At 40.1% G+C, this 60,948-nt stretch overlaps 1 protein-coding gene across 6 annotated transcripts; it reads right to left on the bottom strand.

Annotated features, from left to right (window-relative positions):
• Positions 1 to 27,073: 27,073 nt before the first annotated feature.
• Positions 27,074 to 60,730, bottom strand: LOC122575204 (protein lozenge-like). 6 transcript variants are annotated; one of them, XM_043743838.1, is made up of 7 exons: positions 60,318 to 60,730; positions 50,750 to 51,698; positions 49,515 to 49,745; positions 42,711 to 42,824; positions 37,168 to 37,347; positions 32,080 to 32,373; positions 27,074 to 29,686 (listed from the first exon to the last, which is right to left on the bottom strand). In XM_043743838.1, exons 2-7 carry the CDS (start codon positions 51,051 to 51,053, stop codon positions 29,343 to 29,345), a joined length of 1,467 nt encoding a protein of 488 aa, XP_043599773.1. In that variant the 5' UTR covers positions 51,054 to 51,698; positions 60,318 to 60,730; the 3' UTR covers positions 27,074 to 29,342. The 6 variants fall into 6 exon arrangements, with proteins under 6 accessions (XP_043599773.1, XP_043599771.1, XP_043599772.1 ...); XM_043743836.1 differs by having other exon boundaries at positions 37,168 to 37,362; XM_043743837.1 differs by having other exon boundaries at positions 42,699 to 42,824.
• Between the last annotated feature and the right edge of the window lie 218 nt (positions 60,731 to 60,948).

Raw genomic sequence — 60,948 nt, forward strand, 5'->3', positions numbered from 1 at the left:
AACTCATCGTATCCCACAAAAATCAATTAAAAATCCTACATATCCATATATGCTGATAATCCTGGCAAGAAACTTGCGAGGTCCAGAGACCCTAGAGTTGTTTTCTATCTCGATCGCGGGTTGCACACAAGGTGCAGGCAAGGGTGGTAGAAAGGTGGCTAGATAGCGAGGAGTCGGGTCGGGGGGAGGGTTGGAAGACAAGGAGAGAGAGGCGAAGAGGAAGCGAGTCGAGGGTGGCTGTACGTCGATAGAGCGGCGCGCCACGGAGGCCAAGATACGACACCGCCGCCACCGCCGGCAGACCCGTAAAGGGGCGGGGGTTTTCACCCTTCTCCGTCTCGCCGATAGAAAGCTTCTCTTTCCGTTTGGTCGCCGAGTGGCGAGGCTTTCCACGAGGGGGTGAGTGAAGGAACGTTCCCGGGGGGTGAGAAACTCGGTCCTCTTTCCTTTCGAGGAAGCGCATCAGAGAAAGACGCTTCGCTCTCCCTTTCTTCTTCTCTCGTTCAAAGGGTGGTTGCTTCTTCTATTTGTAACTCGGCAGATGTTACACACCGGCGGAAAAACGCGTTGCCTAGGGAGGGCAAACGGAATTTTTAATCGGTGTCTAGGCTCTCCATTTTTCTCCCTCGTTTCTCGTCCTCGTTCCTGCTTCGAGAAGGTGCAATTGGGACTTTGTGTTTGGACTTCGCCAGTGATTAGGGTGGATGAGGGTGAATAACGAGGATTAGGGCGGTTTTAAGATTAGCAATCGCAGATTGATTTGCGAGGGTAAAAGCAGGAGTATATTTGGCATTTTGAAGATTCGAGGTACTTTGACGCGTGTTTTATTGTAGTAACATTCTTGCAAATGTCATAGACAAAGAAAGAACTAAGATCGATACATTGAGTCGCCGTTATAATTCTCTATATAATTTTAAAATAAGTAGTACAGTGGCTACGAAACATATTGACTCGTCGTTGTACCTATTATATCATTTACGTACTAATTAATTAGCTCCAAGTATATTAATATATTATCACCTACCAGTACTTTCATATCGCCACAAAAATTTGATACGATGAAAATAAAATACGTAGAATGTAATAAAAGAAAAAAGAAAAAAAGACACTTTATTGGATACCGTTTATAGCCATCGTATATAATCCTAAACTATTATATAAATTATTTAAAGTGATCGAAATAATTCGATATAGGCACAGTAAGCTGTGGTAGCGATCGAGTGGCTATAGGCTCGGCACTTTTCCAGCGGTGGCGCGCGTTCAGGTGCATAGTTGGCGCGCGCGAACAGGTGCACGCAGAATTACGCGTCCGGCCGCATATGTATATAGATGCACGCACGAGTCTATATGTATATATAGGTGTGTGTATATATATATATATATAGGCGGCGTATGTCGCAGATGGAGTCGGGTAAGCTGGTGAGTATCGGTATTCGGTTAATTATGGTCCCCCATCGGAGCTGCATGAATTCTTGACGCGGGGGGTGTTGCAACACTCCGTGCCATGCGCGCCTGTCATATCGCCAGCAACATTGCTACCAACGTCACGCGTCCATAGGTACGACAGGATTGTATCGTAACACGATCAGCTTAATTTGCCCATCACACCTTCCGTTATGGAAAAACTCCCTTCCTATATCGGTATGTTACTGTTTGCCTCGTTGACTTGGTATAGGTTCCATTATAGGGTAGCTTCATCATGTCGGTGGTCGTGGAAAGCTACAGTCGCTGTTCATGTATTAAAATTTTCGAAAAATGTCACTTTGAAGTTACCTTTTGACGTCGTTTAAGAAACAGTCTACTTTCTTAATGACACATATATGTAACTGGCGGAGAGGTACATTCAGAGAAATATATTTTTAAGCAATGTCTTAATTCTTAAGCAATGTTTCAGATACATGTATGTATATCTTGAAATAGCACACATATTTCATGCAGTATTTTATGCAAAATTTTAAATAATTTATTTGGGATTAAAGGATTTATTTGTAACACTCCGTGGAATAAATTATTCGTTATTTTCAATGGAAATAAGAGATTTACCAATATGCAGTATGAAACGTTTTTCGCTAATACTATTACACAGCTACTACGATTATTATTGCTTCTCTTTCGAATAATGTTCAATAATAGTGCAAATAAAACAAAGTGCAAATAAATCGAGGATGTCATAGTTCATATGAGAGGGTGGGAATTATTATACACGATGGAAACACACGCAGAAGGACGAAAGTTCAATCATAAGTTTATCAGCAGTGCTTGGAATATTCAAAAAAACATTCTCCACAATCTGTCTTATTTTTTATGCGTTCTTCTTTACAATTTACATTTTTATCGACGCTACGAATCTTCGAATCTTTCGCAGAATAAAGCTTCCTTTTCACCAACGAATTTCAAAGTACACCAAGTAACTACGAAATGGAGGAATATCCGGACGAAAAGACTTAATAATTCGATCGAGTCTGGACGTCTGACTCGTGATATCCGAGGCTAGATACGAGATCGTTCGGCGAGGTGGTTTTCGTGAAAAATATCGCTCGTTTTACACGCGCTACACAGCGAGGCTACGTTAGAGTCGAGGGGGTGGGGGTTGTATTTAATTAAACCTCCAGGGGCTGAGCTGATCGAGCATCAATACCCAGTGGTTCTCTGACTTATTGAATCACCGGCGGATGTTGATTGTATAATCAGTTTGTTAAATTCTTCCCCTTCTGTTTACCCTTCCGATCCTTCATTTCGCGGCTTTTTCCTGCGAAAAATTTCTCATTCTCTTCTCCGATTGCAATTTCGAACTTCGCTTTCAATCCTTTATTTTTTAGGAAAATCAAGTATCGAATACTTTTGACATCTGGATTTTGCACAGAATTGTAGGAAACGTTTGATTTGTTTATATTAGGAAATCAGTCTGATGCAATTTTTATATTTCTCAAAGAATTTTGTTCAACTTCTGCACATTGTTTCGTATATGTTTAATATATTCTACGTGAAATTGAATAAATTCAACCGTAGTTTGCACGTGACACTATACTCCACGTATCTCGCTTTATGCTGTTTATTATATGATGTATTTAAACATGTATTTGGAATATTAGTAACTGAATGTTTCATTATAAAATATGTTCCATGTCGTAGTGTTCCATGAAAAGATCAGAAACCGCATCAGATGCGAAGATTACAGAGGAAGAACACAATAATTGATATTTTCTATATTTTAAAAATTATGTTACAATTCAACACGTTGCTAATCATCTCCCTGTTGCCAAAATTATCTTTATATGTGGTTATAGAGCTATGTGCGTTTTACTACTCTTCAAAATATTTAAAATATTACACGTGAAAATACAAAAATATCAAAGGTACTAAAACATAGTATGCTTATATTAATAAGTACATCTTTGACCTCCACGAAACTTCGTCGACTCATTAGCAATTTTTAACACCAAATTCTTAAACTTGACAGTTGTTTTGGTTTTTAATCGCGTTATGTTAATTATCCTACTGTTTAATCGTAAAACGACATTAATATCAACGAATGAATAAAAACGGACTCATCGTATTTTCACCTATGATCTTCATAGTTGTAACTCTATTCTCTGTGCTTAAAAAATTCGCAATTCGTGAAATATCGTCTATGCAGCTGCAGATGCTTTTGAACGGGATGAACAAATCTTGTTGCATCAACGTGTGCCGGAAACGGATACACATCGGTCGTAATTCGTGGCCGCACAAGTGCAGCGCAATTAATTTTCTCGCTGCAACTGCATCCGCAGTCTTTCCGCGTTTCGGTGGTTGCTCGGCGCAGGCCAACCTTTAATCTCAAAGCGTCGGTGCTACCTCGTAGAATGAAACGTTCCTTCTTCCTAGAAATATTCCGCGAAACCGCCGAAATCTCCACCTCGAAGCGGTCAGCCATTCTCCATCAGTGGAACGACCGAAGAATCACCTCGACGGCCGGAATAATTTCGTTTCCCCGTCGTGAAATATTTTTCCATTTTTGACATGAGATGCAGAAAAAATTGGAAGCGAACAGAATTTTCGATGCACGAAGGAACATTGTGATTTCTCTTAGATTTGTGAAGGATTTTTGAAAATTAAATTTTATAGATTATTACGAAGTTCAATAAGAGATATTGTAGGCTTTCAAATATACATAATAGAATGCATTAGAAAGAAATGTATAGTAGATGATCTTTTAGGATTTCCTTTATAATGCTCGGTATCGTAAATTCGAAATTCGATAAGGGATCTTTTAGAATTTTATTTTTCAAGATACAGACTAGCATGATGGAACGTTGAGCATAGTTACATGTATATTTATTATTGAGCATAATTGAGAGAGTTGAAAATTATTGCATAGCAGTTAAAAATTTGTTATCGCTTCCTCCATGGTACCTATGTCGAACATCTTATTAATTTTGTTATTATTGCAATTCGAAATTAATGTTAAAACTATATCAGTAGAAATGTCCTCTAATTCCATAAATATTCGATAAGCCTGGCAATCTTCTAAACCAGAAACTGGCATTCTTTTAAATTAATTTCTGTATTTCTAACATGGTATATTTAATTGAATACAACGAAGAATAGATCAAAGACTGAAACCGCATTTGCAGCAACAAAAATCCCGTCTTGCTCCTGGAGTAACGCTGAATAAGAAAAAAATCTGGAAAATCGGTTGGGGAGAATGTTGTTCACAGGGATTCCGATCAGACGAGAGGATTAGCATCGGGAATGAGAACCGAGAATCCCTGTCGGCGGGATGTACGGAGGTTTGCGAAGCCTTATTAGCGATTTAGGGTGATTCCAGCCCCTTGTAGTATCGGCTGCAGGAAGGCCAAGCCCCGCTACGCCACGCCGGCGGGAATTAAAAATCGCTAAATTCGGTTACGCAGCCTTCGCTCTGGCTGTTTCGTTTCATCTTCGGTAGCTCCCCTGTGTTTCGGCCCGATCGCTCGGTGAATTTGATCGAATTAAAAGTTACCACTGGAAGGAGAAAGTACGAACGCGACGCCTCCGCTGGAATTCGAGGCGTCGAGAACGAGGCGTTTAACGAGTTTCAGGTGTCTTTTGTTAAAGACGATTTGGATTATATTTAGCAGTTATTTAGGGCTAAAAATTTATTCTATTGAACGATTTACAGTTTGAAGCAATTTTTGTGTATTTTTTTTTTCAATAGGTCATTTTATTTGATTTTTATACGTTGATAGAAGGTGAAAACGAAAGAATTAACGATGAAAGAAAATTCTCCTGTATTTTTCATACGAAATGTCTGACTTTTAACGACTAATATTTTACCGATTCCTAAACACGTTATTACAAAGCTAAACATTGAAAGATATATTAGATATTATAAATATTATACGAGAGAGAAAATTCTCAGCTCTAAAATGATACTTCTACAATGATACACGTATAAAGATAAAAATAAAGATAGACTACAACGAAACTTTCTCACAGCCTTTTGTTGTTACTCAGTAATTTATAACGCCCAGTTCTTTTTAGTTCTATTTTCGGACGAATGCCTGACACATCATCGACTTGTACTACTACTTTTCGGGCAAAAATACTTCTTACTCAGTTTATCATAATCGTCATTTTACTTTAACGAAACCGATTCAATTTTGTCTGTTCTTGTTATTCAATAATTTCTAACGACAAGTCATGTCTGACATATCACTCACTTATACTACTAGCGATCGCTATAAATTATTTTTTACCAAGATCATGGCAATTCTCTAAAAAGAAAGGATACAAGGAAGGAAAGGAAACTAGTAGAATATTATAGAAGTAGCGAGGATTGCTTTAATAACTTCAACTCCTAATCAATCTTGCAATCGTCTCTCCTCTCCAAGATATCAAAAAGCAGTTCCAACCCTTGCTACGTGAATCAGCATATTCAAACAAATTAACATTTAAAAAATGAGAAATATCGAATAATTATTAACAAAAGTCACAGTAAAGAATCGAGTAGCTGTTCAATCAACTTCGCGACTCTCAATCCCCAAGTTATTAAAAAATAATTCCAATTCTCCCTAAAATAAACTCGTCCCGTTCTTTCGCCCGGAAAATTCTCTCGTAACAAACGTTCGCACATCGATGGTCGATCCAGGACCGGAAAAAATCCGTGTCGGCGTCGATTCGAGATTATTTTTTGTCGGTGAACCGTCGCGGTCGGTCGGCGGGGCAGGTTTCTAGTTAGTCGAATCGACGCGCGTCCCGTAGGGGATGAAACGATATTATTTGGCTGTCGCGTGACCGCCGCGGGCGCGCCTCCCGCTTCGGCCACGTTAATTCCATGCATTTAAATTGTCATTAGCCGGCTTGCAGCCCGGGACGATAGCGCTTATGCAACCGTGACGCCGCCCTGACCCTTCTTTCGAAATTCTTCAGGAACTTCAACCAAGATTCATCGGATAAGAGATGAACAATCGTTTGCAGTTTGATTACAAGACTTGCTGGTGATATTTTTTAAACTTTCGTGACGAATGCTTTGCATGCTTTGATACTATTTCTTACACTTACTATGGACGACAGTTTGAAGTTATTATAGGTGTGTTCTACAGAATACGATTTCGATTTCGAATTATATAATTGTGATAAAATAAAGTAGCAATTCTTCTTAATTTCCTACAGTGATGTAATTTATTTGGTAAATCATTTTTGGAAAGACTGTGTGACGAGAGAAATATAAAAGGCGAAAGGTTAGAAATTTTCGAAATTAGGAATCGCGAGCGTTTTTGGAAGCGATAGTGAATAAATTTTCAATTACCATTTTTCCTTTGTCCTATACTACGTGGAGGGACGTTAGCAGGTACTGGATTTATGAGATTTTTGCAAATATAGAATCATTTCCAAGTCTCTTCAATTTTTCTCTTTATTCTAAAATTATCATTAAACGAACCACGAGGTCAACAAATTTCCAAAAGCAAAGGGTACCTGAAAACATCCATATTTCCTTCAATCTTCTTTCCTATCATTCGTAATAATTCTCCAACTCATTCTTTCCCTATGAACCGTATTTTTTCTGATCGATCTTTCTCAACCAAATTTCTTTTCGACGTTCCCGACCTTCCACGACCAGAAAACTCGCAGGAATTGTCGCGAAGGCTCGTATAGAATCGCATGTAGTACCAAAACAGAGGAGACGCGGAGACACTGAACCACGGTCGCGTCACTGTAGCTGGAAATTTCGCGTGGCAGAATTATGGCCCTCCGAGGTGCCGCTCTCTAGAACCTGTCTCCACTCTCTCTCTCTCTTTCTCTTTCCCCGGTCCACCGTTCCATTACGACAACGAAACAAAAAGAAATGGACACTGGCGTACACACGCTAACAAAGGCGCCGTAGGAAGCTTCGGAAAAAAGAAAGAAAGAAAAGAGGGGGGAAAGGGAAAGAGAGGCAAAATGGGAGAGAAAGAAGGGGAAAGGAGAATCGGAGGATCGGTTTTAAAGAAGAGGAAGAGAGTCGAAGCTCGTAACTTCTTTTCCCAAGCTCGTTTAAAAGTGATAAATGCGCAGCTGGGAATATGACTGAGAAAAATAACACGGAGGAGTGCGTGCTGAAAACGCGGGGGCGGAAAGTGGGTGTGAGGAGGATCGGAGTCGTCGATTGGGGCTCGAGGAATCGAAAAACTAATATCCGCCCCCGGAGGCCGTTTGTTTCGTATTGTTTCGGACGCTCGCCTCCCAGGCGGTTGTCTTCCAGTCGTGATTGAGTGTCGCCATTCTTCATGGGTTTCGCGCCCGAGCTTTCTATTCCTTTTTCTCCGTCGCATCGCGTAACGATGAGACCAGGCAAGGGTAAACATCGGACAGGGCGCGAGAGGGCTCGGCAAAGGGTGTATCGACGATACGCTTGGTTTTCGTTCGTGAGATATAGGAGGTATAGGGATTGGTAAATGAGTAGAAGATGTACCTTAGATTCTGGAGTCTGCAGAGTAGTTCAAACAGATTGAAGTTTAAACGTCTTTTTAGTGATTAGATACGAGGAAGTATAGGAATCTGTGCTCTAGAATGCAGATAAAAGAGTATATATATGTATATATAGGAGATTTTATTTATTACAATTTTGCAATGTTTGTCTTTGTAATTCAGGATTCAAATATTATTGATGTCCGAGGAAATATATTGTACTATACTCTTATACTTTACATATATACGCCATATACTATACCTATAATAATTATACATAAATAAAACTTCCAAATAAGAAATGAACAGGATCGATACAATACTACGAACTAGCCAATCAGAATATCCAGAATATCTTGAATCACTATTAACCACTCTATCAAAAATTTGCAGACATCTATCTTGCTCGTGATTCAACAAATCTCCAAGTGGCGAAGTTGAGACGTATCCTGATACATGCATTCAGTGCAAACGTTAGATTCGGGGTCGCGTAATTCATTCCGCGGAGGGTAGTGATGAACGACGGTTGTGGGACAGCCGAGAGGACGAGGTTTATCGGTAGAGGGCGGTGGTGGCAAGGGTGAATCAGCCCTTAATAAGCCAAAGTGCACGCGAGTTGCGAGCAAAAGAGAAGCTTCTTCTCTCCTGCTTCTTGGTCATACATGGGGAGAAAGAAGATCGTATGGGAAGCTGCTCGCCTGACAGATTTATGATCGAGGCAGCTATTGTTTCAGAGTTTATCTTTTTGATACCCGAAGGAATTATGGGCCCTTTGGTGAGTTTGTCTTACGCGGGAGATTTTATTACGACGATTTATTAGATTAATACGATACACTTCGTAGTTAAAAATTATTCCCAAACCGTTCTATATCAAAACCACTAAAAAAAAAAAGCCATCACTAAACCATGTAACACATTCTATTTAACTTACCTAACTCTGGGCCTTTTTATTTTTCGCAGAAACAATTCATCGCTCAGTCAATCGACGAAATACTCCACCCTCGCAACAATTGTAAAGCTCCGCCAGAAACGATCGGGAAGACATTCGAGCGAAAGTGTAACTGATGAGCAAACGTTAGAATCATCGATAGACAGGTGTACACAGGCGATCTGACGAGAATCGAGATAGAAGGTGGCTATTTCTCTGATGAAGCGTTACGCTTAATCCGAGATTAAAAGCAGACCGTGATGCGCAGTAAAGTTTAATGCTAACGCCGGCCAGATCCTGGACTCTGGTAGTCTTGAAATCAAGGGATCAGCCTGTTTGTCGGGGACGGTCACTTATTAATGCGGGCGCAGGGCCAAAGTAATTCCCCGGCCAGGGGATAGCTTACCGAGGACTTAGCCAATATTTCAATCCTCTCGCTAATACCTATCACATACTAAGAAACCTGTCTGCTGAACCTGCAGGAAGACGCCGCGACCAAACTTTGCTCTCCAAACGGGATCCTTGGTTTTCCAACGTCTTTCGAATCGATCTGTTGGATTTGATATCGGTAAGCTTTATATCATAGCAATTGGAAGCATATATAAGCGTTTTAGGATCGCGATTAGTAGGATAGTTGCGCGAGTATTCATATGCACAGTTCGAAGATAAAAAAATACATAGAGTGCACGTAATATATGGAAAGACGTATAAGATACGCGAAGTAGAATATTGCAAATTTTATTTTTCGATTAATTATTCGATTGTAGACAAATCTGTATGTACCGAATTATATCGTTAACGTAAGTTTGGCAAAAACATTTTCTACCTAAATTCTGTTTTTTTATTTGTGCTCATAAAAATAAGAATTTGCATAAATATTCGCGGTGATTAGATTATGATAGAAAATACACAACCGCGAAATCCAAAATCATCCCTTTGATTACAATTATTATCTCTCAACGTGCTTAAGCATCGATTGACTTGTCACACCGTCACACCATTAAAGGTCTAATCTTCTCTACCTCCCCCACCTCCGCGCCCCTCCCTAAAAGAAAGAACAAGAAAAAGAAAGAAAGAAGGGAAAAGCAAGTTTACCATGAAGGCGATTCCTCGAAGATCTCCCTCGGCTAACATAATCGGCGATAATAGTCGGTCCGCTTCTAAAAACGGGAAAACTTTCCTACGCCATCATCCCCCGTCGGTTTCCAAGACGTCGGCCGGCTTCCCCCCGGGCGGAGAAGTTGGTTTACCACCCCCGGGGGTGGTTAGCGGGTCTAGTTAAGGGGCGTCTTAATTACCCACCGTAATGAACACCTTGTCGTAAAAACTTGCGCCGGTTTAATTATTTCAGAGCAGCCGCCTAGCTGGCTTGCCTTCCTGCCTGACTGCTTGCCCGATCTCCTTCCTCGTTTACCCTCGTTTTCGGTTAAACCCGCCCCCCATAACAGGCTAAACGGAACTGACAACGCCAGTCGAACGTTTCTTTCCCAATTACCAGGGGACGGCTTGCTACAGCCCCCTACTATTTTACTGATTTTTAGAAAGAGAGAAGTCTAGCGTGGAAATATTCGAATAGGGGGATTATTGTTGGACTGTTAATGTTCTGAGTTTGAATTATTAGTAAATCGAGAGTTAATACGAATAACGTGGGTGTAGTTACACTTCATTTTGCGGTTAGTATTTTTTTAGTGAAAAAAATATACCGAAGATAAATCGCTTTTTCTTATTGTTTGGATCATCTTTGAAAATGTTTGTAGAAAATATTTAGGAGATTGAATTGTTAGTGTCTTGAGCTTTAAGTATTAGTGATGTGGAAGTTAATTAGTGTTATCTTACTTTGGATTTATAAGTTACTTGAAGAAGTGATTACACTAAAAGTGTAATTTATGGCGCACGTTGTTTGGATAATCAATAAGATAAATAAATTTATATTCATATTAAATGAAAACCTAGAGTTTCTTAATAATAAAAGTTTCTTAACAATTTCCTTTAATTTCTGTTATTAATTCTCAATTTTTCTTATGCAAAGGTTCGTTTGCCAAATTTTCCACTAATCGGTATTTCGATAATGAATCGTTCTCGTAATCAATGTTCTGATAATTAAGATCCTACTGCGCCTAACCCTTAACCCATTGGCTGCCACGTAAATTTAGACCGTCTTGCTCTGGATACCAAGATTTTATTTTAAAGAAAGTTATATATTATAGTTATAAGTTATATTATAAAGGTTATATACCATTATATAAATATATATAATTACGAGATATCTCGTAGTTGGCAGTAAATGTGTTAACCATTCTGATCACATTTTCCACACGTTCCACTTTTCCCATTTCCAATTCTATGTACCTCATTCCTCCAACATAAAAGAGAAAAGGAAAGAAACTCGTAATACTTCCTCTAGAAATTTCCGTTATCCACAAGAAAAAGAACTATACGAGAAGAACAAGAAGAAAAAATCAGTGGAACCAACGGGAATCGAGCGGCAAGCTAACGTTTCGAATCTCCTGCACCTTGTTTCCTGCTTACGTAAAAGTCATCGAGCTCTGGTGCAGGCGAGGAGAACGCAATAAAGGCGCGTGCCCATCTACGACGCGGCGTCGAATCCAATTACACCCCCGCTGGATGGCAATACTTTTTAAGGGTGCGTCTGCAACGGGAGAACACGGAAAGGGCCCCGGGTACAGCCAGCTATTGCGGCGCACGGTTTGTCGTCTCTCGCTTCTATAAATTCGCGGGAATTAAACGAAAGAATGCGGTCTGCCTCGACGTACGAGCACACCCCCGTCCCACCGACGTTTAAACCCCCAACCCCTTAACCCTATCCTATCTTTCTCTATCTCGTTCACCGTTTCACGGTTACATTTTTCTCCCCCTTTCACCGCCCCTTTCCGCTTCGCGAAACCAAGCGGCTCATTTTTGGGGGCTCGTTGGATTTTTAATTAAGGCCGCGGCGGTGACTCCCACGCCAAGAATGCACGGTATCGTGCGAGGTATTTTGGCCGAAAAACCACCCCTCTTCCCTATACCTACCTCCCTTTTCTCTGGTACGTCCGTGTTCGTTGGTCGAGGAGGAGAAAAGCCGTTAGGCCAACGTTATTTAATAACCACCCGTTCGATCGTTTCCGTAAGAGTCTTCTTTGCTTTCTTTTAACTGTTACCGGGGGTGAATGATGGCTTCTGATGGTCAAATGGGGTGTCGAATGGTTTGGCAAATTATTTCGAGAGGTTTCGTAAGAGTGGTCGTAGAGATTGGGGAATATCAGAAATGTCGGGGGATGTGGTTGAGAATAAAACGTTGAGACGATGTTGACTGTCAGTGGTCGACAACGTGTATTTTTAAATGATTAAATTAACTTCAAGTTACTCACTAACAAATCTACATCGACATACTTCTACGAATTCTGACACAAATGAATATACATTACACGTTCTTCATCCTTCGAAGAATCAAACGAAATCGATTCATAGAACGCATTAATATTGCACAATTTGTAATTTATAATCGTGAATGTACAGTGGCTACGTTATTGTCTTTATCATGACATTTATTATACATATTAATTGATTAGATCCAAGCATATTTATTAAGTACTTCTAAATGATTATAAAAATTGGAATTACAAATTACAAATTACAATTACAAATACAAATTGGAATTGGTAATAAAACAACTTGAAATATAAAACCTGATAAAAAATGTTTCATTGGAAGATTAAGGTACGGGCAGATACTTTTCATATCCACTGCATAAACACCATCGTCGAAAGCAATCTAATCTATGCTCGAACAAAACGAATTTTCGAGAAGAAACATTTGAATTTGGATAAAACGAAGCCTGAGTAGGCCAGAGAAAAATGTATAGGAAAAATGACAGATTAAGTACAGATTAAGTATAGATAAAGAGAAATATGCATGGCATAAAAGATTCTCGTTGGTCGCGTTGACTCGTAGAAAGACACGTGATTCTTAGAGTTCCAAGAAGCCTCTTGCGCGACCCAACCCCGACGGGAAACGCGGCCAAGAAGAATGCAAATTTCGACGACGGTAAACCTCGCAGGTCAGGAAGTAACGCGACGAATAAATCATCCAGGACACTCTAGCGTCCCTAAGAGGAAACCAGGTCCTCCGACACCCCCGAGTTTATGTGCCAGAATCGACATATTTCAGATGCGACTTTAAATATTAAAGCGCAGGGGCCGCGAATATGCTTCTGCTCCTACTCTCCCGTCTTCTTCTTATATACGTTGGGATTCTTCTGGGGAAAGAGTCGCGCAATTTCTCCGAAATTATCCTTCGTGTTTCATCTACTTTCACGAGCCGCTGCTCTGTCAACTTCGTAAAATGTAAGGAAACATCCGAGTAATGGTTACTTTTCGAAATAAAGATTTTTAACATAATTCTTAGGGAAAATTTCTCTTTTAAATAGAGCGTGTGAAAGTCGTAGCAAAAGAAGGGAAAAAGTTGATAGAAAAATAGCTTGTGCAATGTATAAAACGGTAATCCTGATGATGCAGAAATAATTGCACAATTTGCAATAATTGCAGCGATACTAGGGAAAGACAATAACAAGGAAACAACGAAGCATGAAATACACATGGAAGACAGGAAATTAGAATACGCTAACCCTTTGGAATTTTACATTGAATGTCGACAAACGATACATGTAAGCCACTTTATTTGCGTCTGTCAATATCACCCTTCGCTGTTAACCTCTTGATAAGGTAAAAACCAAGAGATTTAAACATTCTCAAACTAATCAAATTCCCAAGCAAACATCAACCTGCCAATTTCGTTATTAACCCCTTAATAAAATAAAAGCCAAAAGTCTCTCTCATCTCCCTCCGGCCAATCAAATTCCCAAAGAAACATCAATCTAGTGATTCCAAGATTGTCCAAAATTCATCATGGAATCTATCAGAACCTCTTCTTCGGTTAATTAATCTCTGTTCTCGTCGCGTAACCTGGATCGATCCGGAAACGCAGCGAACGAAGCCGCCACTCTCTCGTTCTCTAATAAAGACAGAACAAGGAACTACCGAAACTTCTCCTCCGACGAATACACGCACGAATATACGCACGCACACGTTCAACGTTCTCTGTGTCTCTAATTAGAAAAGCTAGGGTTCGAGAGCAACGTCAAACAAAAGCTGGAAATTTCTCGGCACGAGAAAAAATAGAGAAGGAATATAGCTTCTTGGAGAATTAGGCTGTAAATCCACTCGGTAATGTACACACATGAGAGCGAGGGGTGGCTGAGAGCCACCCTCGCCGCGGCATCGACCCTCTTAAACGCGAATTTGATATTCGTAAATCTGCCGGCCGGTTTCCATAAATCAAAACCACCCTCCTCTCGCTGCGCGGCTATGGACTATGGATGAAAGCAAGGCCGTGAAACGGCGGAGAGAGGACGAACGAGGGAGTGCAGTCAACCCCCGGTCGAGCGGCAGACTCGAGAACATCCGGTCGACATCTTCTTTCTTAAAAATTGATTCCACGCTGCCGCTTTGATCCTCCTTGGGACACGCAGCCACTTCGTGCCGCGCACGAGTGTTTCTCACCCTCTGCTTGAGAGAATATAGTTGTCGTTGTTGCTGTTGTTTGCATGTCGATCAGTTTACCGTGGTTGGATTGCTTCGATTTAAAGAAGTGGCCAATTTGCAGGAGCTTGAACGTCGGTGGTGGAAATTATTTCATTCGGATATTTGAGATTGATTTCTGTGCAAAACATCTAGTTAGAAATCAATCCTTAAAGTTGCTCATGTATGGACGTCGATAAGTTTATTGTGGTTTGATTGCTTCGGTTTATAGAAATTGTAAGTTTGAAGGAATCTGGATGCCGATGGTAGAAGTTACTTAATTTATATCTATATTCGAGATCAACGTCCAAGTAAAAGATAAATGTAAACAGAATTGGCATTAGAGCGGTTGAATTATTAGCTGTATAAATTACACATCTAACGTATATTGAAACTAATGCAAGGATTTAGATGGATAAATTTATGAAGTATTATTTTATTTTTACTGCATATTTAAGATGAACTTGAGAGAAACATCAAGAAGAAGATATTTGAATATTTCTAGTATTGTCTTTTTATTTCAAATAAATCTTGATTTCTTGTTATTGTTGTACATTTAAAAAAATTATATAATCAGCATATGCTTGAAAGAAACTGCATGATTTTTTATATCAGCCAAATTTTTATCTCTCGATTTCATTTTATATCAAACAAATTTCGAAACTTCTCGTAGGAAAGTACAACGATTCTGTGAGAGTAATCGCACCCATAAGAGTAACAAATTCGCAGGAAACATAATCAACATACACACGTCCCGTCGCTTTGGAGGTGGAGATACCCGTATTTCTCCGGGCAGACCGTCCAAGATAATTTTCGCTCTCCTCAGATGTTCACTTCAATCTTTCGGCGAATATTTGAAGAGGCCAGATCAAAGCTTGTCTGGTCAATTTCATCAACATTTGAATACGACCTCTTTCCGCTTCCTCTTGCTTCCTCTTGCATTCGCGTTTCTTCCTTTCTATCTTTTGCTGCCTGGCAAGGGAGGCAACGAAACAAGCCCCAGCCCTTTGCGTCTCTTTGCACGGGCTGCGAAAAGAGCCGAGAAACGAGGAACGAGAGAAAACGAGCCCAGCCAAGGCCAACAGACAGGCGAAAGAAGAGAAACATATATATATTTCTCTATCTATCTATCTATATATATATATATACATATATATGTAGAAGAAGGATGAGAAGTTTTGAAAAGTGTTGAGTAAAATGAGAAGCGTTAGACGAACGCGCCCCGATAACGTGGAACTCGAACGTTCCCGAAAGACATCACCCGACTGATGCAATGCTCTTTTCGCCAGGCTTTCGCGGACTTTCAAACGGAGGATTCTCGTTGAACGAATTCTATTTTACGTATTGACGATCCTCTTCTCACCGATTTTATCAAGAGGAACGTCTTTCGTTTCGTTTCTTAGCCTTCTCCGATACGATTAGCGAATTGATTCGACACGATGGATTATTAACTTTTTATTGGTAAGCTGTTTTTCTTCTTTCTTTGGAAATTTATATGTTTCGGGTGTACGATTTATCGCATGAAGAATATAACGTTGATATAGAATTAGAATTTAGATTAATAGAATTAAAGAAGATACATGGAATTTTGTATATTCGTTTTACAATGTATACTTAAACCACACTTCCAATTCTTATAGAGGTAAGATTTTAGAAATAAGCAATTTTTGAAAACGTAAAAACGTGGAGTGTAAGCTTCGTTGATTAATGTAACGTTGGTACGATAAATCAGTAGAGCTGAGATGCATGCACTTTACATATTTCTTTTAAAATGGAACGAAGATTTTTTTATTATACCATTACCGAATATTTTATGATTTTTCTGCGTCTACCAAAAAATTAAAGAAAATACCCGAAATAGTGCAAACGCACGAAGATTAGGGTTACAGGATAGTCGTGGATGTAAATTACAACGCGTCTCGAAATACCTCCGAGATGAGCGGAAGAAAGAGGGTTAGCTAGGCGCGGCGCGATCAAAGCGTAATTTTAATTAGGCAGATTATACGGAAAGATAAAAATTATTAAAATTATTGCCTTAATGAAAGGGAACCTTCGGCTGGTTTACGGAGGGACGCGTAATTAAACGTCGGGGGTAGCTTCCCCCCTGGGCGAGGGTTGCTTTCGCTGCCAGCAGCACCACCAGCCGACTAATATAGCACGACCGCCGGTTAAAAAGCTTCGATATTTATGCGCGAGCTACTGTTTTGATTTCTCTATTCATTCGATTGATCTTTTTCCATGCTCATTTGTTCATACAAATAATGATTTCATTACGTGAGAATTATGTAAAGATGACTTCCCATACCGCGCTTTTACGATTAAAAATTCTAAATCATGAAAATATTGTTATATATTTGGAATTTATCAATACTAATTACGAGATCAAATACGAAAAGATATTCATATAACGTGTCAAATTATAATGTGAATTTATACGGTACGTAATACAAACAGTTATTCCTCGAATGTTACAGATGAATTTTGTGCATTGTACGTTGACTGATAAAGGTTCTAGACCGTGAATATAATCTTGCATCTTTGTAATTAATTTTTCCAATTGTTCTAATTAATTATGTACCGAGGCGACGGTAATTATTAAAGACGCAAAAGTTCGATTTTTCAAGTCAGCGTAAATGGAATGAATTCTAACATTAAAAAGAATAAAACACGCAAGACCATTTCCTATCCCATTCTGTATCTCGCAATTCCTCTAACATCCTCCGCAGATCCTCAACACTTATTCATGAAGGCTATTAATACGTTGGCTACGGTGGACATCAGTGACCCACATTTTACTAACCTTTTAGAATAATTAGAATGATACAAATTTCACGAACCAAACAACTTTCAACGATGTAAATAACCTACATAATTTTGTCAAAGAAAAATATATTTTTTGTAAAATTAACACTAACCATACCAGGCCCGGTCAGATGACCGGCTTCGAAATTTAATTCAAAATTGCCCATTCATCGTTATTTCTTTTCATCTAATTTTATATAAATTCTTACATTGTCCGATTAATTAATTTCTCAATTTTTGCTAATATAAAAATTTACATAAAGTTATATGTACAATTTTAAATAAAATTTTCAAACGGGCCATTTGTCCGGGTCTGGTAAACTTAGCGTTAAATATTTCGGTACAGCAAACTATATTTCAATCCATTACACAGGAAAACGTATAAAATTCGCGCCTGCTAACCACCATACCAACAAACAACATCCTGTCCCGTTTAAGTAACACCCTGATCAAAGTTGTACAGGGATACGAATCAACGTGAAGCGAATTGACATCTTCGTCGACTTCTTGGTCTCGGATACCGCGGTCGAGGGGAGCCAATGGAAGGTCGATAAGAGAGCCGCCCTCTGCTGATGGCAGATCAGCCCTCAAACCGCAAGGTGCCACCACACCCCCAAAAACCAGCCCCGGCACCCCCGCGGCCAATGATCGGGCCTAGCCACCCCCAGGACCACAAACCAACCGCAAGACGATGCGCAGAACCGCCTCGTTCACGCACGTACCGCGCATTCCAACCGCAAAACAAAATGGTGCCTCGAAGGGTGTTAAGATTTTCCAGACGCGACCAACCTCGGCGAACCGAGATCCCATCCTTGGTTCTCCTTTGGGGGTGAGAGTTTCACCTGGGAATGTCGTGAAACCGTGCGAGTAGTTCCAGGAATTCTCCTCCAGGAATAGGGTGTTGAGAGTCTCGGATGAAGGGGTTGCATCGTGCTGCGAGAGAGCAAAGAAAAAGAAAGCTTGCTCGCTCGATAGAAGCGTAGAAGTTTGGAAAGTTACTGGATGATGATCGAGGATCGTCGATGTTAAGGACGAAGTCTGGAGAAGGTCGTTGATATTGCGCGTGTGAAGGGATTAAGCAGATTTTGGGGGGGGGGATAATGCAAATGGCATTTTTAAAAAAATGTCGCTCGAGGTTCGAGGTATGTAAGAGGTAAAAGTAGGGATTAGGGGTGGTTTTGTAAAAATGAAAGTTTGGCGAAGGTAGATATTTGACGATAGATTATCTGCAGAACAAATTTGCTTTAGCAAGGTTCTTACGCTGATTAAAAATGTATTAGCGGACGTGTGATATCTACACGCGAGAGGTAAGTAGAAAAGGTAAATAAGTAGTCGGGCAAAGAGGTTGCTTAAAGGGTTCTGTTAACTCTTCTGTATCTTGAATTTTCTAAACTTTGCAATATTCACGATAATTCACTTTAAGCTGATAAAATTTATAGTGTTTACTTTCGTTTGACAGAGCTCGTTCGTAAAATTAAAAGCTCCAAAATTAGGCGACTTAAACTCGCCTACAAAACGAAATTAAAACCCAAACTTCCTCTAATAATATAAAATGCAACCAAAAATCGCCCGAAGAATCGATTCGTTTCAATCCAATGATATCGATACAACTAATCAAGAAAATTAAGAACAAGCAACCGAAAAATATCCTCTAACCCAAAACGACCCCGAAGCCATCCGTCCACACCTGCAACCTAAAATCCCACCTTTATCACCCAGCAGACTATAAAATTCCCGGTTACATACAACAGTAGTACCGGTGAGACACGTCGAAAGTGGTACGGAAGGGATAGAAAGAGGAAACGAGGAGAGCGAGGAGGCGTCGTCGGTTCTCGGATCGACTAGAATTTTTCTGGGTGAGTTCTCATGAGTCTTGGCACCTCGAAGAGGTGGGCGAACAAGAGAGAGAGAGAGAGTGAGAGTGAGAGAGAGAGAGAGAGAGAGGTGGTGGGTAGCAAGGCTGGGGTTCTGAGGTACCCCAGCGTGGCCGTTGCGGCAGCGGCTGGGGGATCCCGCGCACCCGCGGTGAGAGAACAGCCGAAAGGGGTGGCGGATGGGCTGGATGGCGAACCATGGGGGATGAGGGCCTCCAAGGAACCAGTGGGAGGGGGGATTTTGAAAGAGGGTCGCTGTGCTCTCGTCGACGGCTCCGAGAGAGCGAGCTGGAGACGACGAAGCCTCGCACGGCGGAGAAGAGCGGAGAGAGCATCGTGGAGGAGCTAGGGGCGCTAGGGGTGAACGGGGGTGGGTGAAAGTGAGGAGAAACCAGGCGGCGGATCAAGCAGCGGGGTGGGTTGCCTAGCTACCGGCGAGACCCGGCCAAGATACTCGCCGAGATCTCTCTCTGTACTGTTTTAGGTCCGTTCCGCCGCGTATTCCGTCCGTTGTCGTCTCTCTCTCCCTTTCTCTCTCCCTTTCTCTGTCTCTCCCTGACCCGTGTTCTTCGTCAACTTTCACTCGGCCACGATGGCGGAACCGACCGAATATTCGATATCTATTCTGTTTCTTTTATTTTATTTGGCTTCGATGTCGTTCTTTTTTCTTTAGAACGAAGGAGGGGATGTTTGTGACTGGTGGAGACTGCACGGTGGCGATGGAGGAATTAATAGGATTTGTAAGGGTTAATGCATGGGAAGAGTAAAGAGGTGACTGAACATTGGATGACGTTTAAGGGGAAATATCGCGTCTATCGTTCGTTATTACGTACAGAGAATTTCGAAGTATATTTGTGCGATTTAAGATAACGAGTCCTTACATATTTCTATCGTCTTTCCAAAACAATTAATGAACTTCGTAAAGCTTAATGGATGGAAAGAGTACAGAGCTGATTGAACATTGTGGATGTCGTTTAAGAGGAAATGTAGCGTCCATCGTTTGTTATTAAGGAAATAAGAGATTTTGGAGCCGTTTGTGACACGAAGAATTTCAAAGTTTATTCGCGGGATTTAAAATGACAAATTTTTTGTTAGATATATCTGTAACCCCTCCAAAAGAATTAAATTACAGGCTTCCGTAGAAAATTTTTAGGATATTTCGACCCTTAGAACTTCGTTTATTTGACCTGATAAGTCCCGGATATGTCTACAACACTTACGAAAAAAGTAATGCGATTTGTAAGGGTTAATACATGAGTTAACGACATGTCGAAGCTGACGAGGGAAATTAATTTCTTTGCAGAGGAAGCAGGAAGTCTTTATACGGGCAAGGAGTCGTCGGTGTATTTGCATAGGCAATGGGAGATAAAAAATTGAACATCAATTCGAGAAGAGGGCGAAGAAATCACGACGGATGGGAGGAAAATAATTGGGAGCACTTTTGAAGCCGGTCAGGAGGGGAGCTCTTGAGTGTCTGGCCCTTCGCGAGATCTCGGGTACTTTACCTGCTCGTTTCGAATGCAAATTTCACAGGAAAATGCTGCTCTTATATTTCTTAACAACGGATCTTTCTTCCCTCGCACAATACTCCGATATCGATACATCCTAGATTATAATTAGAATTATAGAAATAACTCAGAATTTATCTTCAACTTCATCAAAACTAAATATTGTAACCAGTCAATTATTTTCAGAGAGAAAGCTAATAAATATTGAAAATTTATGCTACACATTTAAGAAGCTGGATCGTATAAGATGAAGCCCTTCGATCACGTCATTATTTTTATCGTTTTTTTCAATTTTTTTTATAAAGATCTATCACTGAAAAAAATAAAAGAGTTCAATTAGGAGAAATACTTTCTTGGTTCTTTTTCAAAACGCGATACCAGTGTCGCCCTCAAGCGAGTAAGATGGCAAAGACATTTAAGAAGACTCACCCTCTTTCTTCTTGCCACCCTTAAGAAAGTAGTCTCCACCCTCGTGGTAAGGCAGCTCGCGAAGGAGTCGGTAAAGAACAGCTTCGAACGACGCATGAAGCACCTGAAAACGAATTTCTTTCGTCAGTAAAAACGTCTTTACACTTTCGTTTCAATTTTTCTACTAACACTGCAAAAACTCTTTATTCGGTTTTAAGAAATACGAAACGGAACAACAAACGTCCTAAAAGTGCGTTTTATCCATCACGGTATTAATTAAAAAATGGTCAATGGAAAACAGAAGCAAGGATAACTAGAAATTCTCGGAACAATATCCAAAGGAAGATACAAAAATTCTACATCTCAAATGGATTAAGACGAACCAAAGAAACTCGAAAGAATTGAAGAGCGCGAGTCGGTAAGAAAGGAAAAGAATAAGGCGCCTTTCTTAAAGAAGTGGCGCCTCCTTTTAAGAAACCTGTAGTACCCTGCCGCACCACTAAGAAGGATGGCGCGCTGTCCGAAGAAAACCCTTTTTTCTTGCTCACTAACCACCTTTTAACTCGCAAAAAATTTCTATCAAAAAAAAAAAAAAAAAAAAAAATAAAATAAAAGAACACCAGCTCAAAAAAGAAGAAATAATATTGAACCAACATACTATAGCATATAACGCTACGATAATCCAATTCGTATCTATTCTGAAAATAAAATTACAGCGATTTAAAATACAACGTGGAGGCAAGCATTCGCAAGCATTTTCCCTCAGGAGCAGCTCCCATTTTTTTTCTCTCGGTTCACCCTCTTTCACAGGCAACTGGCAGGGGATGGAGGGGGTGGGCCGACAGTACGAAGAACAAAAGATGAGTTCACGGTCGGTTAATTTAATCTAAGCAAACATCATATAGATGGTACGTGAATGTGTTTCGCAGGCAGCGAGCGAAGGAGGGTGAAACTCGCCGGAGGAAGACAGAGGGTGAACAGGGGGCGGACGAAGCCAGACTCTCTGAATCTAGATACATACGTAAGTACAAGAGTATTCAAGACGGCGCTGAGGAACGATGTTTAGCATGTAGATGAAGATCTCGGTAATCAAGGGTTGCAGCCCCGCGGGCGCACTTCGTCAAGTCTTACTTATTTCTGGCCGATCCGCGATCCGTCAGCTCGTTCCACCCCCTTCTGCCAACTCTTTGAGATATGTACGCGTTCGTGAGATTCAGTTTTGGAGCCACGTTCTACTAAAATTGATTACGTATAGTGACGAGTGCACAATTTGGGGGATGTTTAACATTCGATCTACGAAACCAGTCAAAATGACTGGTCTCAGGTTTTTTATTTTTGCAGTTATCGCAAACGTACAGATGATTTTTACGATGATATCATGGTGCTTACTTCCATTGTGACGGAAATATCATTACATATATTCAGAAACATTCATCGTATTGCTTTGCTTCCAATGATATGTATATAGGTTGTATACTAAAAAAGATCGCTGCTCTTGTGCCTCTACCAACCCTTTGAGATAGATACGTGTTCGCGAAGAATATTTTTAGGGGACTGTTTCGATAAAATTGAAAATGTTTAGTCGTTAATTTAAACGACTGTGTTATAAGGAAAGCTTTGAAGTTTGAATTCAATGATTTTATCGAGGCAATTAATAAAAAGAAATTTTCCAACAAAATTTCTGATTATTTTTATTCTCTATTTGTTAAAATAAGAAGCATGTTAGAAATTTAATATTAGATAAATAACTATTTCCACGTTTTATACTTTTAAAACGTTATTCATTTCGGGCGACTTACTTTTCATCGAAAAAAATGCATCATCCTCCTCTGTGTGTAAATGTTAATTTAAAAAAACTTACGTTCGTGGTATCATCGTTTTGCTATATTCCTCGATCTACGAAATCAATCCATTGCTTCTGAGCTGTTCGTTTGTCTAATACAAAAGCTATAGAATAAAATTCTCACCGGACGCACAAAACTAGAAATAATAAAAACAAAAGGAAATGTAGTAAAAGGGGCTGGTAGAAAATTCAAAGCGGTCCATTATCGAGTTACCGTTACTTGACCTCGCGATTTATCCAACGAGAAATAGAAGCAGAAAGAGGGAACGAGCGGTGGTGGTAACGAAGCCGGGACACCCCTTCTCGCGAATATCTCGGACCAAAGCCGTATCTCGTTCGAAATGATCGGGTCTCGTTGTCCGAAAATTCACCCCGTAATCGACGGACAAAAAGTAATTTCCCATCGAGACCGGGACAAAGGGTGATTTTGCATGGGGGTTTCGGCTGGCGATAGCCACGGGGGTGGCAGTGACCGGTGCGTGTAACGACCACCCCCTTCCTCTGCAACCACCCCCAACCCCTTCGTTTCCCGCTTGCCAAGCCGAACGAACGCTTACGGTGAACGCCACGTGCACTCTATGCGTAGGAAAGGTGAGACAGAGAGGAATATGGACGAAAGGAGGATAAGAGTAATGCTTGCACTATGTACGAGTACACTGCGTTCGATCCACATTGTATGTGGGGCTCTGGGGCATTTTTCGTTCGTGTTTTTTCCCCTCCTGCGGTGGAGATTATAGATGGTTGTTGATTGGAAGCTGTTTCGTGATGTGATGGAAAAATTTTGAGGAGGAGATTGTAATTTCTGAACAACTTTTCACATTATCATATATGATCCATGATATTGACCCCACGAGCGAGAGGTTAATTAAATGGTTTTAGCGGAGGGGAAGGTTTGTTAGAATCTGTTGGTTTTTAGAAAAGTGATATGGAATTCTGTGGAGAAAATTATAATTTCCGAACAAGTATTTCCTTATTATACACGATTCATACAGGGCGCTGTTAACGAATTTTGGCGGGGAGAGATGAAGGTTTACCAAAAGTTGCATTTTATGAAGTTGGATAAAGATATTCTTATAAATCTTTAGAAATTCATATATACGTAGAACTTCGGGGAGATAGTACTTCTAAATAACGTAAAGAGCCTTCATGGATATTTATCTTGCGACACTTTAACGAACGAAAAGCGAATTAAACGAGCGCTTCATATTATCACGCACGATCCATACAAGATACTGATCCCAACGTCAAGGTATTAATAAACGATCGACAGCACAAAGGAAATCCTCCAGTCGAGGATTTACAGTCTCCTTCCTCGACAAGAAAACAAAATCTCACATCCCAATATCGAGAACAGGAAGCAACCCTTCTCCAACCCCCTTTCGAAACAATAACACCATCCAAAGATATACGTTGCTGCGATCGAACGTTTCTTTGTTTCATATATCGATTTACGACACCACGCGCGTTCTCCAAGAAGACAGAGAGGTTCCAAGAAAAATCACGGGTCACGGTGCGATGACACGCGTGAATTTACCGGGAATTGGTAATGCGGCTCGGCTGCAGCGCGATAAATCGGCATGGCCAACTGGTCGAGCCAACGAGCCGTGTCACTCGCGCGACCAATCCTCTCCCTCTCTGTTTCTCTTTTTGCAAATGAAAGAGAGAGATAGGAGGATAGTGTAGAGTACAGAACAGTGGTTCTTAACACGTTGACTGCCACGCGAATTTTCCACATTTTTTGTCGTGGGAGCCGCAATAAATTGAAATACGCTACGCCAGAACATTGAATTTTTGCAAAATATTATATTGTATATGCGCACCTTTTCCTGACAATGTTATCTATATCATTCAGATTGCCGAAAATTTGTTAAAATTTGTTAACAAATTGAAAATTTGTCAATTAACGTAAAATCTATCCTATATCGATCAATCTAAAAAATTTAGTAACGTGTGTCATCGATAGCTGCGGTGGCGGTCAATGCGTTAATTTTTTCGTAGTCGCGGAATAGTTTAGAAGTTATAAGGAAAATTTTAACTGCGCCAAAATCGTTCAAGTCGTAAATAGACTGTAGATGTCCATGCAATTTTGTATTTTTATGAACGAGACTAAAGAGATAGAACTTCGACAGAAATTTCTTTCATCCGCTAAATATCATAATAAATACTCCGCGCTGGATATTTTACGCATTTTTATTATATACTACGTACATTTAGATCTTTGCAAAACGTATAGATTATAAGTAAAACTATTTGTAAAACGTATAGATTATAAATTACGTAAGAGCAAAAAAGGGAAGTAAAAAAGGATATTATATTCGTAAAGACTGTAAACTAGAACGATTCTTTTAGAGGAATACATCGTTTCGCGGTACACTTGTAACAAGTTTCTATGGGGCGCTATGTATTCTATGCAACACCGGTTAAGAACCACTGCAGCACTGGTATAGCAAGAAGAATGGATAGCGAGAGGGAAAAAGAGAGAAGAGAAGGATGAAAAACGAGAGGATGAAGAGGGCTGTTGTAGACTATCCTCGACGTTCACCACACGCTATTCTTCATACTCCATTATCCGTGGTCCGCTCTACGCTGCTCCATTATGCCGGCACCGCGTATAAACGACGAGTTGTGCGACGACCAGCCACCCTACTGTCTGTCCAGGGGTTACCTTCGCGAAACACCGATAAACACCGCTCTTCTGTGGCTGGTTTGCGCGCGACACGCGGCAAAATCGCGCTCTTTTTAGCGGAATAAATTAGAGAGCGTTTCATGGGGCGACTAGGAGATGGGAAGATGACGGTAGAGGCGCGAAAGGTACTTTACTTGCTACTAATCTTTCGTATACTACTTTCAAAGTCTCCATTGGTTAATTTTCGGTGGTATACTTTCTCATAGTGTAATAGTATCGTATAATGAGTTACTAGGTTTAATAACAATGGATTATTAGGTTAATTATTATCAATACTGTGAAGGATGTATTACAGTGTGAAGATGAGAAGATAAAACGCATCAGTTTTATTATTCATACATCATTTCATATTTACAATTTAATTAGATTTTTATTTGAATCGTTAGTACTTTAGAAATTGTACTATAAGACCATCGAAGTAGTCGATTTATTGCATTTTCACGGTAATTAGTTTGCCATTCTTTTATATATTCTACACATAGAGGAATTTCATAATACCTTCCGACATAAAACGTACAAATAAAAATATGCCGAGCAATGAGACAGATCTGAGCAAATTTCAAAGGGTTAAAGAGAGGAGAAACTTTTTAAATGTTAAGACTGTGAAAAATAGTGAAAGGTAGGATACGATTAATTAAATAAAATCCCCTGTTCCAAATTTTCTCTGAAAAATCAGTCAGCTGAGAGAGATGGTTTATAATCCGCGAACGAGTTAATTACAGGGATCGTTGATGCGAGGCAACCGAACCTCTGAAATACTAAATTCAAAACGCGTGTTCGTTAGCAGAGAGCCGCTCGGAGGCAGAAGGCAAAACCAACGGAGAATCATCCTCCCGGGGACTACGTTTAATTAAATCTTTTGCCAATTTACATACACGCACAGCATCGTCCTGGCGGAGGATCCTTTGGAACTGTCGGCTTTAGGGAAGCTTTGTAGAGATTCGTATCGTTACCTGCGCCACCCTTTACCTGACAGAACCACCGTTACGAGCACCGATCTTATGTACTTTTTACCATACCAACATCGTTGACCCTTGTTGCTCTGGCCACCACGGATCCCAGTTAAGCTTGTTTCATAATAATGGACAACAAAATTGGAAAGAGAAGGAAACTTCCTGATGCGATCCTTTAATAGACGATTTTTCTAATTAGTTCTTCTCTCTGTCATTGATATTGTTGATTTATGTTAATAATAAAAGAAGATTGGGAATTGAAGAGAATATATTAAACGTAGAAAGTAATTCGATGATACTTCTACATAAGTTTATCATTTATTTAACAGATTTTCCTTTGAAACAATCTTAGCCATCTTAATCTTTTACTTTTAATTGGAAAGCTAAGAGACGTTTATGATGTATTTTAGAAATGGTAAAACTGATACTCTGAGATTCCAAGCTAGTAAGAAAATGTTTAAATCTAGAATGGAACCTAATTAATTTTTATGCCAGTAAAAGAAGTTCTACGTTTATAACTAAAATATTGCTGTGGAAAAGTTCGTGAAATAAAAAGTTTTTCTCACTGGAACATTCATACCACTGATCCGAAAGACTCGAAATAATGATACAGATCGTGTATTAGAAAATGTATAACATTGATGCAAGAAATATTAATAAAAGACACAAGCAAAATTATTACCTTAATTCTTATTGGAACACTTTATTAATAATTCTAGGCTTCTGAATTCGTCGTTTGAATTTGTTGCAATAGTTAACAGGAGAATATTATTGGGTATTAGTAGACAATCCAAGTAAAATTACTGCACTAATTGCTATTGGTAAGCTGGTATTTTTATTTCGACAAACTCCAAACGATTGCTTTAAAATTTAAACACAGAAACATGTCAAGAATGCTAGAGAAAAATCTAAAAAAAGATTAACGTTAAGTCTAAAGAAACCTCCAAACAAAAAACTACTATTAAAAGTTATGTTTAATATTTTCAGATCTAAATCTAAAACTTGTGTAAAGAAAATTTGAAAATTTTTTTTAAAGTATCAAAATAAAGCAAAGAACCATCCAGAAAATATCTTCAAAAGAACGAACAAAAAATTTTGGAAGAGAACCAATATAAGTGGACCGGAAAAAACATCCACGTGGTCTATCGTATTTTGAAATACACTTTTATTTCGACTCGGTCAAAAACTACGATAACAATAGGTCAGTAGATATGTATATCTGAAATCATCGTTTTTTTTTCTTTTTCTTTCTTTTTTTTTTTGAGGGGGTGGGGCAGAATGTAGACGTCGTCGGTTTTCAGAGAAAAAAAAACGAATAAATCGTTACCGACGTTTAATCGATTAATCGCGTCATAACATTTATCCAAACATTATAACGCGAGCTTTCGTTTACCTTTTCTTTTGCGTTCCATTTCATGGAGGGGAATTTCGATGTGAAAGCGAGGAGCTTCTTTCTCTTTCGTTGAATCGCGAGATTTTTCTCCTTCGTTCGCGTGATACGAATCGATATATTCTTATCCTCTTGACTCTCCGTCGATACTCGATTCTCGTTCGACATATCGCAATGAAATTTCTGCGAGAATCGCGAATCGACGATATTGCACACGAGCCCGCAGTCAAATCGATCAAATCGTGTTATACTATGAGAACATAATCGAAAGGAATAAAAGTTACACTGGGTGTATTTGATAACTGGTCGAGTTATAGAAAATCTGCTTATCTTGAAGATGAAAGAAGACTTTAATCTTTGCAATGAGAACTTTATCTACGGTCAAACATCGACTTTAATCCGCTTGGTGTAAAAATTTTCACTTTAGAGATCGACAATGATATGTGTATATTAAAGAATTTAAGGAAAATTAAAAAATTATTTTTGCCTTTGAAATACTGTCGAATTCATAGATAACACTTTTTGCATTAATTATACTATTAGCCTAAAAATATTTCAAAATCCGTGTCCTAATATTGAAACAAAAAAAAAAAAAAATGAAAAGAGGAGACAAAATATCTACTGTCACAGAAAAATGTTCGAACTGTAAAAGAACCAAAGTAAACAATTTTAAAACTACGAAAACTCAAAAATTATTCGATTCGAAATTCGTAGACGCTACATTGCATATACTATTAATTGAAAATTCGTATCCCAATATCACTGGAAAAAAGATGAAAAACAATATGAACACTCTTACACAAAAATCGCATAACCTAAGATGGACCTAATCAAGCTAAAAAATTTGAAAAGTCATAGACGAAATATCCAATTTCTCATCTGCGAGACAAGCAGAGTGCAGGATAATCCGGAGCTCGACCAAGCATCCGGCAGACACCCGGTACAAGTCGTCATACGTCGCGCAGTCCGTCGACAGTGATGAATGACTCGATGAAACGACAATGCTCTATCTATGTACAATGTTTCTATATACATCATCATCATCGTCACCATCACCGTGGGCCAGCAGTAGCACGTTCACTCATCACACACTCGGTAAATTACAAATCAGCCCCTCTCTACAGATTTTCAATTCGTCGAGACATAATTAGCCAAACGAAAAAAAGATAGAAAAACAGAAACAATCGAAAAATCAAAGAAGAAAAACCAAATTTCCTGACAATCGCTGCCAGGCAAATTTCTTCGTCATCCTCGAACATGCACCAGATTGTTCTCTCTTGTTTGATTTCCTTTTTTTTTTTTTTTAATGCCCACTAATAGCTAGTTTCGTTCGCTTGTTCGAGACCAACACCTCGTCCATCTTCACCGATCACAGTTTGCTCATCTCAACGTTATCGTCCACGACAGTCGACGAGAGAAAAGTTCTAAAATCAGAATTATCACGGGAACGATTCGTCTGGCTCTCAGTAAGGCCTCCAAACGTTGTTGTCCGGTCTGACTTCTTCCTGTCTGACGCTGCAACTGTCCGCCACTGCTCTCTGCTCGGGGCTCTCCGAATTCTGAAACTGATTCCCGTATAATTGGGAATAGAGGATGCTGGGCAGGACGCCGGGCGTTGGGAAGTAGTTGCCGTAATTTTGACCGAAGCCTTGCTCCTCGTGCACAGGACTCTCCGTGGTACTCGAGTCCGTCGATAAGGACCTGGGAGACACGTAGTCCTGGTACCTCTGACTCGGTGTCCCCGACATTAGGCTGCTCAGAGGGTCCAAGGGATCCGATTGACCCGTCGTCGTCGAGTCTGGCACCACTGTTTTCGGGGGAAAAGAGAAATTCGCTTTTGCGGTTTAATTTTTAACGAGAGTGATGGTGAGAATAGAGAATCACAATGGGAATTTTCGAAGCAAACAGTTTAAAATAATTGGTGGATTTATTATTGATGAAAGACTACGACGGTGATAATGAATTATTCATTATGTATGAAATTTTAAAGCTTGGAACTGTTATCTTTGCAGGGAAAGAGAGATTGTCCTGTGTAGTTTAATTTTTTAGTTTGATGAGGATGATGGTGAGAACAGATGTAATCATTCATAAATAGAAAACACATAAATATATTATTGACACGAGATATTACCCCAAACTAACTTATACTAACTCCCATAAGCCCTCAAACATCTCAATAATCTGTATTGCAATTACTAAAAATTAAATCAATCGTTATAACGAAATTAATAAAAATCTCTTAACAAAACCAACGTGATGAAACGCTTGTGACGTTTTTCTTTAACTAAAAGACGTAAAACATAACTAATATTGCTCCAAAGTATCCCCTATATATCATAATAAACCCTAAAGAATCTCGAAAGAACCTACTGAAATTACCAGAAATTCAATCAATTATCGGAACAGAAATAATAAAAATTTCTTAACAAATTCAACACGATGATGTACTTGGGACGTTCCCCTGTAGATGCATTTTTGTTTCACGCCGATCGGACGTTCGGTTTCCGAGATATTGTTGTTGGAAGCGCAAGATAATTTTTAATATCTCGCTACGTCTGTCCTTGTCGTACGCTCGGACCTCTCGCTCGCACCTCGTCACTGACCTATCACAAGCTCGCGTCACGTGCGCTGGTCAGTGCAGACATCGAGTCAGCGGCTTTTTTACTATTTACTATCGCGCGTACGCATTTCCAGGAAAAAATGTAGGTCATGGCAATGACTGGCCCATTCATCTTCCCCGCGTGTAGTAGCTAAGCGGCTTTCGGGCCCTGTATCTCGGCAACCGATCGAAATATCGACTCGAAACAAAGTGCGTTTTATAGAGCATGGTTTTCACTGTCTCGGGGATGATAGTAGGTTTGATTTTTTTTTGATACAATTAGGCATATTAATCTTTATTTTGGGCTTATGGGTTGGAATCTACCACCTAATCCTTTTTCCATTTTCTTGCGACGAATGAATGTACGAAGGTAAATCATTTGTTTCTTAAGAATTGAACGTCAATCATGTGTACTAGTGTAATTAAGTTAACGAATTAATAAAAAGACGAGTAGATCAGTTTTGTTCCCGACTGTCTGAATAATAGTGATGACGTAATTCGACTATTTAAACCGATGGTCCATCTCTTTCTGATTTATCCTATAGGTATTTTCTTTTTTCATCCTATGGGTATTTTGATTTTCAAATTGCGGAGACGCGCGTTTGAGCTTTTTCAGACTGAGTTTCGTCTATTCTGTTTGCAATTGTTGGAAACGTTGATGACGTTATGGTGAAACTAATTCCATTGATTGTCGCTGATTGCATAACGCTACAATATCGATTACAAATGCACTGTAGTGCGTACTGTAAACATCGGACGATCAACTATTAATACGATAGTTTGACAGGAAGTAAGCGTGCGTTTGGTTCACGTACGTTTGGACAACTATCCGTTGTAAATGAAATAAACCTATCAAATGCACAGTATAACATATAACTAAAACGAGCTGTGAAGATTTTCTCATTAACTTGTTGCAAAATATCCTTTGAAAAATACCTGCTAGAATTCTTATTTTATACCTTGAATTACTAACTTCAATAGGAAGTCTTAATCAATCAGTTTAATTAGTACAGAATAACTCATCGAATAAATAATAGTTCGGTCAGTATATCGTGCTATTGCTTCTAAAGAATCTTTAGCTGCAAGGCAAATTGTATTGGCAGCTAGTCTCTTAGCTTCTTTCTATTCTTCAAGATCAAAAATCATTTGAAAGGTTTCATCATACAATTAAAAAGATTCGAAAAATCACGATCGGTCAAATGAAATTACTTCGGAATGAAGACCTCTGGCAATGACTCGAGAAATGGGACAAAAATTAAGAATATCATTTGTCCAGAGAATCTACTTTAAAAACACTGACTGTGATTCGTAAAAATTTAATCGAAAAATTACATTTATAAATAGAACCTCGTTTCTTCTGAAACGAACCGCCATGCTAATGCCTCTTAAACCCCATAAAATCAAATTAAAAAATTGGTTTAACACGACGTTCCACGTTTCCCAAAGAAGCACGCTATACTACGGTAATATCAATGAATTGAAAGGAATTCCCGTGCTGATAAAACGACGCATCAATGATGAATCAATTACGCGAGAGGAGGACGTAAAACGTCTTCTGATGAGAGGGAGAGAGGGAGAGAAAGAGAGAACTGAAGACTTACGGGATGATACCGCTGAGAACGCATCCTGCTGTGCCGTGGATCCTGCACCGGTACCGGAAGTAACAGTGGATCCCGCTGTCGAATCGGGCGCCGTTGGCGTGTTCATAGACGCAGCGCCCGCGAAAGACGCCAACGACGAGGACGACGGGGGTGGTGGTGGAGGTGGCGGTGGCGGGGGTGGGAACGACGCTTGTGCCGCGCACGACGACAAAGGGCCGGGAAGATAACCAGCGTAGCCAGCCGTGCTTCCGTATCCCCATGAATTGCTTGCAGTCAGACCGAACTGGGACATGTCTAAGGAGATCATGCTCGTTCGTGTATCACAATTGCGATTTTTGATCCTTTTCGGCCATCTCGACGCTAACGCGTCCTTCGTTTATGATCGAGGCAAATCAAATGATTAGTTAATCCTTTCAACGCTACGAAACCATCTAGGGCGACGAATATGTAAATAGGGACAAGTTCTTCTGACAATTTAATTCGAGCTATATCTCTATTTAAATTTGTGTACGTTTTTGAATGTTCAACTCGAATGAAAAAAGGAAAACACCACGTATTTCTTGAATTTTGTATTTCTTGAGTGTCTATTACAGGTTTGTGAACGAATCGATAGTGTAATAATATTTATCTACAGAGAATATGTGTTTCACAGGAGAGATGCTGATAAAATGTTTGTGTTTATTGTGATTTAATATTTTGTGTGTATATATAAAGAATATAATCTATTATTTATAACGTATGTGATTAACGATCGATCTACGAACGATATATAATAAATAACTTTAAGGACTTTGCATTTTTGTTTTTGTGTAATTTCAGCATTGATGTAAGCAATATTCATGAACGACGTCGGACATCTGAGCACTGAAAGGATTAACAATTATACTTTATGAAACATGTTCCTTTTTACCAGAAATGAAATCGAGAGATAAAGTGAGAATAATTTTTCTTATGAGCATATTGAATTTTATTATCATGACGATATTATGATAATATGATTTTACGAAGAAGTCGACGAGTTTTATGTTAAAACACTCATTCTTATTGAATGTTTGTTGTTCAAAGTTTGAAGTTCTCAAAGGTCCAAGTTAAATGATCAAGAAACAAGCCGTAGTACTTTATACTAACACAAGTAGAACTTGAATTGAAAAGGGGAGTACTTAGCACAGCAGGAAAACACATTGAAAGCAGCCAGCAAACGAGGTGCGCAAGCCAACAGAGGAGCATTTACGAACTTGTAAGAAGCGGTGCCATAATATAGTATACTTTCTCCAACTAGTCGTCCAAGCTCCGTTTCGATCGAAAACATAACGCAAAGCTGATAAAAGAGCGAAGCACAAAGGCGAGCGAGGCCAAACTTAAATATCTTCCAAGCAAATCCATTTGCAGCGAACGAGGCAACAGGAAGCCAAAAAGTCGCATCGATATAACGACGAAGACAAATATAAATCGGACGATTCCGCGAGCTATTATTTTTGAAAAAAATTCATTTCGAACATCTTAAGTTTGAAAATTTATTTTGGATATCTAAGCGTGCACATAATTATACCTGGACTTAATTAACTTCGCTGTAAATTAATATCTGTACTTACGTATACGTATTGGATGTTAGAGGACACAAAGAAACAGGGAATTTCATAAAGATAAATATTATTACTTCAGAAATTGTGGAAAATATTTTACATTCTATTGAATACACGATTCTGTTCTTTGTAATAAATTTCCATGAAATTAAATTCCTTTTATTACAAAGCAATGAAAGTTACCGTGTGTGAATATTCTGTTTTATTGTATGTTCTCAATTACACGGTAAAATAAGCATAACAAGTAGTAAATAGAGATATTAATTTGTTCAGTTCCGATATAGCAGTTAAGTGCAGGTACACCAAGCAAATATTTACAGTGAACAAGTTTAATGGTTTTATTTTATTTACTGGAACTTTATGGAAGAGGTTTAACCAAGGAATTATCTATCAGAATTAGCACAATTACTAAGAATCATAGGCTTCATGTATAACGGGAAAGCATTATAAAATCACTGGTATTGATGATGCACGAAAACCAAACTTATTTTTTAAACGTCTTAAAATATACACGTTTCAAATTAAAAAATTCTTGAAAATACTTCACATTTTATCAAATACAAACTCCTATTCTCTACATTAAATCTCTCAATTAAGAAACTAAATTTCCATTATTAGAAATGAATTTTCGACTTACTTTTTCCTTCCGTTAGAAATCAATCTTCCACTCACTTTTTTCTTCTATCAGAAATAAATCCTCGACGTTAATTTTTACGCAACCATATCGGTGACGCGGTATCATACTCTTCCCAGTTGTACCCCATTTACAAGACACCTTGTATAGGTAAATATCATAGTCTGAAAATTGACAAAGGCCGTGTAGCAAAGGTAAAAAATATAGAGGAAACGAAAGAGTGAAAACGCTCGAACGAGAGAAGATTATTCGTCGATCCGAATTAGTTTGCCGGGGAATATACACGGGGGATCGAAGCTTCTTTTGCGCCCCCTCGGGGTTGGATTTATTTTTGCGGCATATAGGCAGCATACCCGATAGATTTTCCAATGAGTTACGGGGTTGAAGGCGGAAAGCTCTGGAAGCGCGAGGGGTGCAGCCGGACAGAAAACGGTGGGATGGAGGGCGCGTTCGAGATCAAAGGGTTGGTCATCCCCCGCGCGTACCTCCGGCCAACTCAAATAACCGAGAGCTCGACCAGCGCCACTGGGCCGTCGTTGACGAGAGGCTAACCCTAAATAGCGCGAGCCAGCATGCTTTCACATCGTTCGTTCAATTTTCACCGGGCCAGGGGAGAAAGGAAGCTTCCTTTGGGGCTGATATCGCGACGTAAGGAGAAACCTTTGATTAACGCGACGCTAATTTCACAGTTTCGATTTAGCGGCAATTCTATCTCCTATCTTCATTTTCTTCGATTAGATCGAGATATTTAGGGATGGTGTCTTACTGTAATATTAGATTGATCAGAAAGTTGTTCATATATTTTGGAAGGAAAAGATCAATTATAGTTTCGACCGATATTTTTATTAATTAATCTTTCACATCAATTTATAAGTCTTAAATGTACGAGCAAAATTTGTCGGCGGAATGATCAACCTACTTTACAATATACCTAATAAATACAAATTAACATTTCCTCTTAGAACAATGTTTTTTGAGCGATGATTATTGTCCTAACGTGTATTATAAAATGTTAGTGCACGATTGAGAAACATCAAAATCTTATTTCAACACCCTAAGATTGTGAATATTCTAAACGTGTACGGTAAATAATCGAAGAGCTCATAACAAAAACAGCAGTTATCAACTTCAAAGGTATGACTTACAACATCGTCAAATCAATAATATGAGAAATGTACCATATCCTTCATTTATTGTTGAATGAAAATTTAGGTTCCATGTAACTTCGTGATTTAATTAAACACAACCCTTGAAGCAATTTTGCAATATGAATTGTCTAAAAAAAGACACTGAGATGTGGTGTACTGAAGTTAATAACACTGGCATATCCATGCTCTTTCTTGGACAAAGACAGACATAGATAAGAGTAGTCTTTACAATTGACATAATGAAACATCAAGTTATATAGAAGATCTACTATGAGCTAGCAAAAAGTCTACGGAGCACTGGATGGCGTTAATCGACGAAAGTTAGCAACCAGCGGATGTCACAAAATTCGCGGCAAAGATGGAGGAGCAACGGGTGGATCGAGAAACGCCGACGCGAATTATCGATGTCCGATGTGGGGAAAAAAGTTAATAAAGGAAATACCCGGCATGCTTGATACTTTATCGAGGAATTTTGCCGCGTTATCGCTTTTGGATCCGAAGGCGACTCATTAAATCGACTCTCTATCTCTATCTTCGCCGAATATTTTCCACACGGGTTTCTTCCCGCGAGAAGATAATAAATTGCGCGGATAAATCCGCGAGCATATGAAAATCTCTCGAACTTTGGTTGAAAAATTTCGCTTTATTTCCGCGAGGCCATACCTGGTGGAATGTGAGATTTTCCGAGAGAAAAGGAGGCTGGGGCGGGAAGGGGATGAAACTGTAAGCGCGATGTTTCACATAGAAATTCGCGAATCCGGTTGCAAACGTAGAGAGAACGCGGGGGTTACCAGGCCAAAACGACGAACCATCCTCGACGAGGCAGCCGCCGCTCCCGTGGCAACCCCTTTAATATAATATTTAATCTAGCTTTGAACAGGCTTGTGGTTTCCGCCTCTAGAGTCGAGAAGCTAGTTCTCGCAAGCCTAAACCTCTCTCTCTCTCTCTCTCTCTCTCTCTCTTTCTCCCTTCCTGTATTCGAGACCAGGAGGGCAGCGTCTGCTTGGAAATATTCCCAGCTTCCAGACAGTCGCTTCTTACGATATTGTCGATGAAATTTCATTTTTTCGATCAAATTTGTGTTATGGAGGATCGAGAGAAGGCTTTTGTATTTTCTTAGAGATCTTTCAATTATTCTTAGAACGATTCAATTATTCTCACGATGACCATCGAATTACAACTATGCATTCTTTAGTGAAGGATATTAATTAATCGAAGTTATTAATACGTAAATGCTCGTGTATATGACAATTACTTTATTATCATACACTATCGTAGGGTTAAATCCATCACAGAGTTTCCTTCATCGGAAAAACATCCTCGTATCCCTATGGCCATTCGTTCGATTTGATTACTTTTAAAAATATTTAGAGCCTGGTCAAACCACGTGTCTAATCATCTTAGCAAGAGAAATTTTAACGAAAATCTGAGAAACGGCGAAGGGTTACATTTACATAATAGCTATTATGGAAAGCGATTTGCGAAATAGAAATACTGAAACGCGATGAAAGCTTCATATCGCAAGCATCCTTCTATCAATCAAGTCTGCTCAATATCTAAATGAAAATACGCCTAGCGAAGCGATAATTAATACTACAAATATCATGAGCATTAAATTCAAAGAAAATAGAACTGGAAGGTTAAGATCAAAGTTAGAATTAGATGACGCGACAGAGACGGAGGAGCAACATTCATCATGCAGATAAGCGGATCGAATACTTACTTTGACAGTTGGCTGGCATCGCGTGCCTGAAGGAGGACAACGGATCTCGTGGCTGCAATGGATTCGGCAACGGCTGCAGGGGATTCGGCAAGGGTTGCAGAGGATCCACCAGTGGCGAGGCGAAAAACGGGCCACCTCTTTGCGAGGCGAACGCGAACGCGTGGAACTGCTGCTGCTGCCCTAAAAGAGACAACACTGCGATCAACCGTGCGCCTGTCCACTGGACTTCCGGTCCTTCTTCTTTTCGATGTTTTTTATTTAAAAGATATGGATCCTTCGTTAAAAACTGAGCAAAATACCATTGAAACATTTCTGAACCTTAACGAATCCTCATCCTAACTAACTTTGACGAGGAACTAAAATTTCTGTTTCAATTACAATCATTATTATATCGCTTCTGTATTATTTACTCTTCACTACAGTTACTTATGAAACTCTATGTGTTAGCGATAGTGAACTAGAATTTATTTAATATTCAGACTCGGAATTTTATAAAAGGATCGAATAAGGAATATTTTATTTATTTGATTTAAGGAATATTATTCATCATTGTTCAGATATGAAACTATTGTACGTTTCTTCGTCGTTATGCGTATGTAAAAGATACGCAAGACAGTTAAAATAGAATAAAGCCTACGTTTCATAAATTCGTCGCCAAAGAACGCTTCACCTATCCTACACACTCTTCAGGGGAAAGAAACCTTCTACCTCCATTCTTAACTAAATTCATCAAATTTCACCGAACAGAACTGCGCCTCAGCTCGGAAGTTTCTTCAGATCGCGCTTCAAAATTCTACCTTCGATCTGACTACCCCAAAATTCTCCCTCTCTCTCTCTCTCTCTCTCTCTCTCTCTGGGGAAACAGAGAGAACAGCTCTTCACTAATGCGTGCCCACTGTCCATACTCTCAAAAGTCCCTCAATTCTCATTTATCGGCTTTTATTTCCCTAGGCAACCGGTGTTCTCTCTCCGATCATCTTGCACGAGCTAGGTACACGAGCTCACAGTTTCGAACGAGTAAAACCGAATACAGGGAAGAGGTGAACAGGTCGAGGAGACAGGTCGAGGCAGCGATTCATTTTATTTCCCGGGGACGGTGTCGCCAACCCAATTAAAGACGTCCCAACAGGCGAGAGAGTGTGCTATCTGACGAGGCTGCTGCTACTATGGTCAGGTTAGGTTAGGCCAGTCTGGCACCACACGTGGACCTGGCTTTCCTACGTGAACCGTCGAAATCTACGAACCAACACCGGCGCCACGGGAGAAGGCACCGGAGACCAAAGCCAGGAGGGAGCACAGAGTGAGAGAGAGGGAGAGAGATGGAACGAGGGACAGAGATCCCCACGTCGTCCTGATAATCCAATCGAAGCCCTAATTCTAACTCGGCAACCCGAAATTCCCGCCGGTTTGCTGAATAGGGTACGCTGCACGATCTCGGGGACACAATGGGGGCGCGACGGTGGAACAGGGGCCAGGGCTAACGAGATCTATCGTTAAACGACCGACACCATCCTTCGTACGCATTGAAACTTCCAACACGAAGAAATTTGCCGACGACTTCCTTACGTCAAACGTTGGACAGGATTGCAAGGATTTCGTAAATTGCAGAAGGTTCCAAGAATTTGTAGGAATCGGATATTCGAGAATTTTCATACATTTGTGGGAAATTTGAAGATGTAATGGTGCATAGAAAGCACAAAAACATAGTACAATGCTATAGAAACGGTCTTTTTAAATATTGTCATAGTATGACATTCTACTAAATAACATTCTTGTCTATCTACTTCCATGGACCTTGTCAAACCGGACCAAATTTTCTCGTACCTTCTCGCATCATCTCCAAAGTGTATCATAGAAACAGAGAACTACAACCTCCAAGAAGCTCGACAAACCTCCCTTCATCATGCAACATCGAGCAGACCCGATCCAAACACCCATTTCGAAGCGATTAATGTTCGCAACAGATCTCTCCACGAGGAGATCTCGTAAGCGAATCTTGCCAATTTACTTTTACAGACCTTGCCAAATCGGACTAAATTTTCTTACACCGTCTCCAAGAAATCAATATCGATTTAACCAGAAACAAAAGACCTCGACCTCCGTGAAAATCAACAAAGCTCGCTTCATCGGAGAATCAAGCAGACCTGATCCAAAGAGCCACTTCAAAGCGTTCAGCGGCCGCAACAGATTTTTCCACGAGGATTTCGCAAGTGACTCGGACCTTCTCCAGACTCGTTACTATCGATTTCATCGGACACCCCTTTACGCGTTGCGACCGGCGACTGCCAGGGAATTTCTCGAGAGTTAGCAGCTGGCTGCGACAGCTTCTCATTTCGTTCCGTCGCCCCCGATCGACCCTCTCGACACGTCGGAGACGACACGGGGGCCGGCCATTTCGTGCTATTTTCTAACAAAAGCGGATCGCTCCGATGAAAGGTGTGTGCGCAACTCGGGATTTCGGGTTTCCAACTTCCGCCAGAGGCGACCTTCGCGCCACTGACAGACTCTATCTCTCTCGTTCTCGTACTCTCGATCAATTTCCTTGGCCCTGCATCCTCTTTCTGTGGCGGCCACCTTTGGCTATGGGACGAGGGTAGAATGTGTAATGAATTGCTTGTTTAATTAATTACGACCCTCGAGCGGCACCCGCCTCGAGTTCGAACGAGCCGCCGCGTTCGTTCCGCCATCGGATCTGCCTCTTCCTTCTAGGACCCCGGATAGAATTCATAGGGCTGATATATTGCTGGTCGAGCGAAAGAAGGGTTCAATGATTCACGGCGAGGATACGAAATTTGTTTATAGCCCTTTCGAGAAGGGGGATGGAGAGTGAATCTTGCGTGGATATCGTGCGAGTTTATCAGAAGACCGATTAACTTCAATTTTTATCGATTACTTGATTTCGTTATACAGATAGCTATTTAATATTCAATTTTGAAGAAAGAAATGACTTACTTTCATCGGTTCATCGATAGTAAGAGGATGATACAAACAGTGACAAATTCTAAGCGAGATAAATTGTGATTTTTGCATTTGCTTTTCTTGTCAAAAACCTCAATTTAATGTCGGGAACTGTTCATTGTAACATTCATTCGTTGTACGAATAGAATATCTCACCATTACGAGTCGATTAAGTTAAATATTCTAAACTTTACAGCTTCTTGGAAAAATCGTTATCGAGGTTGGTACTATATATATATTTCCGGTATAGTAATGGTAATACTTCGGCTTTCAAAATCCGTTCATAATTCCTATGAATTTTTACATTTTCATAACGAATAACATATCTACGGTGAAATATTTCTTCTCCATTCGTTTACAACACAAAAGTTTGAATTTATTAGGACTGAGAAGAATCGAATGGGATGAAACGTCGAGTCTGATTCTCCATGGAACTACAAAGAACTAATAATTCTTAATTTAGGGAACGAAACCAAAAAGAGTTAATACTCGTGTCTCTGAATTCGTTTCGCCGGTGTCGGAGGATGTAGACGCAATAAAATTAGGGAGCATGTCAAAGACGAGGAAGCGGTCGGTTTAAAGAAACGCCGATCGACCACCCACAACACGTAACCCTTTTATCTCGAGCCGCGTCCCTTCGACTAGATCCCTTTATTTCGGGGAAAACATTTTGTTTCTAGCAGATGCAACGCGCCGCTCATTTTATAGTATTCTCTATTACGGCCATCTACATTGCCATAAAGCTTCTAATAATCCAAATAAAATTTATGTATTTAAGTCGATGAACTACGAACCTTTGATAACCTTCGCGTACACTTTGCGATACACGAATTTAAGGTATTTTATGACGATTTCGTGGGTGGTCCGAACAGGCGAACGGATGCGCATGATAAATATAAAACAATGTTACATTAACTATTTTCGACGTGTAAAGAGTGCAAATGCTTGCAAGAATTAGCTTAGAGTATGATCTCTGAATTCGCTTTGTAGATACAAGAGAAATCTAGCACTTAATAGCGCTACGAATCCTCTATACCCTATACACCGTCCATATTCTGTAGGAATGCTTCATTAGAAATGTTATTGTAAAATAGTTTCCACATAAAAGGAAAAGTACATGCGGATACATTGAAATAATTCTAACTATTGTTGTAATTGTAGCTAATAGAATTCCAAGGTTTTCCATAATATTCTTTTCATCAGGTACCGTGTTTCTTCCATCTAAAATCTGCAATTTGATGAAATTTAAAGAAATTGAAGTATTTACGACATTTCCATAAGCTGTTGTTTGGCTCTTGGTGGATTAAAGTAAAGACACGTTTTACAAGAGGGAAACGGGCAAAATAGTCTTATATTCTCCAACGAATGCGATGTACAATCGTACGGAACTAACGTGCCACTAAAAATCCTAAAAGAAAACAGAAAAGGAAACTAGAAGGAAAAGAGCAAAAAAAGAAAAAATGCGAACACACAGGAAGAAGTTCCAAAAGCTCGTAAATCCTAATGAAACATCCATCGATAACCGACGATCCCCTCTCCTTTCACATCCCTTGCAACTTCGATAGCTCAATCTCGGTGGCTTGCGTCTGAGCGTAGATTTACAAACAGCGAAGGGGTCGGTAAATTTCGATTCTCTGACATAATACCGGTTCCATTCGGCGTGTAAGGTTGGGCAAACGTTCCGAAGGAACGAGGAAGCTGACACACGTCGCCACGAAATAACCGACGGCTAGGGGTGGTAATTGTGCGTCTGGAAGGCAGCGAGCGCGTTACATTCGAAGGAGGAGGCGGCTGGTCGGCAGTTCCTCTTTCAACGAGACGGCAAACTTCGCAGGCGACGCACAATATCTCCGCGGCTAAACGCCGCAGCCCTTTATCAATGTTATGGCGGCCGGCCGCGGTTATAAATAATGGCAATTGCGCGAAACTTAGCCCGACGAGCGAACCGCACCGCCGCCTCCGGGCCATTTCCAACTTGCGGCTTTCGACGCCTCCCGTCGGAGCGAGTTACGCGACCTGCACCAAGTCGCAAATTTTTTTTCACGAACTATGGAAATGGCGTGTCGCAACATTGCGAAACGTTGAAAAAATTGTGCAATGTTTCGAGATAGCTGATGGTAATAGGTTGAAAGTTTACGAGATCAGGAGAAATTTAGATTTGCACGAGACTGTGGATTTTGAGGTCTACACGCTTTTCACAAGCTTAAATCTTCCCTTAAATCGTGAATCAATCGTAGCACATAAACGTTAACACTGAAATTAAGAAAAATTTAGATGTTAATGAAGCTGACACCCGTAAATGGTTAAACTTTGAAGAATCAGGTGAAGAGGTTATTAAATCGTTGACTGATAGGTTTGAAAATGGCTGAATAAATTGCGAGTAGCGAAAAGTACGATTTGCTCTTGAATTAAAAATTATTTTAAGGATCGCGGATAGCTCCAAGTATCGAGAAATAATTTCCAATAAACCGATACAACTATTTCTCGTAAAAAAATCGATAGAACACCTTATTGCCCGATGTTAGCACTAGTGGAGTATAATTTAAATAATAAATAAGAACAGCAATGCTTACAGTGATACTCACTGGTCTTGGATCGCGGTTCTCGCGGCCCATCCACAGTTACTTTAATGGCCTTCGTGTACGTGGCAACTTGCGGTGGCGTCGTGGACACGGTGATGGTCAACGTGAAGCTCTTCCCTGAAATCACGAGATACAAAAATGTTAGTTTTCGTCGCGTCATATTTCGTCGTCTTTTTTTTTTTTATCATTATAGATTGAAACAAAAGTTCGCAAACGTGGCTGGCCGACCGAAACTCTGGTAGTAACCAAATTAACCGTCGGTAATGTATCGAGGGCGTCGTCGACAGTGATGGTGACCAGCCAATACGATCGTCCTACGGGGGTGGTTGAGTCCAGTTATGTTAAAAAGCCTATTAGGGACCTAACGACGAAAAACAACCCTCTTTACTCCGTATAACTCGTGAAAGTTTAAGGGCAGCTGATGAATTTTTGCTCTGTATCTCTTTCACTTTCTCTTTGATTCAATACATCGTTATCGTCAGATATGCACAAATTATTTTGTCGTATTTTACAAAGTAATGTCATTTAACATCCATAATAACATTTATAATGATCTAACCTCTTCCGAATCTCTCATAATCCACCACAACACAATTTTCAAAAAGCTACAAACGTTCCAAACAATTCGATATTGAAGTTCTTTACTAAAAAACAAAAAACAAAAAAAAAACAAATAGTATACAGATTTGTTTTCTAATTCCTAAACAGAAACGTGATAATTTTTCCCTGTTACAAATAACTTGTTCTCTAAATTACAACGAGAGAATGGTAAATGAACCGGTTTGAAAATCGAACTTGTGTGGCGGGGAATTGCTCATCGAGAATCGTAGGACGTGGAAAGAAAGAAGGGGCGAAGTTATTGGGGGTGACCTTTAATGGTTCCACGGCGACTGGCACCAAGGGTGATACCTACGTGTGCAGGGTTGCCCGTGGAACCACTAAGTTCAGTTGGGTGAAAAGGTTTGCCAGGGCTCGGCCATGGAGGATGCCGTGACTTGCAACAAACTGACGGGATTCCCCGCTCGAAAACGAGAAGCTCGCGTGGTGAACCACCGTGTGGCCACGCTCGACACTCGCCATTATTCCCCCGATACTTTCTCCCTTTCTTTCCTCCTTTCACCAGGAGTAATAATCTTACAGTCGTCTAAAGAAGGAAGTTTCAACTAGTTGCAAAGCGTTTCCTCGAATTCGCGGAACGAAAATTTTATGACTCAGAGTACGTAGCAGTCTGTTTGAAAAATAATAGGTCTGTATCTTTGCAAGTTGTTACGTGCGTTCTATCTACTGTATCTATTCTATCTAATTGTTTTGAAGTTATGACTTCGAATTAATATTATCGGTGAAATTTTACAAGTCACGAATCTGTCTTCATAAGTTACGAGTCAGAGTTTCTAAAGTTTTATTCTTTTCTAGTTTAATTCTACGAGTTTCGAATCAGGTGATTGTCCAGTCTGTCGTAAAATCGTAAATTCATAGGAAAGAACTATGTAATCTCTAATCTCTAATCTAATCTCTAATTTGTAACTTGCCAAAATTCGATAATACTGTTAATAATCAATGAAATCATTGGTGACTATTGTAAAATCCATTCATAGAAACTCCACCATTTTTCCAGACAGACACTGTACGTAAGTTTCTTATCCCATCTGTTTTATTGAAAACTTAAGACATTATCCTAACTCCTCTGTGAATGCTTTGCAATCTTACCTAAAACCGCAGTTGTATAAAACAATAGTGAAGCAATTGCAGAACAATATAAAATCGAATTATTTCGTATAAAAATTTAATTTAATAGAAACACATGTAACAAGGAGGTAATCACGTTATTGATTGCAAAAATCTACAATACTATGACTAAATTATGGATATCCTTTGGAAGTAACTTATTAACGATAAGTATGAAATAATCACGACGAGACATTGAATGTAATTCGAACCATAATTCTTCTCTATTTCTTTATCGTCTCTCGCTTCTCTTTGGAGGAATGTTTGCCATTTATAAAGGAATTAGATGCGATAGCGTGATAGGAGTTGTGTGAACTCGTATGGCGGATAACAGTGATTCACTTTTAGAATCGTGTAGAAGCGTCAGGAAGGGTGGGATAGAAAAAGCCACGCGATCAGCGATCCACTCGGGGTGAGAAACGATGAGGGCGAGAGAAAGAGTGAAAGAGGGTGCACGTGGAATTGCGGTGAACCTCTGCGTGTGCAACCACCGTGTTCTGCGTGGCACCACTTTTTTTTAACGCAACATTGTCCCCTCTTTAACGAGCGTTTTATCGAAACATCCCTTGCCTGATTCCAAAGATATCCCCTGTCATTTGCGATCTCATGTTCGATCAACGAATATCCCTTTCGAGCTCAATCTCTACATTGTAAAAGAAATTCTAATTTTCCGGAGACTTCGTCTTTGGTTTCGGTAATGTATAATCCAATTAATGACCTAACGCACAGAGGTAGGTGAAACAGAGTTTATAAAATAAAAAGCATAGAAAGACATGGTTTTACAAAATGAGTTTATATTTAATAAGCGCAACGAGAAAATATAATATATACTTCAGAATAAAAGATTGTAATGTATGATAGAAGTTTGTAGTACGATAAAAAATGTTTAATACAAATATTACTGTTATTAGTATATATTCGTAGTATATCTGTAGAGAAAGGGATGAGGTATACATGACATTTAATCACCAATATGTTGAACAGTTTACTTAATTGTTCTGTAATTCCGTTAAACGTGATGACATCTGTAAGGTAACACCTGCCTAGGTTAGCCAATGAAACCTCACTGGCGGGACAGAGGCAGTAATTAAAGGATAAATGTAGTGACCGGACTTTACAAACGAGACGATCGTCCTTCAAAACAATTTCTCGACCGATCCCTTCGACAGCGCAAACGATTCTAATCGCCATCATGCCAATCGTTGGCCGAACAGCGTCGTCCTTATCAGAAATCAAATCGCAACAGTGTTCGCGGTTTCTTCGCGATTCCTAAACAGTCTCAATTTTGAACTTTCTTTTATTCGCTACTATATATATTGGTAGATACTCGTTTCTAGGCATCTGGCTAACTGCAATAGAGAAATTGTCTTGCTGGACTTAAAGTACACGATACTTTCTCAATCTCTCGTTGTTATATCAGGAGCTCAGGGTGTCTCATAATATACAACAATTTTAATCATTCTGTGCAAGCTTCAAGATTGAATTTTTAAATATTGAAACTTGGATCACTCAAATAATTCTACCTTCTACTGTATGCTCAAATTATACATAGAAACTGGAATTTTTCTGAAATTTACGTATCAATTGCTAGTGCGATAGAATGGAAGAAACCGCTCTAAACAAGTAAAGGATTGAATGTGATAAACATTAAAGAGTTAAACTGAACTGGTGCCGAGTGTGGATGAATGTAAGTGAAAAAAAAGGAAGATAGGCAGAAGTGCGTGGAGATCGATTTCCTGATAATGCTCGTTAACATACGATTCTCAGGGAAAATGTGAACCGTACGTGTACACGGTTAGCAGAACGGTGTAGATTGTTGCGGGACCGTTGTCGAGCTAACTAATTAATTTCAATTTTCCCAAACGAATCGCAAATGTGCTATTGTACGCTGATAACGAATTGATTATGGTCAGGATGAACTGCCGTCAGCGAAAACCGGTCCACCTTTCCTTCAAAATCACCGTTTTGCTTCAAATACGACGAAATTACGAAATATATAAATATGCGAACATTGTGTGCAAACTTTTGTGCAATATTGTGTAATTGCATATAATTATTGGAGTTGTGTCATTTAAAACTTTTAATACATGCTATTCTTTTAGTGAAACTGAGACACGTGAACGAGCACGAACAGCGAAGTTTATCGAGTATCAAGCGTTCGTTACACGTAATGATTCATGCGTACTAGAATTCCTGATAGTCTCACGTAAATGGAATAATTAATGCAGATTATTAAGAAAATTATTAGCAATCAGAATTCTCTATTCGTATAAGATAATGATTAAAAGCGTACCAAAAAGTTACGTTAATAAAACTGTTTGTAATACGAGCTCAATTTCATACGTATGACAGTTCTACCATCCTCTTCCAAATTTTCCATTTTCTTAAAATAGTCTAGATTCGAAGAAACCAGAACACGTCGCGCCAGAATCTTGTAATATCGATGATAAGCTATAGCCCTGTTCCCGCACGTTCGTCTGCAATGCCAGCTCTATCGCGGCAAGGTCTGGATCGTTTCCACCCCCTTCAACCCTAAGCTCTGTAACGAGATAGATCATTTGGGCGCTTATAGTTTCAGCCCTACGAGCAGACGGATACCCTTCAACTTTCCACTCGCGAATAAACCCATGTATCGTGTCTAGCGACGGGATCTCGTCAGATCTCGTACAAATTTACTTAATTTTAAACACTATAGAATACGTGTCGTAATTTTTTGGACGATTTCTTCCAAGAAATTTATCTTCGGCGTTTCCGCTCCATAATAATTTCCAATTCTTCTAGAAAGAGAACGAAACCTAAAATTTCTATCACACGGGCATACAAAGGAATATTCATGATTGTTAGAGGAAAGAATTCTGTTGACGTTTCCATTGCAAAATAGTTTTCGAACCTTCCGGAAACAGAATGAAAGCTAACCTTTCCGTCACATGCATACAGAGGAATGTTTTCGAGTTCGACAAACGGTAGGATCATTAGGGATTCGCTGGAGAGTTTGGCGCGCATCGGTTCTCCCAGGGAATATTCAAGGAGCCAGGGAGTCGCAGGAATCCTGACGAGAGACACTTCTCTTACATTCTTCATCCTAGCTTATGTTAATTCCGCGCTCGACGAAAACAATTGAGAGCTAATCCCAGACAAATGACTGGCGCGCTTCTGTGAGCTCGAGGGTGGATTCAACCCCCTCGTTGTCGGATAGAAAATTCGGGTATTTCATGGTTTCGAACGTCCTCCCTCCCCCCTATTTTCAACCCTAATTCAGCCTTTAAATCTATTCTACCATTCGTCTTGCGATTTCAATACAAAATAAACTATCTTAACTGCGACTGACAATAAGAATATATTAGTCATTGACAGTTGAGACGTTGGAAAAAAATCATAGCAGTTAACTCTATCATTCATCCGCGAGAAAAATGTCTACATGTGAGAAGATGTCATCTGTTTTTATAATAATCAAGCAACCCGTGACTCTCAGCATTTGTATGAAGGAAACGTTTTTAATAAAGTAAATAAGCCACATTAAAAATGTGTCAGAATATAATTATAACTTAATATTCAATTATTTCAATATATCTTAATATAACCGCAGTGTCTCCTCAGAAAATACTTCTATTTAAAAATATAATAGCAAAATTCTCCATGACATACCCCTTTTTTCTATGAAAGAACATTTCTAATAAAGTAAAACAAGGACACGCTAAAAATAAGTAGCTCGGAATATAATCTCAGCTTAATATTTATAAATATCCCCAATATATAAAATATAAATAATAAAAGGGATATTTTGAAACCTCGAACCTCCAAGTAATCCCTGTAACACGTGTGCTAATTGAAAAGAATAAAATCTTTCGATAGAAAGAATCTGTCTCAATATCCAATATACCGCACAACCAAGAAGCAAAACAAGAAAGATTTTCACAGAGATGTTTGAAGTAGGTCAGAGGAGTTACCTAATCGGCAGGCACGAAACAACCCTAATAACGTTAATTAAAATCCAAGTGAAACCTCAATTAATATCGGCCGTCCCTGTTTCCAGGGGCGTCGGCTCTTTTCAAGCCCCTTCTCGTCGTTTCCGCGCGAAACGAGCCTGTTCTCAGGGGGCGAGACTTCGACGAAGGAAAGTAAAGAGGAGGTTGCTCGGCGGTGGTGCGGACAAATAAAACCCATTACCCACCCCAAGACGACGTCGTCGTCTCCTCGAGTTCGGTTGGCACACCAATCAACGACTCGGCAACCCCTGCGAAACGTCCAATTTTCGAGGTCGTCGCGGCCGCTTACGAGAGGACTCTTTTCCTCGAGGAAAAACGAGGGTCGTCGCGAAGGCGTCCGCGACCTACCCTTACTACGCGGCCGAATTCTTTGAGCTTCCTTCCCGCCACCACCCCTCCTCCACAGTTTTCTTCCCGTAACGCAGCGTGTCAACGCGAAGATCAACAACTCCGTAGTTTAGTGAATGAAGAAGAAAGGGGCGGATTCGTTGCGAACTAATTTCACGAGTTACGTGGCTCTTCTTGCGAAGTCTGTTTGACTGTTGCAGAATATTCTCGCGAGAAGGGAAGTATACTTTGAATTTGAATTTTAGAGGGAAGCTATATAATGTTTGCAGGAGTATTTTATACCTTTTTCCCGAAGGTGTTGTTTGATTGGTGCATCAAGTTCTCGTGGATGAATTCGTAGAAATATCTGGATCCAAATTTTCCACGGACAATCGTCAGGACTTATAATTTTTTCTTTTTGCAAAGACTGTTAATATTTATCGATTGCTTTTACTGTTTTCTTTTCTTTTCTTTTTTTTTTTTTTTTTTTTGAGAACGCTTTGGCTATTGCATAGCGTTACCATGAACAACTATGGAAATATATTTTGGAAAAGGAAGATAGTGTGACTTGTAGCCTGGTACTTTTCTTTTAACGAGACTGTCGCTTGAAAAGATTGTTTTCTTGATCGCTTGATGTATGACTTTTTTGTAGGTAAATTTGTGAAAATATCTTCTATATTCAAATTTTATGAGAAGGAAAAAGGTCGTTTGCATTTCAGGCTTTGTCAAAGGGACAGAGTTTTAAAAATTAGTTGGATCAAAGACTCACCTCTGCCGCTTCTCCCGACGAACCTAAGATCATTGAACTTGGCCACCTGGTTCTTCATCAGAGCGGTCGAGTTTCTCAGCTCAGCACAGCAGTTCTCGTCGTTACCAGCACGAACAGTGACCAAAGTGCCATCGCCGACCTCGCCTAGAGCCACCACCTTGAAGGCTACTGGAAGGGTCTTGTTGGACCTCCAGTGAGCTGGCAATACGCTGCAGACCAAGTGAGGGGACCCTGTAATGGAATTAAATATACCTAACCTCGCAACTAAACCAGGGACATAACATTTTCAGACATCTATCGCCTCCCGTACATCAATATTAATTAATTTTCTGACTATGGTTGAACGACATGTACGAAAATATTTTTCGATTGAAAAGTTTCTCTATTATCTGTCTACTTGATAACTAACTTTATATGTAGTTATACATGCAGACTGTGATATATAACATTTTTTAACTCTTTGAATCTTGCCTTTCTGTCTCTTTTTCTTTGAAAGCTTGAAACTCTGTCGTTCACACATAATTTGAATCTTTCTAACATTTACGTAAACGTGTATTTTGTATCCTTTTTAAGATTAAGTGATACGAATCGTTAAGCATCAAACATTTTACATGTTACAATCTGTTATTAAGAGCACAGATACGGGCGAGTTCTAACAAAATACTGCGGATGTTTATGCATTTGTGGGAAATTTAAAGATGCAAAACCTACTTAGGTTCTATTATCTGTGCGATAGAACATTAACGATCCGAATCATAGACAAATCGATCATATAACAGAAAACTCCATAGCTATAATTTTTCGTTCACACGAGACTTTCGAGTCACATGAGACATGAGACTCACATGAGACACGACCAACTAGTCATAAGTAGATTCAACCGATCGAAATAAGACATCAACTACAATTTTGGCCCAGTATGCAGACTCCACCTATATTTACAAATTTTCCTAGTCAATAATTTGTCTCTCTATGCACCTACATTTCTACTAAACTCAATTTTTATACAAAAGAGAGCCTGTCTTATATACTAAAACTAGAGTAAACAAAATAAGATACAATGTAGGTTTCACTTTTCAAAAAAAGAATCATTCAATGCGTTTGATATATAGTAAAAGATTTTTGTGCAGAGAAATTTAGTTCGATAAAAATGCACGTAAATGAAGACAGTGTGTGGTAAAGATTCCCATAAACGCGTAAAAATCCACAGTATACCGATCGTTTCTCGCGTATACCTGTCCGAACGAGTTCTCCAGGATGCTCGCTGACAAAGTCACCGAGGGTTCTCTCGGCCAGGATGTCGCTGGTCATCTTGGTGTAAGCATCGGTCAAAGGAGAAACACCCGACTCCGGCGAGGCGGCAGCGCCAGGAGCCGAGGCTCCTGTCAACTGCATCCTGTCGCTGGTTCCGCCGCTCTCGCTGGGAGCACTCGCTGTTCCACAGCTGGACTCGTTGCTGGACCCTCTCACCGAGCCAGCGCCGCTTCCGGATACCGTGCTTCCGCCACCGCCGCCGTTGCAACGGCCGAATATATCCATAGGCAGTCAGAACGCCGGATGATACATCCTTCCATTCGGTTCACTGCTGGAACTTCTCGGCTCTTACGAGGATCCTCACCCGGTACACCACTTCCTGGGTCAGGCTTCGCAACCTGACATGGCGCTGCCCGACGCTCGACGATTCTTTCTCCGATTACTTTGATACACCCTCTTCTCTCGAAGATCTTACTTTAACGGCGAGCTCAGAATAGCATTTGGCAATCTTGAAGAATTCTTTGTATATATATTCGTGTTATTCTTTCTTTGAATACTTCCGTACGTCTTCTTCTTCCGGAAATTGTGTAATTTCGGAAATAATGACGTTGAAGAGTTTGTGGAAGATTATGGGAGATTTTGGGAGATTTTGATAGTTTTTAGAAAGTTCGATGATCCTTGCGGATAAAAGCTTTTAAGTTAATTTTTAATGGTGTGAGTCGAGGATCTTCCAAGTTGATTTCTTTGGATGTGATCTTGAGATTGCTTGATTTGTTGGATCTTTGGAGCTTGTTAAGTTTTGTTTCCAGCGGCCCACTCTTCAAGAAACACTATTTACAGGGAATTTTATCTTGCGGTAACGAAGACTCACGCGTTGATTAATGCAAACACCAGAAGCATCTAAGAAAAATTTCAATCTCCTGGTTTTACCTGTAACCAAGAAAATTCAGGTCAAAGGTAGATAATGGAGATTCTTAGAGAAGAAAGACAATTGTCTCGTAGTTACTATCTTCACGGACTCGATTATTCTGAACGCAACAATTTACATATTTTAATAATCTCTACGAAGAATAACGTGAAAAGAATATTGAAAGGACATTAATCAATTTAAATACCAACTGACTAATATTTTTACACCGCGATATGCTGATCATAGGTCAAAGAGGATTTCTATAAAATTTTAGACTAGGATATACAGGGAAGAATATGTTAGAAAAAATTCTAAGCGTTGGTCCATGTAATAAAATGAATTCAAAACAAACGATTTAGAAATGTAACAAAAGCTACAGAGAAGATGCTGCTTAGAAAATAATCATCTCTGCATCCTCCAGATTTCCTGCATTTCTAATGCCAAACACGGAAGACACATATTCTCAACTTCTTATAGTTTAGTAAAGTTGTCCCCGTTATCTATGACTTTAATTAAATAGGCCTAAAGTTTGATATAGATAAATAGACTTTATATAAACGAAATTCTACTGTATTAAAAATTGCGTTACGTGTGATAACATTTAAGTTCGGTTGTAGTATTATATTTAAGATATGAAACTTATAATACTATATTTGGCAACTCGTTCAAGTCTCTGTCTCTACACCGTTCAAGAATAAAACATTTCCAAACCTTCCAATCATTTTATCTGCATCCGCCAACATTCAAACCAAAATTCGTACAATATTTTACCATGGTCAAAGTCAAATGGCAGAGACTCGGAAAATAGCATCGCTTCGAAAAGGGCAAGATCGGGACCAGTTAGCGTGATCAAAAACTGTGGGAGAAAGGGTTGGTCCCAGGAGAGTCTCGAGGCAGAGGGTGGAGTGCCGTCGCCGGTGCGACCAACCCTTCCGCTTCTAATCCATTTAACGACGGCTAGCAAGGGCCTTTATCTCGCCTGGAGCCCTTCAATCGGCTCGATCGAGCTTCGAACCGACGCGATACACCCTGAACCGATCGCGTTGCCGTTGATAAAACGCGAAACGAGAAGCTGGTACGGAAAAATGGTGAATAACAGACGACGAACGAAGAGAGGGAAGAGAGGTAAGAGAGGGTGGCGAGCGTGCCACGTACGAGAAAAAGAGACGAAACGAGTGGTTGACACGGACAGGAACGACTCGCACACTTTTCACGCGGGTCGGCCGGTGACGTCACCGTTCATTCAGTAATTTTTGCGCACGTCACCGGGGCTGACACACCGGATCCAGGTGGTTCCAGGAGGGGTTGGAGCGGCCTGGTGGTGGGGACGGAAAAAATAGGGGAAAAAGAACGCCCGCCGGTAGGCAACCCCCACACGCCACATGGATATCCAACCCCTACGCACGTAACAACCGCGTGTCAAAGTGCACGTGGCACGTTACCACGTTGTTCTGTCAGTGGCAGGCCAGGATAACGCCGTCAGATACCGAGCAGGATTCGGTAATCGTTCAGACACTCCGGCGCCGCTCCTAATCAGCCACTTGTCATCGGAACGTGTCGCGGATCACCAGGCCATCGGGCACGATAACGAGCGATCGGCGCCTGATTATTCGCGGATTTCCACTCCTTAGCTGAACACACGAAGGCAACGCGTCTTCGCTTCGTACATCGTAGGTAATTAGCTTAATTCGCTTTATTAATGCAGATTTTTTAGAGAAACTCGTATGCAGAATCTTTCGGTCGGACTAGAGATACGAAGTTGTTTGACAAACGTTTGAGACAAAAGTCTTCAGATCGAGCCCACGGATAACTGAAGCAATCGGTTAGAGTTGTTAATGTGAATTCTCGAGAGAGACTTTCGTCGAAGATTCTCGGTGTTTGAGAGGGTGGTAATTAGATCAATAAAGTATGGAGCTGTTTGACGAAAGTTTGAGACGGAGTCTTCTGTTTCTAAGAGTCTACGGATGTAGATTAGAATAATTGTCATTGTCAAAGTAGATTTTTTAAGGGAACTGTTGTTGAAGAATCTCAATGTTTGATAAGATGGCAATTAGATTAGAGGTATGCAATTGTTTGATAAGAGTTTGAAGACTGAAGAATTCCGTGTGTAAATAATGAGACCAATGTACTTTGTTGGTGTAGATCTTTGAAAGAAACGTTTGTACTTCTTCGAAGACTTCTTCAAAGAGTCTTTTGACTCGAAGATGACGATTAGAGATTATGAAAGCACGATGCTAATGAAGATAGAGGGGGGAAGAATCTTACGACCCTCCTGAAAGAACGACACGGCGACGGATAAGATTCTCGCTTAACTTCGCATTCAAATCTCTTGCTGGGCTACTCTCGTGTTTCCACTTCCGGGGAAAATATTTCCATCGACTGTTGAAAGTATCACGGTAATATCATTCGCATTAATTGCGAAGCTTGTTATATTGCTAAAACGATTTTTGACGTTTCTTCTTAAATCCATGACGCATCCGATCATCGAGGAAGAAGAATCCTCCTTCGTGAAGAATTCGAAAGATGCTTCGAAGAAGCGAGAAGAAATTCTTGATTAAATTCTTGAGCATATTCATGGACCTAATCACCAAGTAATACAAGTTCCATTGAAAGAATCGCACTCACTGTCTGGCCGTGTTCACCGCAGCAACCGACGGACTATCACAATCTTCACCGCAACAAAACCTCACTCTCATGGAACCTTCGATTTCCACAGCAAAGCTTCCATCCACCACAATCTTCTCTACTGTCATCGGTCCAGCATAAACGAGATACAAGTTCACGACGTGTTATTGTCAACCTGCAATCTCTCTATCCACCAAACGATGTACACCAATATCCCACAAAAGAAACCGATACAATTCAGCACACTTCAACTCTAAACAATTTTCATCTTCAGAGCGTCTGAAAATCCGCAAAGTTTCCGAATGTTCGAAGAATATCTTGGAATGTTCCAGTGACACGAGGGATTCCGAGGTAGCTGGCGGAGAATCCGAGAAGGCTGGCGTGTTTTGGTAGTCACAGTCGTCTCTGAAAATACCCGTCGGGGCCACTAACTATAATTTCGGCGGTTCGTGTGAGGCAACAGCCGTTGACGCACTGGTCCATGCCAACACACGCAGCATCCCTTTCCCCTTTCCTGGTTCCTCTCACACCCCGTGAGCAACCCCACTCCTTCCGCGAGCGTTCGTCTCCGTTCGTCGCACAAGCGTATCCTCTCTTTCTCTTCCACTGGCTCTTTTCGTCTCACATTCTCTGGCTGGCTTGGCCCTCTTTCTCTTTCTCCTCCGTTGCTCTTTATCGCTTTATCTCCCACCGGACCCCTAACCCTCTCTCTAACCTCTATCCTTCTCTTTCTCATACTCACGACCCTCTCTTTCCCACCCCTTTCGTTTCGACCCTTTTGCGGTGTGGCTCGCGTGCGTCTGACGGACCGACGGACCGACGGCTCGCGGGGCGGAGCGGAGCGAAACCGAAGCGGGGACGACTTCGATCGATCGATCGATTCACCGGGTGAATCGGTCGGCGACTTTTTTCTTTCGCGTCGTGGCGTGCGCCAAAATTCGCGCCGACCATCGTCTCGCCTCGTAACGAGCGTCGTTGCGTTTAATTAGTCGAAAGTTAATGAGGAGACGGACCGAGCGTCATCATCATTGTTCTCGGGTGTTTGCCAGAGAGTTTCCACCCTCTCCCTCCCCGCCGTTGTTTCTCCCTCGTCTCTCGTTTACCCGCCGATATGAGGTTGAGGGCCCCGCGATTTAATATCGAGAACACCCGCGTAACTGGACTCTCCAGCCGGATTAGCGGGATCGTTGGTGTTTTTCAACGGCAACTCGAAACCCAAAGCCCAGTGGTTTCCCGGTTTCGCGGTTTTCGGCGCTGCTAACTCGAATTTCTGACGTTCGGTGCACTCGCGCTATGATCGCTCTGCATTTCAGACGTTAGGAGGTGTCCAGGATTGTTTTACTAGAAAAATAGATATAGTATGTCGATAGTAGGATGACTACTAAATAAATAAATCGTCAATCGCAAAGCAGAGAAGCAAACGCTCAAAATTTTCTAACGCTATTCGTAAAACCTAAAAATTACTGTTTATCTGTAGTAAGATAAATTAAATAGTTAGTTACGAAGTTGAAAAGCAAATAAAACTTTTTGACGCTTTTCGTAAATTATGTAGAACCGAATGTAGGTACTCTTGATGGTAACTAACCGTAGGATAAAATTCAGTAATCAACCGCAAAGAGGAAAGCGATCTAACAATTTTTGTAAAATACGAAATTGAGGGTTGAAATCCTTGCTGTATTCCAAATAATCATAACGACTACTGCGATAAACTGTGATCATGCAGCATCTACGTGAATAAAAGATTCTTCTTGATCCACTAATTTAGAAAACAAAAGTTTCACTACGGAAACTCGGGGGAATAAGAATTTACAACGTAAGAAAGTCTCACTTTATGGCAATTGGAAAATGTGATATATGTATCGGAACTTGAAAAATAGAGGATATAAATATAGAATTCAGTAGTTCCAGTACCTAATCGAAAATGTGACTAGTAGATTAATTGAGTCCAAGTTGAGTAAATTAAATTATGTATCATTTAGTAGTATAGGACTATAAAAATTCAATACTGTGAAGATGAAATATAAAACTTGATGAAAATAATGCTTCGTTGAAAAATAAGATAACCTGCAAATACTTTTTGTAGCCACTGTATAATAAATTGTATTTTGAAATTGTTAATTATAAAAATTAAAGAACGTTGGATGATGAGTATTTCAAGAATATAGAACACACGATATCTGAAAATGTTTGATTTAGAATTTCTCGCAAAGTCACAGATGATAGGTTCTGTCTTGGCTCGTTATTATCAGAAGCTTCGTGGAAAATCGGCACGTCATCGAAATGTTGACACGTCACAGACGTTTCCTTGGAAGTGTTCTCTCGATTCTTTAGCTTGGTCGATCGAAAACAGCAGACACGGCGGTATACACTGCACCGACATACGCTACAATGAAGCTTCACTTTCGAAAATCAAACAGAGAGAACCGCTGGGTCGGCGCATCCTCGCAGCTGCACTGTTTGTACGAACGTGCAAACAATGGAACTACCCATTTCCTGTGCGAATATATCCTGACGATAGCCAGCCGGTCGCGGACTTGCCGCCAGGCAAACACGTACGATTGACGCGCGCGGATCTCCGCTCGAAAGATCGATACTTCCCTCCTCGATCTTCGATGCTTCTTCCCCCACATCGTATGAATCGATCCCCCGTTACCCATCAATCTTTCTCATTTGCTCGAACAATCGTCTATCTCTTCGAAAATAAACAGATATTCTACATTTTGCGAAGAATAAGAAAAAATTTGGAATTACACGTTTGCTCATGAAATCTCGCTGAATGTTAATATCTAGAGCCTCTTTCAAATATCATTCAAATATCGTTCAAATATCTTACAGTCTTTGCTCCTCAAATCTCAGTATCCATCTTCAATTCTCGCATTTTTTAAATTAAAAATTTTCTTGCTCCGCAAGTTCATACTCTTCAGAACAGCTTTTGTATTAAAATTGTTATTTTCCAAATTAGGAAATCAAGTGGAATCCTACTTCCTGCGCTTAGACTAAGAACCGAAGCTGCTGAATGAGTATTTAATAATTAGGCAATTATAGAACCTTGCTATAAGGTAAGCTCTTATATCTTCTAATTTCTAAATTAAAACGTTTTATTTCTCAGGATGTCTAATGTAATAAAAATTATACCTTAAAAACACAGAATGAACTTTCTTACATTCCGAATTTTCATATCTCTGAATTTCTATAGCGAGGTGTATATTTTCTATAATATCTACGTATCGAAATATAATATCATTGATCTGAAACCGTGAAATGGGAGGAGAACGAATATAACCACCGTGGAGCATCGAAGCGCATTAGGCTGACGGAATCAGAACGAAAACGACGGAACGTTGCAGCCTGGCGCCATGGTAGCCCACCAGTCTGTCGCTTATTTGAATAACAGCAACGAGATTCGCGGAATGAATCGCGCGAACTGGCAGAGAAGTAGCGGTATTCAGCGGCGAACGATCGTCGACGAGACGGTGACAAACAGCGATACGGTGGAAACGTGGAAACCGGACGGCCGTCGTCGTATTGACAAACGACCTAACGCCCGTGTGGACCGTTGCGTTCGACGAGATTCGAATTATCTCTGTTGGAGCTTGTCAATGCAAATGCCATACCTACATTCAATTACCGCTCGTCACGCTTCGATCAGCGCGCGACCGGCCAACCACGGAATATTCCTGCTCGACTTCTTTTTACCATCGTCGATTTTCCCCTCGTTACTGTTTTCACGGGTCGTGATTCGATTATTTTGAACAAAACAATTTGTCTATGGCATTAATTCCAGTGGTGTATAACGTGGAACGAACGGTGAAAGATACCAAAGAAGAATATTGAATTGTTAGCAAGGAGCGTTTGGTATTTTATTTTAGGAAAATTGAGATTCATCCATGGTGAAAGTAAGATCAAGATCTGTCTACTGTTTTTATTCTTGTTTTTATGGAGCTTGTTTATTTCGTTTCTTTATTTTAAATACAATAATTTTCGTATGATGTTCAATTTTCAATAATGTATATGTGTAATTCGATGGTTGGAAGATATGAGAGGAGAATATCGAATTGTTAGTACACTGATGTGTTAGAAGTTTATTAAAATTTGGGAGAACTGAAATTTTTTCTTAATTTGGATGTCAAGTAACTATTATATAGTTGTTAAAGAGGTGTTAAAGAGGTGACTTATTTCAGGAGAATTAAAATATCTCGAGAATTTAGATGCCATCTGACTAATATTTTGTCACATGTTACAATGATTAAGTATTGTGATATAGTAGCCCAGTATTCAAGTTACTGAAATATGGCTACTTCATTTTCCTCTCTTTTTTTTCTTTTAGATAATGTTGATGATGTTTTTCTTTTAAGTAACAGTGTCTATTTGTCATACTAACTATTTTGTTTCTTTTCCTACATCTTTTTATCAAAACACATAAACTCCAAAAGTGCCAGCCGTGTATAATCTAACAATAAGTAAAGTAATTGAAAGATTTCCATGAAATTCTATAATGTATAATAATACGCGGAAGAAAGAATATTAGAAAGAGTTTTAGACGTCTGTTATAGCTTTCGAGACAAATGTAGAGATCTGTCAGTCAATTCAGATCGCTAGATTAGCGCAGCAGACCATGTGACAATAATGACAATAATTAATAGCTCCATTATCGATTAATGATAGTTTCTAGGGTTCGAATGAAGCACGTGCTCCGTGTACTATTAACGAGGTACATATACTTCAAATCTCGAAAGTAGCAATATCCGAAAGGCGGCTTTCTTTTACAAGTAACATCCAGAAATTTACATTAGAAAAAATATTTTGAAACTATTTCGATCTCGAACGTTAACTCTGATCGATCGTTACGTGGAAGTTACTGTTTCGTCAAAAGGAAAGATAGTTTTACAGTGTATGGATAGTTGGAAATATTGAGACAGAACGGTAGGAATCGAGAGTATGATAACGAGACTAATGGAAACGCAATCCGGAGCACGTGTCGTTAAAGGAAGCGAACGTGATCACGCAACGCGGCGGGATTCATCGAAAAACCGTGTTACGCGGAAATCGATGCTCGTAAAACGAGCACACGGTCGAACGACACATGGAAAACGAGCGGGTGAAACGCGACAAAAAGATCGAGCCCATTCGCGTGATCGCCGCGTCCGACCACCGACGCCCTATTCCTCTTGCAGTCAAGATTACTACATGCGGTAACTTTCCCATTTTTCCTACCGCAAATTCTTACATATTTCCATTAATTTACTTATTATTCTATTTTGAAAAATTATATATTTACGAAATCAGAGTTCAAGTAAATAGTAAGAGACTTTTCATTAAAATTAAAGCATACCAATGTCTTATTTTTACTCTATCAATTGTATTTGATTTCTGGACCGTTACAGATTTCTACAGTATCTAAAAGACACTCTGTGAATCACTAGTTCGTTGAAAAATCATTCGTAACATTCACTCGAAGAAATTCTTAAGATAAAGTAATTTTTCCACGGTGGCTATCGAACAGTGTTTCTATGTAGCAATTCAAAATTCGAATCACGAGCCACCTTTTATAAAAATTAAAATTTATTTATGTCGTATTACGTGGTTCATCCCATAACAAAGAATCCTATCTACAATCCTATAGCGATCAGAAGACGCTCGTTCCTTAAACCAGTGAATCGACAGGAATGAACGATTAACAACATTCGTACAGAGCAATTTTGAATATACGATATCCCCTCCCCAGGACAATTTCCAAAGAGTGTCTTTGAAAAATATCTCGCAAAACTTCTGGCAAAAATATTCATCGTAACAACAGCACATTCTACCTATAATACTACTGTTCAGAAGCCAAGCATTCTTAAGATCATTGCGTCAGAAGGAACCTACTGGTAGCAACACTTAATTAATTAATTATCAATAACTCTTCCACTTATTAAACGGAGTGTTTCTGCATAAAAATTAAAAATCCAAATAGCAATGCACGTTTCGCTAAAATTGACATACATGTACCAACATCCTAATACACGACTCACCCCATTCAACCAACAAATTCAACCTACAGAATCCTATAGCGATCAGAAGACACTGGTTCCTTAAATCACATCCACCATAATCTACATCTTCTTCTACCTTCTCACCAAGCCGGCCGTAGTCGAAATACGCACATCGGTCGAACAACAACAACAACAACGGCACGTGTCACGAGGCGGCGTAGTGCGTAGCACGATCGGAAAAAGGAAAAAGTTACGGCGTACCATGCGTGGAGAGCGGCGCGCGTGCTTCGAAACCGGTTCGTCGGTACGCTCGATTGGACAACAATACACGAAGAACGGTACCGGGGCACGAGCAGAAGGAGCAACAACAGCACAGCACCAACAGCAACCGTGCCGCGTGAATACTACGCCGCCCCCTCCCTCGTTCGTCGCCTCTCTCGCCCCCAAAGAGGGGTTAGCCGCCTCGTCTCTATCCCGTAGAGGGTAGTTTCGCTCTAACGAGCACGACCGCCCCACTGGAACTGGAACTCTCTCCCCTCCGTCGACTGTGCGCGCCCCCTTCCCGCGATCAACCGCCCCTACCACGTGCCACGACCACCCCTACAACGACAAAGACGGGGGACGTACGCCGTGCGAGTAGGGGCAGCCACCGACGGAACATGTGTAACAC

Source organism: Bombus pyrosoma, linkage group LG14, assembly GCF_014825855.1.
Source record: "Bombus pyrosoma isolate SC7728 linkage group LG14, ASM1482585v1, whole genome shotgun sequence".
Taxonomy (NCBI): Eukaryota; Metazoa; Arthropoda; class Insecta; order Hymenoptera; family Apidae; genus Bombus; species Bombus pyrosoma.

Coding starts and splice junctions, on each gene's coding strand:
- LOC122575204 (XM_043743834.1), bottom strand. CDS start 51,053: ATGGATATATTCGGCCGTTGCAACGGCGGCGGTGGCGGAAGCACGGTA. Junction 49,746..50,749: donor TGGAGAACTCGTTCGGACAG/GTATACGCGAGA, acceptor ATTCCATTACAG/GGTCCCCTCACTTGGTCTGC. Junction 37,363..42,698: donor CAAGACCAGTGAGTATCACT/GTAAGCATTGCT, acceptor GGTTGATCGCAG/TGTTGTCTCTTTTAGGGCAG.